Genomic DNA, 71425 nt, shown 5'->3' with positions numbered 1-71425 from the left:
TTCCACTATTGGCCCCTTACCGCTCCGAATGTCCGGATGCAGTTTCTACAGAAAGAATGTTTCAGAACTGCTCAATCAAAAGTAATGTTCAACTCTCTTAGTTGAATGCACAGAACTGAAAGAATTTTCACAGAATGCTTTTGTGAAGTTTTTATTTGAAGATATTGCTTTTTCCACTATAGACACCCTAACGCTCCGAATCTCCCCTTGCTGTTTTTACAGAAAGTGTGTTTCAGAACTGCTCAATCAAAAGTAAGGATCAACTCTGTCAGTTGAATGCACAGAACAGAAAGTAGTTTCGCAGAATGCTTCTGTTTAGTTTTTATTTGAAGATATTCCTTTTTCCAGTATAGGCCCCTATGCGCTCCGAATGTCCGCTTGCAGTTTCTACAGAAAGAGTGTTTCACAACTGCTCAATCAAAAGTAATGTTCTATTCCGTTAGTTGAATGCACAGAACACAAAGATGTTTCGCAGAATGCTTCTCTGTAGTTTTTATTTGAAGATATTCCTTTTTCCACTATAGGCCCCTTAGCGCTCTGAATGTCCGCTTGCAGTTTCTACACAAAGACTGTTTGAGAACTGCTCAATCAAAAGTATATTTCAACTCTGTTAGTTGAATGCACAGATCAGAAAGTAGTTTCAGAGAATGCTTCTGTGTAGTTTTTATTTGAAGATATTCTTTTTCCAGTATAGGCCCCTTAGTACTCCGAACGTCCGCTTGCAATTGCTACAGAAAGAGTGTTTCAGAACTTCTCAATCAAAAGTAAGGTTCAACTCTGTTAGTTGAATGCATGGAACAAAACGAAGTTTCATAGAATGCTTCTGTATAGTTTGTATTTGAAGGTATTCCTTTTTCCACTATTGGCCACTTATCGCTCAGAATGTCCGCTTGCAGTTTCTACAGAAAGCGTGTTTCAGAACTGCTCAATCAAATGTGATGTTCAACTCTGTTTGTTGGATGCACAGAACTGAAAGAAGTTTCACAGAATGCTTTTGTGTAGTTTTTATTTGAAGATATTCCTCTTTGCACTATAGGCCCCATAGAGCTCCGAATGTGGGCTTGCAGTTTCTACAGAAAGAGTGTTTCACAACTGCTCAATCAAAAGTAAGGTTCAATTCTGTTAGTTGAATGCACAGAACAGAAAGAAGTTTCACAGAATGCTTCTGTGTAGTTTTTATTTGAAGATATTCCTTTTTCCGCTATACACCCCATAGCGCTCTGAATGTCCCCTTCCAGTTTGTACAGAAACAGTGTTTCAGAACTGCTTAATCAAAAGAAAGTTTCAACTCTGTTAGTTGAATGCACACAACAGAAAGAAGTTTCGCAGAATGCTTCTGTGTAGTTTTTATTTGAAGATATTCCTTTTTCCACTCTAGGCACCTTAGCGCCCCGAATGGCCTCTTGCAGTTTCTACAGAAAGAGTGTTTCAGAACTGCTCAATCAAAAGTAATGTTCAAGTCTGTTAGTTGCTTGCACATAACAGCAAGAAATTTCGCAGAATGATTCTGTGTAATTTTTATTTGAAGATATTTCTTTTTCCACTATAGGCCCCTTAGCGCACCGAATGTCCGCTTTCAGTTTCTGCAGAAAGAGTGTTTCAGAACTGCTCAATCAAAAGTAACGTTCAAGTCTGTTAGTTGAATTCAGGGAAAAAAAAGTCGTTTCGCAGAATTCTTCTGTGTAGTTTTTATTTGAAGACATACCTTTCTCCTCTACAGGCCCCTTAGTGCTCCAAATGTCCGCTTGCACTTTCTACAGAAAGAGTGTTTCAGAACTGGTCAATCAAAAGTAACGTTCAACTCTGTGAGTTGAATGCACAGAACAGAAAGGGGTTTCGCAGAATGCTTCTGTGTAGTTTTTATTTGAAGATATTCCTTTTTCCACTCTAGGCACCTTAGCGCCCCGAATGGCCTCTTGCAGTTTCTACAGAAAGAGTGTTTCAGAACTGCTCAATCAAAAGTAATGTTCAAGTCTGTTAGTTGCTTGCACATAACAGCAAGAAATTTCGCAGAATGATTCTGTGTAATTTTTATTTGAAGATATTTCTTTTTCCACTATAGGCCCCTTAGCGCACCGAATGTCCGCTTTCAGTTTCTGCAGAAAGAGTGTTTCAGAACTGCTCAATCAAAAGTAACGTTCAAGTCTGTTAGTTGAATTCAGGGACAAAAAAGTCGTTTCGCAGAATTCTTCTGTGTAGTTTTTATTTGAAGACATACCTTTCTCCTCTACAGGCCCCTTAGTGCTCCAAATGTCCGCTTGCACTTTCTACAGAAAGAGTGTTTCAGAACTGGTCAATCAAAAGTAACGTTCAACTCTGTGAGTTGAATGCACAGAACAGAAAGGGGTTTCGCAGAATGCTTCTGTTTAGTTTTTATTTGAAGTTATTCCTTTTTCCACTATAGGCCCCTTTGCGCTCCGAACGTCAGCTTGCATTTAATACAGAAAGAGTGTTTCAAAACTTCTCAATCAAAAGTAAGTTTCAACTGTGTTAGTTGAATAAACAGAACAGAAAGAAGTTTGGCAGAATGCTTCTGTGTAGTTTTCATTTGAAGATAATCTTTTTTCCACTATAGGCCCCTTAGCGCTCGTAATGTCCACTTGCAGTTCCTACAGAAAGAGTGTTTCAGAACTGCTCAACCAAAAGTAAGGTTCAAGTCTATTAGTTGAATGCACGGAACAAAAAGGTGTTTTGCAGAATGCTTCTGTGTAGTTTTTATTTGAAGATATTCCTTTTTCCACTATAGGCCCCTTAGCGCACCGAATGTCCGCTTGCAGTTTCTACAGAGAGTTTCAGAACTGCTCAATCAAAAGTAAGGTTCAACTAAGATAGATAATTGCACAGAACAGAAAGAAGTTTCGCATAATGCTTCTGTGTAGTTTGTATTTGAAGATATTCCTTTTTCCACTATTGGCCCCTTACCGCTCCGAATGTCCGGATGCAGTTTCTACAGAAAGAATGTTTCAGAACTGCTCAATCAAAAGTAATATTCAACTCTCTTAGTTGAATGCACAGAACTGAAAGAATTTTCACAGAATGCTTTTGTGAAGTTTTTATTTGAAGATATTGCTTTTTCCACTATAGATACCCTAACGCTCCGAATCTCCCCTTGCTGTTTTTACAGAAAGTGTGTTTCAGAACTGCTCAATCAAAAGTAAGGATCAACTCTGTCAGTTGAATGCACAGAACAGAAAGTAGTTTCGCAGAATGCTTCTGTTTAGTTTTTATTTGAAGATATTCCTTTTTCCAGTATAGGCCCCTATGCGCTCCGAATGTCCGCTTGCAGTTTCTACAGAAAGAGTGTTTCACAACTGCTCAATCAAAAGTAATGTTCTATTCCGTTAGTTGAATGCACAGAACACAAAGATGTTTCGCAGAATGCTTCTCTGTAGTTTTTATTTGAAGATATTCCTTTTTCCACTATAGGCCCCTTGGCGCTCTGAATGTCCGCTTGCAGTTTCTCCACAAAGACTGTTTGAGAACTGCTCAATCAAAAGTATATTTCAACTCTGTTAGTTGAATGCACAGAACAGAAAGAAGTTTCACATAATGCTTCTGTGCAGTTTTTATTTCAAGATATTCCTTTTTCCACTATAGGACCCTTAGCGCCCCGAATGTCCGCTTGCAGTTTCTACAGAAAGAGTGTTTCATAACTGCTCAACCAAAAGTAAGGTTCAACCCTGGTAGTTGAATGCACAGAACAGAAGTTTTGCAGAATGCTTCTGTGTAGTTTTTATTTGAAGATAATCCTTTTCTCCCTATGGGAACCTTAGCGCCCCGAATGTCCGTTGCAGTTAATACAGAAAGAGTGTTTCAGAATTGCTCAATCAAAAGTAAGGTTCAACTCGGTTAGTTGAATGCACAGAACAGAAAGAAGTTACGCAGAATGCTTCTGTGTGGTTTTAATTTGAAGATATTCCTTTTTCCTCAATAGGCCCCTTGGCGCTCAGAATATCCGCTTGCAGTTTCTACAGAAATTGTGTTTCAGAACTGCTCAATCAAAAGTAAGTTTCAACTCTGTTAGTTGAATGCACAGAACAGAAAGTAGTTTCAGAGAATGCTTCTGTGTAGTTTTTATTTGAAGATATTCTTTTTCCACTATAGTCCCCTTAGCACCCCGAATGTCTGCTTTCAGTTTCTACAGAAAGAGTGATTCAGAACTGCTCAACCAAAAGTAAGGTTCAAGTCTGTTAGTTGAATTCACGGACAAAAACAAGTTTCACAGAATTCTTCTGTGTAGTTTTTATTTGAAGACATACCTTTTTCCACTACAGGCCCATTAGTTCTCCGACTGTCCACTTGCAGTTTCTACAGAAAGAGTGTTTTAGAACTGCTCAATTAATAGTAAGGTTCAACACTGTGAGTTGAATGTACAGAACAAAATGTAGTTTTGCAGTATGCTTCTGTGTAGTTTTTATTTGAAGATATTCCTTTTTCCAATATAGGCACCTTAACATTCCGAATGTCTGCCTGCAGTTTCTACAGAAAGTGTGTTTCACAACTGCTCAATCAAAAGTAAAGTTCAACTCAGATAATTAATTGCACAGAACAGAAAGTAGTTTCGCAGAATGCTTCTGTGTAGTTTTTATTTGAGGATCTTCCTTTTTCCACTATAGACCCCTTAGCGCTCTGAATGTCTTCTTGCAGTTTCTACACAAAGAGTGTTTCAGAACTGCTCAATCAAAAGTAAGGTTCAACTCTGTTAGTTGAATGCAGAGAACAGAAACAAGTTTCGCAGAATGCTTCAGAGTAGTTTTATGTGAAGATACGCCTTTTTCCACTATAGGCCCCTTATCGGTCCGAATATGCGCTTGCAGTTTCTAAAGAAAGAGTGTTTCAGAACTGCTCAATCAAAAGTAATTTTCAACTCGGTTGGTTGAATGCACAGAACAGAAACAAGTTACGCAGAATGCTTCCGTGCAGTTTTTATTTGAAGATATTTCTTTTTCCACAGTAGGACACTTAGCGCTCCGAATGTCCGCTTGCAGTTTCTACAGAAAGAGTGTTTCAGAACTGCTCAATCAAAAGTAAGGTTCAACTCTGTTATTTCAATGCACACAGCAGAAAGAAGTTTCACAGAATCCTTCTGTGTAGTTTTTATTTGAAGATATTCCTTTTTCCACTGAAGGCCCCTTAGCGCTCCGAATGGCCGCTTGCAGTTTCTACAAAAAAAGTGTTTCAGAACTGCTCAATCAAAAGTAAGGTTCAACTCCGTTAGTTGAATGCACAGAACAGAAAGTAGTTTCGCAGAATGCTTCTGTGTAGTTTTTATTTGAGGATATTCCATTTTGCACTAAAGGCCCCTTAACGCTCTGAATGTCCGCTTGCAGTTTCTACAGAAAGAGTGTTTCAGAACGGCTCAATCCAAAGCAAGGTTCAGCACTTTTAGTTGAATGTACAGAACAGAAAGCAGTTTCACAGAATGCTTCTGTGTAGTTTTTATTTGAAGATATTCCTTTTTCCAGTATAGGCCCCTTAGTACTCCGAATGTCCGCTTGCAATTGCTACAGAAAGAGTGTTTCAGAACTTCTCAATCAAAAGTAAGGTTCAACTCTGTTAGTTGAATGCATGGAACAAAACGAAGTTTCATAGAATGCTTCTGTATAGTTTGTATTTGAAGGTATTCCTTTTTCCACTATTGGCCACTTATCGCTCAGAATGTCCGCTTGCAGTTTCTACAGAAAGCGTGTTTCAGAACTGCTCAATCAAATGTGATGTTCAACTCTGTTTGTTGGATGCACAGAACTGAAAGAAGTTTCACAGAATGCTTTTGTGTAGTTTTTATTTGAAGATATTCCTCTTTGCACTATAGGCCCCATAGAGCTCCGAATGTGGGCTTGCAGTTTCTACAGAAAGAGTGTTTCACAACTGCTCAATCAAAAGTAAGGTTCAATTCTGTTAGTTGAATGCACAGAACAGAAAGAAGTTTCACAGAATGCTTCTGTGTAGTTTTTATTTGAAGATATTCCTTTTTCCGCTATACACCCCATAGCGCTCTGAATGTCCCCTTCCAGTTTGTACAGAAACAGTGTTTCAGAACTGCTTAATCAAAAGAAAGTTTCAACTCTGTTAGTTGAATGCACACAACAGAAAGAAGTTTCGCAGAATGCTTCTGTGTAGATTTTATTTGAAGATATTCCTTTTTCCACTCTAGGCACCTTAGCGCCCCGAATGGCCTCTTGCAGTTTCTACAGAAAGAGTGTTTCAGAACTGCTCAATCAAAAGTAATGTTCAAGTCTGTTAGTTGCTTGCACATAACAGCAAGAAATTTCGCAGAATGATTCTGTGTAATTTTTATTTGAAGATATTTCTTTTTCCACTATAGGCCCCTTAGCGCACCGAATGTCCGCTTTCAGTTTCTGCAGAAAGAGTGTTTCAGAACTGCTCAATCAAAAGTAACGTTCAAGTCTGTTAGTTGAATTCAGGGAAAAAAAAGTAGTTTCGCAGAATTCTTCTGTGTAGTTTTTATTTGAAGACATACCTTTCTCCTCTACAGGTCCCTTAGCGCTCCTAATGTCCGCTTGCACTTTCTACAGAAAGAGTGTTTCAGAACTGGTCAATCAAAAGTAACGTTCAACTCTGCGAGTTGAATGCACAGAACAGAAAGGGGTTTCGCAGAATGCTTCTGTTTAGTTTTTATTTGAAGTTATTCCTTTTTCCACTATAGGCCCCTTTGTGCTACGAATGTCAGCTTGCATTTAATACAGAAAGAGTGTTTCAAAACTTCTCAATCAAAAGTAAGTTTCAACTGTGTTAGTTGAATAAACAGAACAGAAAGAAGTTTGGCAGAATGCTTCTGTGTAGTTTTCATTTGAAGATAATCCTTTTTCCACTATAGGCCCCTTAGCGCTCCTAATGTCCACTTGCAGTTCCTACAGAAAGAGTGTTTCAGAACTGCTCAACCAAAAGTAAGGTTCAACTAAGATAGATAATTGCACAGAACAGTAAGAAGTTTCGCATAATGCTTCTGTGTAGTTTGTATTTGAAGATATTCCTTTTTCCACTATTGGCCCCTTACCGCTCCGAATGTCCGGATGCAGTTTCTACAGAAAGAATGTTTCAGTACTGCTCAATCAAAAGTAATGTTCAACTCTCTTAGTTGAATGCACAGAACTGAAAGAATTTTCACAGAATGCTTTTGTGAAGTTTTTATTTGAAGATATTGCTTTTTCCACTATAGACACCCTAACGCTCCGAATCTCCCCTTGCTGTTTTTACAGAAAGTGTGTTTCAGAACTGCTCAATCAAAAGTAAGGATCAACTCTGTCAGTTGAATGCACAGAACAGAAAGTAGTTTCGCAGAATGCTTCTGTTTAGTTTTTATTTGAAGATATTCCTTTTTCCAGTATAGGCCCCTATGCGCTCCGATTGTCCGCTTGCAGTTTCTACAGAAAGAGTGTTTCACAACTGCTCAATCAAAAGTAATGTTCTATTCCGTTAGTTGAATGCACAGAACACAAAGATGTTTCGCAGAATGCTTCTCTGTAGTTTTTATTTGAAGATATTCCTTTTTCCACTATAGGCCCCTTAGCGCTCTGAATGTCCGCTTGCAGTTTCTCCACAAAGACTGTTTGAGAACTGCTCAATCAAAAGTATATTTCAACTCTGTTAGTTGAATGCACAGAACAGAAAGAAGTTTCACATAATGCTTCTGTGCAGTTTTTATTTCAAGATATTCCTTTTTCCACTATAGGACCCTTAGCGCCCCGAATGTCCGCTTGCAGTTTCTACAGAAAGAGTGTTTCATAACTGCTCAACCGAAAGTAAGGTTCAACCCTGGTAGTTGAATGCACAGAACAGAAGTTTTGCAGAATGCTTCTGTGTAGTTTTTATTTGAAGATAATCCTTTTCTCCCTATGGGAACCTTAGCGCCCCGAATGTCCGTTGCAGTTAATACAGAAAGAGTGTTTCAGAATTGCTCAATCAAAAGTAAGGTTCAACTCGGTTAGTTGAATGCACAGAACAGAAAGAAGTTACGCAGAATGCTTCTGTGTGGTTTTAATTTGAAGATATTCCTTTTTCCTCAATAGGCCCCTTGGCGCTCAGAATATCCGCTTGCAGTTTCTACAGAAATTGTGTTTCAGAACTGCTCAATCAAAAGTAAGTTTCAACTCTGTTAGTTGAATGCACAGAACAGAAAGTAGTTTCAGAGAATGCTTCTGTGTAGTTTTTATTTGAAGATATTCTTTTTCCACTATAATCCCCTTAGCACCTCGAATGTCTGCTTTCAGTTTCTACAGAAAGAGTGATTCAGAACTGCTCAACCAAAAGTAAGGTTCAAGTCTGTTAGTTGAATTCACGGACAAAAACAAGTTTCACAGAATTCTTCTGTGTAGTTTTTATTTGAAGACATACCTTTTTCCACTACAGGCACATTAGTTCTCCGACTGTCCACTTGCAGTTTCTACAGAAAGAGTGTTTTAGAACTGCTCAATTAATAGTAAGGTTCAACACTGTTAGTTGAATGTACAGAACAAAATGTAGTTTTGCAGTATGCTTCTGTGTAGTTTTCATTTGAAGATATTCCTTTTTCCAATATAGGCACATTAACATTCCGAATGTCTGCCTGCAGTTTCTACAGAAAGTGTGTTTCACAACTGCTCAATCAAAAGTAAAGTTCAACTCAGATAATTAATTGCACAGAACAGAAAGTAGTTTCGCAGAATGCTTCTGTGTAGTTTTTATTTGAGGATCTTCCTTTTTCCACTATAGACCCCTTAGCGCTCTGAATGTCTTCTTGCAGTTTCTACACAAAGAGTGTTTCAGAACTGCTCAATCAAAAGTAAGGTTCAACTCTGTTAGTTGAATGCAGAGAACAGAAACAAGTTTCGCAGAATGCTTCAGAGTAGTTTTACGTGAAGATACGCCTTTTTCCACTATAGGCCCCTTATCGGTCCGAATATGCGCTTGCAGTTTCTAAAGAAAGAGTGTTTCAGAACTGCTCAATCAAAAGTAATTTTCAACTCAGTTGGTTGAATGCACAGAACAGAAACAAGTTACGCAGAATGCTTCCGTGCAGTTTTTATTTGAAGATATTTCTTTTTCCACAGTAGGACACTTAGCGCTCCGAATGTCCGCTTGCAGTTTCTACAGAAAGAGTGTTTCAGAACTGCTCAATCAAAAGTAAGGTTCAACTCTGTTATTTGAATGCACACAGCAGAAAGAAGTTTCACAGAATCCTTCTGTGTAGTTTTTATTTGAAGATATTCCTTTTTCCACTGAAGGCCCCTTAGCGCTCCGAATGGCCGCTTGCAGTTTCTACAAAAAAAGTGTTTCAGAACTGCTCAATCAAAAGTAAGGTTCAACTCCGTTAGTTGAATGCACAGAACAGAAAGTAGTTTCGCAGAATGCTTCTGTGTAGTTTTTATTTGAGGATATTCCATTTTGCACTAAAGGCCCCTTAACGCTCTGAACGTCCGCTTGCAGTTTCTACAGAAAGAGTGTTTCAGAACGGCTCAATCCAAAGCAAGGTTCAGCACTTTTAGTTGAATGTACAGAACAGAAAGCAGTTTCACAGAATGCTTCTGTGTAGTTTTTATTTGAAGATATTCCTTTTTCCAGTATAGGCCCCTTAGTACTCCGAATGTCCGCTTGCAATTGCTACAGAAAGAGTGTTTCAGAACTTCTCAATCAAAAGTAAGGTTCAACTCTGTTAGTTGAATGCATGGAACAAAACGAAGTTTCATAGAATGCTTCTGTATAGTTTGTATTTGAAGGTATTCCTTTTTCCACTATTGGCCACTTATCGCTCAGAATGTCCGCTTGCAGTTTCTACAGAAAGCGTGTTTCAGAACTGCTCAATCAAAAGTGATGTTCAACTCTGTTTGTTGGATGCACAGAACTGAAAGAAGTTTCACAGAATGCTTTTGTGTAGTTTTTATTTGAAGATATTCCTCTTTGCACTATAGGCCCCATAGAGCTCCGAATGTGGGCTTGCAGTTTCTACAGAAAGAGTGTTTCACAACTGCTCAATCAAAAGTAAGGTTCAATTCTGTTAGTTGAATGCACAGAACAGAAAGAAGTTTCACAGAATGCTTCTGTGTAGTTTTTATTTGAAGATATTCCTTTTTCCGCTATACACCCCATAGCGCTCTGAATGTCCCCTTCCAGTTTGTACAGAAACAGTGTTTCAGAACTGCTTAATCAAAAGAAAGTTTCAACTCTGTTAGTTGAATGCACACAACAGAAAGAAGTTTCGCAGAATGCTTCTGTGTAGATTTTATTTGAAGATATTCCTTTTTCCACTCTAGGCACCTTAGCGCCCCGAATGGCCTCTTGCAGTTTCTACAGAAAGAGTGTTTCAGAACTGCTCAATCAAAAGTAATGTTCAAGTCTGTTAGTTGCTTGCACATAACAGCAAGAAATTTCGCAGAATGATTCTGTGTAATTTTTATTTGAAGATATTTCTTTTTCCACTATAGGCCCCTTAGCGCACCGAATGTCCGCTTTCAGTTTCTGCAGAAAGAGTGTTTCAGAACTGCTCAATCAAAAGTAACGTTCAAGTCTGTTAGTTGAATTCAGGGAAAAAAAAGTAGTTTCGCAGAATTCTTCTGTGTAGTTTTTATTTGAAGACATACCTTTCTCCTCTACAGGTCCCTTAGCGCTCCTAATGTCCGCTTGCACTTTCTACAGAAAGAGTGTTTCAGAACTGGTCAATCAAAAGTAACGTTCAACTCTGCGAGTTGAATGCACAGAACAGAAAGGGGTTTCGCAGAATGCTTCTGTGTAGTTTTTATTTGAAGTTATTCCTTTTTCCACTATAGGCCCCTTTGTGCTACGAATGTCAGCTTGCATTTAATACAGAAAGAGTGTTTCAAAACTTCTCAATCAAAAGTAAGTTTCAACTGTGTTAGTTGAATAAACAGAACAGAAAGAAGTTTGGCAGAATGCTTCTGTGTAGTTTTCATTTGAAGATAATCCTTTTTCCACTATAGGCCCCTTAGCGCTCCTAATGTCCCCTTGCAGTTCCTACAGAAAGAGTGTTTCAGAACTGCTCAATCAAAAGTAACGTTCAAGTCTGTTAGTTGAATTCAGGGAAAAAAAAGTAGTTTCGCAGAATTCTTCTGTGTAGTTTTTATTTGAAGACATACCTTTCTCCTCTACAGGTCCCTTAGCGCTCCTAATGTCCGCTTGCACTTTCTACAGAAAGAGTGTTTCAGAACTGGTCAATCAAAAGTAACGTTCAACTCTGCGAGTTGAATGCACAGAACAGAAAGGGGTTTCGCAGAATGCTTCTGTTTAGTTTTTATTTGAAGTTATTCCTTTTTCCACTATAGGCCCCTTTGTGCTACGAATGTCAGCTTGCATTTAATACAGAAAGAGTGTTTCAAAACTTCTCAATCAAAAGTAAGTTTCAACTGTGTTAGTTGAATAAACAGAACAGAAAGAAGTTTGGCAGAATGCTTCTGTGTAGTTTTCATTTGAAGATAATCCTTTTTCCACTATAGGCCCCTTAGCGCTCCTAATGTCCACTTGCAGTTCCTACAGAAAGAGTGTTTCAGAACTGCTCAACCAAAAGTAAGGTTCAACTAAGATAGATAATTGCACAGAACAGTAAGAAGTTTCGCATAATGCTTCTGTGTAGTTTGTATTTGAAGATATTCCTTTTTCCACTATTGGCCCCTTACCGCTCCGAATGTCCGGATGCAGTTTCTACAGAAAGAATGTTTCAGTACTGCTCAATCAAAAGTAATGTTCAACTCTCTTAGTTGAATGCACAGAACTGAAAGAATTTTCACAGAATGCTTTTGTGAAGTTTTTATTTGAAGATATTGCTTTTTCCACTATAGACACCCTAACGCTCCGAATCTCCCCTTGCTGTTTTTACAGAAAGTGTGTTTCAGAACTGCTCAATCAAAAGTAAGGATCAACTCTGTCAGTTGAATGCACAGAACAGAAAGTAGTTTCGCAGAATGCTTCTGTTTAGTTTTTATTTGAAGATATTCCTTTTTCCAGTATAGGCCCCTATGCGCTCCGAATGTCCGCTTGCAGTTTCTACAGAAAGAGTGTTTCACAACTGCTCAATCAAAAGTAATGTTCTATTCCGTTAGTTGAATGCACAGAACACAAAGATGTTTCGCAGAATGCTTCTCTGTAGTTTTTATTTGAAGATATTCCTTTTTCCACTATAGGCCCCTTAGCGCTCTGAATGTCCGCTTGCAGTTTCTCCACAAAGACTGTTTGAGAACTGCTCAATCAAAAGTATATTTCAACTCTGTTAGTTGAATGCACAGAACAGAAAGAAGTTTCACATAATGCTTCTGTGCAGTTTTTATTTCAAGATATTCCTTTTTCCACTATAGGACCCTTAGCGCCCCGAATGTCCGCTTGCAGTTTCTACAGAAAGAGTGTTTCATAACTGCTCAACCGAAAGTAAGGTTCAACCCTGGTAGTTGAATGCACAGAACAGAAGTTTTGCAGAATGCTTCTGTGTAGTTTTTATTTGAAGATAATCCTTTTCTCCCTATGGGAACCTTAGCGCCCCGAATGTCCGTTGCAGTTAATACAGAAAGAGTGTTTCAGAATTGCTCAATCAAAAGTAAGGTTCAACTCGGTTAGTTGAATGCACAGAACAGAAAGAAGTTACGCAGAATGCTTCTGTGTGGTTTTAATTTGAAGATATTCCTTTTTCCTCAATAGGCCCCTTGGCGCTCAGAATATCCGCTTGCAGTTTCTACAGAAATTGTGTTTCAGAACTGCTCAATCAAAAGTAAGTTTCAACTCTGTTAGTTGAATGCACAGAACAGAAAGTAGTTTCAGAGAATGCTTCTGTGTAGTTTTTATTTGAAGATATTCTTTTTCCACTATAATCCCCTTAGCACCTCGAATGTCTGCTTTCAGTTTCTACAGAAAGAGTGATTCAGAACTGCTCAACCAAAAGTAAGGTTCAAGTCTGTTAGTTGAATTCACGGACAAAAACAAGTTTCACAGAATTCTTCTGTGTAGTTTTTATTTGAACACAAACCTTTTTCCACTACAGGCACATTAGTTCTCCGACTGTCCACTTGCAGTTTCTACAGAAAGAGTGTTTTAGAACTGCTCAATTAATAGTAAGGTTCAACACTGTTAGTTGAATGTACAGAACAAAATGTAGTTTTGCAGTATGCTTCTGTGTAGTTTTTATTTGAAGATATTCCTTTTTCCAATATAGACACATTAACATTCCGAATGTCTGCCTGCAGTTTCTACAGAAAGTGTGTTTCACAACTGCTCAATCAAAAGTAAAGTTCAACTCAGATAATTAATTGCACAGAACAGAAAGTAGTTTCGCAGAATGCTTCTGTGTAGTTTTTATTTGAGGATATTCCATTTTGCACTAAAGGCCCCTTAACGCTCTGAATGTCCGCTTGCAGTTTCTACAGAAAGAGTGTTTCAGAACGGCTCAATCCAAAGCAAGGTTCAGCACTTTTAGTTGAATGTACAGAACAGAAAGCAGTTTCACAGAATGCTTCTGTGTAGTTTTTATTTGAAGATATTCCTTTTTCCAGTATAGGCCCCTTAGTACTCCGAATGTCCGCTTGCAATTGCTACAGAAAGAGTGTTTCAGAACTTCTCAATCAAAAGTAAGGTTCAACTCTGTTAGTTGAATGCATGGAACAAAACGAAGTTTCATAGAATGCTTCTGTATAGTTTGTATTTGAAGGTATTCCTTTTTCCACTATTGGCCACTTATCGCTCAGAATGTCCGCTTGCAGTTTCTACAGAAAGCGTGTTTCAGAACTGCTCAATCAAAAGTGATGTTCAACTCTGTTTGTTGGATGCACAGAACTGAAAGAAGTTTCACAGAATGCTTTTGTGTAGTTTTTATTTGAAGATATTCCTCTTTGCACTATAGGCCCCATAGAGCTCCGAATGTGGGCTTGCAGTTTCTACAGAAAGAGTGTTTCACAACTGCTCAATCAAAAGTAAGGTTCAATTCTGTTAGTTGAATGCACAGAACAGAAAGAAGTTTCACAGAATGCTTCTGTGTAGTTTTTATTTGAAGATATTCCTTTTTCCGCTATACACCCCATAGCGCTCTGAATGTCCCCTTCCAGTTTGTACAGAAACAGTGTTTCAGAACTGCTTAATCAAAAGAAAGTTTCAACTCTGTTAGTTGAATGCACACAACAGAAAGAAGTTTCGCAGAATGCTTCTGTGTAGATTTTATTTGAAGATATTCCTTTTTCCACTCTAGGCACCTTAGCGCCCCGAATGGCCTCTTGCAGTTTCTACAGAAAGAGTGTTTCAGAACTGCTCAATCAAAAGTAATGTTCAAGTCTGTTAGTTGCTTGCACATAACAGCAAGAAATTTCGCAGAATGATTCTGTGTAATTTTTATTTGAAGATATTTCTTTTTCCACTATAGGCCCCTTAGCGCACCGAATGTCCGCTTTCAGTTTCTGCAGAAAGAGTGTTTCAGAACTGCTCAATCAAAAGTAACGTTCAAGTCTGTTAGTTGAATTCAGGGAAAAAAAAGTAGTTTCGCAGAATTCTTCTGTGTAGTTTTTATTTGAAGACATACCTTTCTCCTCTACAGGTCCCTTAGCGCTCCTAATGTCCGCTTGCACTTTCTACAGAAAGAGTGTTTCAGAACTGGTCAATCAAAAGTAACGTTCAACTCTGCGAGTTGAATGCACAGAACAGAAAGGGGTTTCGCAGAATGCTTCTGTGTAGTTTTTATTTGAAGTTATTCCTTTTTCCACTATAGGCCCCTTTGTGCTACGAATGTCAGCTTGCATTTAATACAGAAAGAGTGTTTCAAAACTTCTCAATCAAAAGTAAGTTTCAACTGTGTTAGTTGAATAAACAGAACAGAAAGAAGTTTGGCAGAATGCTTCTGTGTAGTTTTCATTTGAAGATAATCCTTTTTCCACTATAGGCCCCTTAGCGCTCCTAATGTCCCCTTGCAGTTCCTACAGAAAGAGTGTTTCAGAACTGCTCAATCAAAAGTAACGTTCAAGTCTGTTAGTTGAATTCAGGGAAAAAAAAGTAGTTTCGCAGAATTCTTCTGTGTAGTTTTTATTTGAAGACATACCTTTCTCCTCTACAGGTCCCTTAGCGCTCCTAATGTCCGCTTGCACTTTCTACAGAAAGAGTGTTTCAGAACTGGTCAATCAAAAGTAACGTTCAACTCTGCGAGTTGAATGCACAGAACAGAAAGGGGTTTCGCAGAATGCTTCTGTTTAGTTTTTATTTGAAGTTATTCCTTTTTCCACTATAGGCCCCTTTGTGCTACGAATGTCAGCTTGCATTTAATACAGAAAGAGTGTTTCAAAACTTCTCAATCAAAAGTAAGTTTCAACTGTGTTAGTTGAATAAACAGAACAGAAAGAAGTTTGGCAGAATGCTTCTGTGTAGTTTTCATTTGAAGATAATCCTTTTTCCACTATAGGCCCCTTAGCGCTCCTAATGTCCACTTGCAGTTCCTACAGAAAGAGTGTTTCAGAACTGCTCAACCAAAAGTAAGGTTCAACTAAGATAGATAATTGCACAGAACAGTAAGAAGTTTCGCATAATGCTTCTGTGTAGTTTGTATTTGAAGATATTCCTTTTTCCACTATTGGCCCCTTACCGCTCCGAATGTCCGGATGCAGTTTCTACAGAAAGAATGTTTCAGTACTGCTCAATCAAAAGTAATGTTCAACTCTCTTAGTTGAATGCACAGAACTGAAAGAATTTTCACAGAATGCTTTTGTGAAGTTTTTATTTGAAGATATTGCTTTTTCCACTATAGACACCCTAATGCTCCGAATCTCCCCTTGCTGTTTTTACAGAAAGTGTGTTTCAGAACTGCTCAATCAAAAGTAAGGATCAACTCTGTCAGTTGAATGCACAGAACAGAAAGTAGTTTCGCAGAATGCTTCTGTTTAGTTTTTATTTGAAGATATTCCTTTTTCCAGTATAGGCCCCTATGCGCTCCGAATGTCCGCTTGCAGTTTCTACAGAAAGAGTGTTTCACAACTGCTCAATCAAAAGTAATGTTCTATTCCGTTAGTTGAATGCACAGAACACAAAGATGTTTCGCAGAATGCTTCTCTGTAGTTTTTATTTGAAGATATTCCTTTTTCCACTATAGGCCCCTTAGCGCTCTGAATGTCCGCTTGCAGTTTCTCCACAAAGACTGTTTGAGAACTGCTCAATCAAAAGTATATTTCAACTCTGTTAGTTGAATGCACAGAACAGAAAGAAGTTTCACATAATGCTTCTGTGCAGTTTTTATTTCAAGATATTCCTTTTTCCACTATAGGACCCTTAGCGCCCCGAATGTCCGCTTGCAGTTTCTACAGAAAGAGTGTTTCATAACTGCTCAACCGAAAGTAAGGTTCAACCCTGGTAGTTGAATGCACAGAACAGAAGTTTTGCAGAATGCTTCTGTGTAGTTTTTATTTGAAGATAATCCTTTTCTCCCTATGGGAACCTTAGCGCCCCGAATGTCCGTTGCAGTTAATACAGAAAGAGTGTTTCAGAATTGCTCAATCAAAAGTAAGGTTCAACTCGGTTAGTTGAATGCACAGAACAGAAAGAAGTTACGCAGAATGCTTCTGTGTGGTTTTAATTTGAAGATATTCCTTTTTCCTCAATAGGCCCCTTGGCGCTCAGAATATCCGCTTGCAGTTTCTACAGAAATTGTGTTTCAGAACTGCTCAATCAAAAGTAAGTTTCAACTCTGTTAGTTGAATGCACAGAACAGAAAGTAGTTTCAGAGAATGCTTCTGTGTAGTTTTTATTTGAAGATATTCTTTTTCCACTATAATCCCCTTAGCACCTCGAATGTCTGCTTTCAGTTTCTACAGAAAGAGTGATTCAGAACTGCTCAACCAAAAGTAAGGTTCAAGTCTGTTAGTTGAATTCACGGACAAAAACAAGTTTCACAGAATTCTTCTGTGTAGTTTTTATTTGAAGACATACCTTTTTCCACTACAGGCACATTAGTTCTCCGACTGTCCACTTGCAGTTTCTACAGAAAGAGTGTTTTAGAACTGCTCAATTAATAGTAAAGTTCAACACTGTTAGTTGAATGTACAGAACAAAATGTAGTTTTGCAGTATGCTTCTGTGTAGTTTTCATTTGAAGATATTCCTTTTTCCAATATAGGCACATTAACATTCCGAATGTCTGCCTGCAGTTTCTACAGAAAGTGTGTTTCACAACTGCTCAATCAAAAGTACAGTTCAACTCAGATAATTAATTGCACAGAACAGAAAGTAGTTTCGCAGAATGCTTCTGTGTAGTTTTTATTTGAGGATCTTCCTTTTTCCACTATAGACCCCTTAGCGCTCTGAATGTCTTCTTGCAGTTTCTACACAAAGAGTGTTTCAGAACTGCTCAATCAAAAGTAAGGTTCAACTCTGTTAGTTGAATGCAGAGAACAGAAACAAGTTTCGCAGAATGCTTCAGAGTAGTTTTACGTGAAGATACGCCTTTTTCCACTATAGGCCCCTTATCGGTCCGAATATGCGCTTGCAGTTTCTAAAGAAAGAGTGTTTCAGAACTGCTCAATCAAAAGTAATTTTCAACTCAGTTGGTTGAATGCACAGAACAGAAACAAGTTACGCAGAATGCTTCCGTGCAGTTTTTATTTGAAGATATTTCTTTTTCCACAGTAGGACACTTAGCGCTCCGAATGTCCGCTTGCAGTTTCTACAGAAAGAGTGTTTCAGAACTGCTCAATCAAAAGTAAGGTTCAACTCTGTTATTTGAATGCACACAGCAGAAAGAAGTTTCACAGAATCCTTCTGTGTAGTTTTTATTTGAAGATATTCCTTTTTCCACTGAAGGCCCCTTAGCGCTCTGAATGGCCGCTTGCAGTTTCTACAAAAAAAGTGTTTCAGAACTGCTCAATCAAAAGTAAGGTTCAACTCCGTTAGTTGAATGCACAGAACAGAAAGTAGTTTCGCAGAATGCTTCTGTGTAGTTTTTATTTGAGGATATTCCATTTTGCACTAAAGGCCCCTTAACGCTCTGAATGTCCGCTTGCAGTTTCTACAGAAAGAGTGTTTCAGAACGGCTCAATCCAAAGCAAGGTTCAGCACTTTTAGTTGAATGTACAGAACAGAAAGCAGTTTCACAGAATGCTTCTGTGTAGTTTTTATTTGAAGATATTCCTTTTTCCAGTATAGGCCCCTTAGTACTCCGAATGTCCGCTTGCAATTGCTACAGAAAGAGTGTTTCAGAACTTCTCAATCAAAAGTAAGGTTCAACTCTGTTAGTTGAATGCATGGAACAAAACGAAGTTTCATAGAATGCTTCTGTATAGTTTGTATTTGAAGGTATTCCTTTTTCCACTATTGGCCACTTATCGCTCAGAATGTCCGCTTGCAGTTTCTACAGAAAGCGTGTTTCAGAACTGCTCAATCAAAAGTGATGTTCAACTCTGTTTGTTGGATGCACAGAACTGAAAGAAGTTTCACAGAATGCTTTTGTGTAGTTTTTATTTGAAGATATTCCTCTTTGCACTATAGGCCCCATAGAGCTCCGAATGTGGGCTTGCAGTTTCTACAGAAAGAGTGTTTCACAACTGCTCAATCAAAAGTAAGGTTCAATTCTGTTAGTTGAATGCACAGAACAGAAAGAAGTTTCACAGAATGCTTCTGTGTAGTTTTTATTTGAAGATATTCCTTTTTCCGCTATACACCCCATAGCGCTCTGAATGTCCCCTTCCAGTTTGTACAGAAACAGTGTTTCAGAACTGCTTAATCAAAAGAAAGTTTCAACTCTGTTAGTTGAATGCACACAACAGAAAGAAGTTTCGCAGAATGCTTCTGTGTAGATTTTATTTGAAGATATTCCTTTTTCCACTCTAGGCACCTTAGCGCCCCGAATGGCCTCTTGCAGTTTCTACAGAAAGAGTGTTTCAGAACTGCTCAATCAAAAGTAATGTTCAAGTCTGTTAGTTGCTTGCACATAACAGCAAGAAATTTCGCAGAATGATTCTGTGTAATTTTTATTTGAAGATATTTCTTTTTCCACTATAGGCCCCTTAGCGCACCGAATGTCCGCTTTCAGTTTCTGCAGAAAGAGTGTTTCAGAACTGCTCAATCAAAAGTAACGTTCAAGTCTGTTAGTTGAATTCAGGGAAAAAAAAGTAGTTTCGCAGAATTCTTCTGTGTAGTTTTTATTTGAAGACATACCTTTCTCCTCTACAGGTCCCTTAGCGCTCCTAATGTCCGCTTGCACTTTCTACAGAAAGAGTGTTTCAGAACTGGTCAATCAAAAGTAACGTTCAACTCTGCGAGTTGAATGCACAGAACAGAAAGGGGTTTCGCAGAATGCTTCTGTTTAGTTTTTATTTGAAGTTATTCCTTTTTCCACTATAGGCCCCTTTGTGCTACGAATGTCAGCTTGCATTTAATACAGAAAGAGTGTTTCAAAACTTCTCAATCAAAAGTAAGTTTCAACTGTGTTAGTTGAATAAACAGAACAGAAAGAAGTTTGGCAGAATGCTTCTGTGTAGTTTTCATTTGAAGATAATCCTTTTTCCACTATAGGCCCCTTAGCGCTCCTAATGTCCACTTGCAGTTCCTACAGAAAGAGTGTTTCAGAACTGCTCAACCAAAAGTAAGGTTCAACTAAGATAGATAATTGCACAGAACAGTAAGAAGTTTCGCATAATGCTTCTGTGTAGTTTGTATTTGAAGATATTCCTTTTTCCACTATTGGCCCCTTACCGCTCCGAATGTCCGGATGCAGTTTCTACAGAAAGAATGTTTCAGTACTGCTCAATCAAAAGTAATGTTCAACTCTCTTAGTTGAATGCACAGAACTGAAAGAATTTTCACAGAATGCTTTTGTGAAGTTTTTATTTGAAGATATTGCTTTTTCCACTATAGACACCCTAACGCTCCGAATCTCCCCTTGCTGTTTTTACAGAAAGTGTGTTTCAGAACTGCTCAATCAAAAGTAAGGATCAACTCTGTCAGTTGAATGCACAGAACAGAAAGTAGTTTCGCAGAATGCTTCTGTTTAGTTTTTATTTGAAGATATTCCTTTTTCCAGTATAGGCCCCTATGCGCTCCGAATGTCCGCTTGCAGTTTCTACAGAAAGAGTGTTTCACAACTGCTCAATCAAAAGTAATGTTCTATTCCGTTAGTTGAATGCACAGAACACAAAGATGTTTCGCAGAATGCTTCTCTGTAGTTTTTATTTGAAGATATTCCTTTTTCCACTATAGGCCCCTTAGCGCTCTGAATGTCCGCTTGCAGTTTCTCCACAAAGACTGTTTGAGAACTGCTCAATCAAAAGTATATTTCAACTCTGTTAGTTGAATGCACAGAACAGAAAGAAGTTTCACATAATGCTTCTGTGCAGTTTTTATTTCAAGATATTCCTTTTTCCACTATAGGACCCTTAGCGCCCCGAATGTCCGCTTGCAGTTTCTACAGAAAGAGTGTTTCATAACTGCTCAACCGAAAGTAAGGTTCAACCCTGGTAGTTGAATGCACAGAACAGAAGTTTTGCAGAATGCTTCTGTGTAGTTTTTATTTGAAGATAATCCTTTTCTCCCTATGGGAACCTTAGCGCCCCGAATGTCCGTTGCAGTTAATACAGAAAGAGTGTTTCAGAATTGCTCAATCAAAAGTAAGGTTCAACTCGGTTAGTTGAATGCACAGAACAGAAAGAAGTTACGCAGAATGCTTCTGTGTGGTTTTAATTTGAAGATATTCCTTTTTCCTCAATAGGCCCCTTGGCGCTCAGAATATCCGCTTGCAGTTTCTACAGAAATTGTGTTTCAGAACTGCTCAATCAAAAGTAAGTTTCAACTCTGTTAGTTGAATGCACAGAACAGAAAGTAGTTTCAGAGAATGCTTCTGTGTAGTTTTTATTTGAAGATATTCTTTTTCCACTATAATCCCCTTAGCACCTCGAATGTCTGCTTTCAGTTTCTACAGAAAGAGTGATTCAGAACTGCTCAACCAAAAGTAAGGTTCAAGTCTGTTAGTTGAATTCACGGACAAAAACAAGTTTCACAGAATTCTTCTGTGTAGTTTTTATTTGAAGACATACCTTTTTCCACTACAGGCACATTAGTTCTCCGACTGTCCACTTGCAGTTTCTACAGAAAGAGTGTTTTAGAACTGCTCAATTAATAGTAAGGTTCAACACTGTGAGTTGAATGTACAGAACAAAATGTAGTTTTGCAGTATGCTTCTGTGTAGTTTTTATTTGAAGATATTCCTTTTTCCAATATAGGCACCTTAACATTCCGAATGTCTGCCTGCAGTTTCTACAGAAAGTGTGTTTCACAACTGCTCAATCAAAAGTAAAGTTCAACTCAGATAATTAATTGCACAGAACAGAAAGTAGTTTCGCAGAATGCTTCTGTGTAGTTTTTATTTGAGGATCTTCCTTTTTCCACTATAGACCCCTTAGCGCTCTGAATGTCTTCTTGCAGTTTCTACACAAAGAGTGTTTCAGAACTGCTCAATCAAAAGTAAGGTTCAACTCTGTTAGTTGAATGCAGAGAACAGAAACAAGTTTCGCAGAATGCTTCAGAGTAGTTTTACGTGAAGATACGCCTTTTTCCACTATAGGCCCCTTATCGGTCCGAATATGCGCTTGCAGTTTCTAAAGAAAGAGTGTTTCAGAACTGCTCAATCAAAAGTAATTTTCAACTCGGTTGGTTGAATGCACAGAACAGAAACAAGTTACGCAGAATGCTTCCGTGCAGTTTTTATTTGAAGATATTTCTTTTTCCACAGTAGGACACTTAGCGCTCCGAATGTCCGCTTGCAGTTTCTACAGAAAGAGTGTTTCAGAACTGCTCAATCAAAAGTAAGGTTCAACTCTGTTATTTCAATGCACACAGCAGAAAGAAGTTTCACAGAATCCTTCTGTGTAGTTTTTATTTGAAGATATTCCTTTTTCCACTGAAGGCCCCTTAGCGCTCCGAATGGCCGCTTGCAGTTTCTATAAAAAAAGTGTTTCAGAACTGCTCAATCAAAAGTAAGGTTCAACTCTGTTAGTTGAATGCACAGAACAGAAAGTAGTTTCGCAGAATGCTTCTGTGTAGTTTTTATTTGAGGATATTCCATTTTGCACTAAAGGCCCCTTAACGCTCTGAATGTCCGCTTGCAGTTTCTACAGAAAGAGTGTTTCAGAACTGCTCAATCCAAAGCAAGGTTCAGCACTTTTAGTTGAATGTACAGAACAGAAAGCAGTTTCACAGAATGCTTCTGTGTAGTTTTTATTTGAAGATATTCCTTTTTCCAGTATAGGCCCCTTAGTACTCCGAATGTCCGCTTGCAATTGCTACAGAAAGAGTGTTTCAGAACTTCTCAATCAAAAGTAAGGTTCAACTCTGTTAGTTGAATGCATGGAACAAAACGAAGTTTCATAGAATGCTTCTGTATAGTTTGTATTTGAAGGTATTCCTTTTTCCACTATTGGCCACTTATCGCTCAGAATGTCCGCTTGCAGTTTCTACAGAAAGCGTGTTTCAGAACTGCTCAATCAAAAGTGATGTTCAACTCTGTTTGTTGGATGCACAGAACTGAAAGAAGTTTCACAGAATGCTTTTGTGTAGTTTTTATTTGAAGATATTCCTCTTTGCACTATAGGCCCCATAGAGCTCCGAATGTGGGCTTGCAGTTTCTACAGAAAGAGTGTTTCACAACTGCTCAATCAAAAGTAAGGTTCAATTCTGTTAGTTGAATGCACAGAACAGAAAGAAGTTTCACAGAATGCTTCTGTGTAGTTTTTATTTGAAGATATTCCTTTTTCCGCTATACACCCCATAGCGCTCTGAATGTCCCCTTCCAGTTTGTACAGAAACAGTGTTTCAGAACTGCTTAATCAAAAGAAAGTTTCAACTCTGTTAGTTGAATGCACACAACAGAAAGAAGTTTCGCAGAATGCTTCTGTGTAGTTTTTATTTGAAGATATTCCTTTTTCCACTCTAGGCACCTTAGCGCCCCGAATGGCCTCTTGCAGTTTCTACAGAAAGAGTGTTTCAGAACTGCTCAATCAAAAGTAATGTTCAAGTCTGTTAGTTGCTTGCACATAAAAGCAAGAAATTTCGCAGAATGATTCTGTGTAATTTTTATTTGAAGATATTTATTTTTCCACTATAGGCCCCTTAGCGCACCGAATGTCCGCTTTCAGTTTCTGCAGAAAGAGTGTTTCAGAACTGCTCAATCAAAAGTAACGTTCAAGTCTGTTAGTTGAATTCAGGGAAAAAAAAGTAGTTTCGCAGAATTCTTCTGTGTAGTTTTTATTTGAAGACATACCTTTCTCCTCTACAGGCCCCTTAGCGCTCCAAATGTCCGCTTGCACTTTCTACAGAAAGAGTGTTTCAGAACTGGTCAATCAAAAGTAACGTTCAACTCTGTGAGTTGAATGCACAGAACAGAAAGGAGTTTCGCAGAATGCTTCTGTTTAGTTTTTATTTGAAGTTATTCCTTTTTCCACTATAGGCCCCTTTGCGCTCCGAATGTCAGCTTGCAGTTAATACAGAAAGAGTGTTTCAAAACTTCTCAATCAAAGTAAGTTTCAACTGTGTTAGTTGAATAAACAGAACAGAAAGAAGTTTGGCAGAATGCTTCTGTGTAGTTTTCATTTGAAGATAATCCTTTTTCCACTATAGGCCCCTTAGCGCTCCTAATGTCCACTTGCAGTTCCTACAGAAAGAGTGTTTCAGAACTGCTCAACCAAATGTAAGGTTCAAGTCTATTAGTTGAATGCACGGAACAAAAAGGTGTTTTGCAGAATGCTTCTGTGTAATTTTTATTTGAAGATATTCCTTTTTCCACTATAGGCCCCTTAGCGCACCGAATGTCCGCTTGCAGTTTCTACAGAAAGAGAGTTTCAGAACTGCTCAATCAAAAGTAAGGTTCAACTAAGATAGATAATTGCACAGAACAGAAAGAAGTTTCGCATAATGCTTCTGTGTAGTTTGTATTTGAAGATATTCCTTTTTCCACTACTGGCCCCTTACCGCTCCGAATGTCCGGATGCAGTTTCTACAGAAAGAATGTTTCAGAACTGCTCAATCAAAAGTAATGTTCAACTCTCTTAGTTGAATGCACAGAACTGAAAGAATTTTCACAGAATGCTTTTGTGAAGTTTTTATTTGAAGATATTGCTTTTTCCACTATAGACACCGTAACGCTCCGAATCTCCCCTTGCTGTTTTTACAGAAAGTGTGTTTCAGAACTGCTCAATCAAAAGTAAGGATCAACTCTGTCTGTTGAATGCACAGAACAGAAAGTAGTTTCGCAGAATGCTTCTGTTTAGTTTTTATTTGAAGATATTCCTTTTTCCAGTATAGGCCCCTATGCGCTCCGAATGTCCGCTTGCAGTTTCTACAGAAAGAGTGTTTCACAACTGCTCAATCAAAAGTAATGTTCTATTCCGTTAGTTGAATGCACAGAACACAAAGATGTTTCGCAGAATGCTTCTCTGTAGTTTTTATTTGAAGATATTCCTTTTTCCACTATAGGCCCCTTAGCGCTCTGAATGTCCGCTTGCAGTTTCTCCACAAAGACTGTTTGAGAACTGCTCAATCAAAAGTATATTTCAACTCTGTTAGTTGAATGCACAGAACAGAAAGAAGTTTCACATAATGCTTCTGTGCAGTTTTTATTTCAAGATATTCCTTTTTCCACTATAGGACCCTTAGCGCCCCGAATGTCCGCTTGCAGTTTCTACAGAAAGAGTGTTTCATAACTGCTCAACCAAAAGTGAGGTTCAACCCTGGTAGTTGAATGCACAGAACAGAAGTTTTGCAGAATGCTTCTGTGTAGTTTTTATTTGAAGATAATCCTTTTCTCCCTATGGGAACCTTAGCGCCCCGAATGTCCGTTGCAGTTAATACAGAAAGAGTGTTTCAGAATTGTTCAATCAAAAGTAAGGTTCAACTCGGTTAGTTGAATGCACAGAACAGAAAGAAGTTACACAGAATGCTTCTGTGTGGTTTTAATTTGAAGATATTCCTTTTTCCTCAATAGGCCCCTTGGCGCTCAGAATATCCGCTTGCAGTTTCTACAGAAATTGTGTTTCAGAACTGCTCAATCAAAAGTAAGTTTCAACTCTGTTAGTTGAATGCACAGAACAGAAAGTAGTTTCAGAGAATGCTTCTGTGTAGTTTTTATTTGAAGATATTCTTTTTCCACTATAGTCCCCTTAGCACCCCGAATGTCTGCTTTCAGTTTCTACAGAAAGAGTGATTCAGAACTGCTCAACCAAAAGTAAGGTTCAAATCTGTTAGTTGAATTCACGGACAAAAACAAGTTTCACAGAATTCTTCTGTGTAGTTTTTATTTGAAGACATACCTTTTTCCACTACAGGCCCATTAGTTCTCCGACTGTCCAATTGCAGTTTCTACAGAAAGAGTGTTTTAGAACTGCTCAATTAATAGAAAGGTTCAACACTGTGAGTTGAATGTACAGAACAAAATGTAGTTTTGCAGTATGCTTCTGTGTAGTTTTTATTTGAAGATATTCCTTTTTCCAATATAGGCACCTTAACATTCCGAATGTCTGCCTGCAGTTTCTACAGAAAGTGTGTTTCACAACTGCTCAATCAAAAGTAAAGTTCAACTCAGATAATTAATTGCACAGAACAGAAAGTAGTTTCGCAGAATGCTTCTGTGTAGTTTTTATTTGAGGATCTTCCTTTTTCCACTATAGACCCCTTAGCGCTCTGAATGTCTTCTTGCAGTTTCTACACAAAGAGTGTTTCAGAACTGCTCAATCAAAAGTAAGGTTCAACTCTGTTAGTTGAATGCAGAGAACAGAAACAAGTTTCGCAGAATGCTTCAGAGTAGTTTTACGTGAAGATACGCCTTTTTCCACTATAGGCCCCTTATCGGTCCGAATATGCACTTGCAGTTTCTAAAGAAAGAGTGTTTCAGAACTGCTCAATCAAAAGTAATTTTCAACTCAGTTGGTTGAATGCACAGAACAGAAACAAGTTACGCAGAATGCTTCCGTGCAGTTTTTATTTGAAGATATTTCTTTTTCCACAGTAGGACACTTAGCGCTCCGAATGTCCGCTTGCAGTTTCTACAGAAAGAGTGTTTCAGAACTGCTCAATCAAAAGTAAGTTCAACTCTGTTATTTGAATGCACACAGCAGAAAGAAGTTTCACAGAATCCTTCTGTGTAGTTTTTATTTGAAGATATTCCTTTTTCCACTGAAGGCCCTTAGCGCTCTGAATGGCCGCTTGCAGTTTCTACAAAAAAAGTGTTTCAGAACTGCTCAATCAAAAGTAAGGTTCAACTCTGTTAGTTGAATGCACAGAACAGAAAGTAGTTTCGCAGAATGCTTCTGTGTAGTTTTTATTTGAGGATATTCCATTTTGCACTAAAGGCCCCTTAACGCTCTGAATGTCCGCTTGCAGTTTCTACAGAAAGAGTGTTTCAGAACTGCTCAATCCAAAGCAAGGTTCAGCACTTTTAGTTGAATGTACAGAACAGAAAGCAGTTTCACAGAATGCTTCTGTGTAGTTTTTATTTGAAGATATTCCTTTTTCCAGTATAGGCCCCTTAGTACTCCGAATGTCCGCTTGCAATTGCTACAGAAAGAGTGTTTCAGAACTTCTCAATCAAAAGTAAGGTTCAACTCTGTTAGTTGAATGCATGGAACAAAACGAAGTTTCATAGAATGCTTCTGTATAGTTTGTATTTGAAGGTATTCCTTTTTCCACTATTGGCCACTTATCGCTCAGAATGTCCGCTTGCAGTTTCTACAGAAAGCGTGTTTCAGAACTGCTCAATCAAAAGTGATGTTCAACTCTGTTTGTTGGATGCACAGAACTGAAAGAAGTTTCACAGAATGCTTTTGTGTAGTTTTTATTTGAAGATATTCCTCTTTGCACTATAGGCCCCATAGAGCTCCGAATGTGGGCTTGCAGTTTCTACAGAAAGAGTGTTTCACAACTGCTCAATCAAAAGTAAGGTCCAATTCTGTTAGTTGAATGCACAGAACAGAAAGAAGTTTCACAGAATGCTTCTGTGTAGTTTTTATTTGAAGATATTCCTTTTTCCGCTATACACCCCATAGCGCTCTGAATGTCCCCTTCCAGTTTGTACAGAAACAGTGTTTCAGAACTGCTTAATCAAAAGAAAGTTTCAACTCTGTTAGTTGAATGCACACAACAGAAAGAAGTTTCGCAGAATGCTTCTGTGTAGTTTTTATTTGAAGATATTCCTTTTTCCACTCTAGGCACCTTAGCGCCCCGAATGGCCTCTTGCAGTTTCTACAGAAAGAGTGTTTCAGAACTGCTCAATCAAAAGTAATGTTCAAGTCTGTTAGTTGCTTGCACATAACAGCAAGAAATTTCGCAGAATGATTCTGTGTAATTTTTATTTGAAGATATTTCTTTTTCCACTATAGGCCCCTTAGCGCACCGAATGTCCGCTTTCAGTTTCTGCAGAAAGAGTGTTTCAGAACTGCTCAATCAAAAGTAACGTTCAAGTCTGTTAGTTGAATTCAGGGAAAAAAAAGTCGTTTCGCAGAATTCTTCTGTGTAGTTTTTATTTGAAGACATACCTTTCTCCTCTACAGGCCCCTTAGCGCTCCAAATGTCCGCTTGCACTTTCTACAGAAAGAGTGTTTCAGAACTGGTCAATCAAAAGTAACGTTCAACTCTGTGAGTTGAATGCACAGAACAGAAAGGAGTTTCGCAGAATGCTTCTGTTTAGTTTTTATTTGAAGTTATTCCTTTTTCCACTATAGGCCCCTTTGCGCTCCGAATGTCAGCTTGCAGTTAATACAGAAAGAGTGTTTCAAAACTTCTCAATCAAAAGTAAGTTTCAACTGTGTTAGTTGAATAAACAGAACAGAAAGAAGTTTGGCAGAATGCTTCTGTGTAGTTTTCATTTGAAGATAATCCTTTTTCCACTATAGGCCCCTTAGCGCTCCTAATGTCCACTTGCAGTTCCTACAGAAAGGGTGTTTCAGAACTGCTCAACCAAATGTAAGGTTCAAGTCTATTAGTTGAATGCACGGAACAAAAAGGTGTTTTGCAGAATGCTTCTGTGTAGTTTTTATTTGAAGATATTCCTTTTTCCACTATAGGCCCCTTAGCGCACCGAATGTCCGCTTGCAGTTTCTACAGAAAGACAGTTTCAGAACTGCTCAATCAAAAGTAAGGTTCAACTAAGATAGATAATTGCACAGAACAGAAAGAAGTTTCGCATAATGCTTCTGTGTAGTTTGTATTTGAAGATATTCCTTTTTCCACTACTGGCCCCTTACCGCTCCGAATGTCCGGATGCAGTTTCTACAGAAAGAATGTTTCAGAACTGCTCAATCAAAAGTAATGTTCAACTCTCTTAGTTGAATGCACAGAACTGAAAGAATTTTCACAGAATGCTTTTGTGAAGTTTTTATTTGAAGATATTGCTTTTTCCACTATAGACACCCTAACGCTCCGAATCTCCCCTTGCTGTTTTTACAGAAAGTGTGTTTCAGAACTGCTCAATCAAAAGTAAGGATCAACTCTGTCAGTTGAATGCACAGAACAGAAAGTAGTTTCGCAGAATGCTTCTGTTTAGTTTTTATTTGAAGATATTCCTTTTTCCAGTATAGGCCCCTATGCGCTCCGAATGTCCGCTTGCAGTTTCTACAGAAAGAGTGTTTCACAACTGCTCAATCAAAAGTAATGTTCTATTCCGTTAGTTGAATGCACAGAACACAAAGATGTTTCGCAGAATGCTTCTCTGTAGTTTTTATTTGAAGATATTCCTTTTTCCACTATAGGCCCCTTAGCGCTCTGAATGTCCGCTTGCAGTTTCTCCACAAAGACTGTTTGAGAACTGCTCAATCAAAAGTATATTTCAACTCTGTTAGTTGAATGCACAGAACAGAAAGAAGTTTCACATAATGCTTCCGTGCAGTTTTTATTTCAAGATATTCCTTTTTCCACTATAGGACCCTTAGCGCCCCGAATGTCCGCTTGCAGTTTCTACAGAAAGAGTGTTTCATAACTGCTCAACCAAAAGTGAGGTTCAACCCTGGTAGTTGAATGCACAGAACAGAAGTTTTGCAGAATGCTTCTGTGTAGTTTTTATTTGAAGATAATCCTTTTCTCCCTATGGGAACCTTAGCGCCCCGAATGTCCGTTGCAGTTAATACAGAAAGAGTGTTTCAGAATTGCTCAATCAAAAGTAAGGTTCAACTCGGTTAGTTGAATGCACAGAACAGAAAGAAGTTACACAGAATGCTTCTGTGTGGTTTTAATTTGAAGATATTCCTTTTTCCTCAATAGGCCCCTTGGCGCTCAGAATATCCGCTTGCAGTTTCTACAGAAATTGTGTTTCAGAACTGCTCAATCAAAAGTAAGTTTCAACTCTGTTAGTTGAATGCACAGAACAGAAAGTAGTTTCAGAGAATGCTTCTGTGTAGTTTTTATTTGAAGATATTCTTTTTCCACTATAGTCCCCTTAGCACCCCGAATGTCTGCTTTCAGTTTCTACAGAAAGAGTGATTCAGAACTGCTCAACCAAAAGTAAGGTTCAAATCTGTTAGTTGAATTCACGGACAAAAACAAGTTTCACAGAATTCTTCTGTGTAGTTTTTATTTGAAGACATACCTTTTTCCACTACAGGCCCATTAGTTCTCCGACTGTCCACTTGCAGTTTCTACAGAAAGAGTGTTTTAGAACTGCTCAATTAATAGAAAGGTTCAACACTGTGAGTTGAATGTACAGAACAAAATGTAGTTTTGCAGTATGCTTCTGTGTAGTTTTTATTTGAAGATATTCCTTTTTCCAATATAGGCACCTTAACATTCCGAATGTCTGCCTGCAGTTTCTACAGAAAGTGTGTTTCACAACTGCTCAATCAAAAGTAAAGTTCAACTCAGATAATTAATTGCACAGAACAGAAAGTAGTTTCGCAGAATGCTTCTGTGTAGTTTTTATTTGAGGATCTTCCTTTTTCCACTATAGACCCCTTAGCGCTCTGAATGTCTTCTTGCAGTTTCTACACAAAGAGTGTTTCAGAACTGCTCAATCAAAAGTAAGGTTCAACTCTGTTAGTTGAATGCAGAGAACAGAAACAAGTTTCGCAGAATGCTTCAGAGTAGTTTTACGTGAAGATACGCCTTTTTCCACTATAGGCCCCTTATCGGTCCGAATATGCACTTGCAGTTTCTAAAGAAAGAGTGTTTCAGAACTGCTCAATCAAAAGTAATTTTCAACTCAGTTGGTTGAATGCACAGAACAGAAACAAGTTACGCAGAATGCTTCCGTGCAGTTTTTATTTGAAGATATTTCTTTTTCCACAGTAGGACACTTAGCGCTCCGAATGTCCGCTTGCAGTTTCTACAGAAAGAGTGTTTCAGAACTGCTCAATCAAAAGTAAGTTCAACTCTGTTATTTGAATGCACACAGCAGAAAGAAGTTTCACAGAATCCTTCTGTGTAGTTTTTATTTGAAGATATTCCTTTTTCCACTGAAGGCCCTTAGCGCTCTGAATGGCCGCTTGCAGTTTCTACAAAAAAAGTGTTTCAGAACTGCTCAATCAAAAGTAAGGTTCAACTCTGTTAGTTGAATGCACAGAACAGAAAGTAGTTTCGCAGAATGCTTCTGTGTAGTTTTTATTTGAGGATATTCCATTTTGCACTAAAGGCCCCTTAACGCTCTGAATGTCCGCTTGCAGTTTCTACAGAAAGAGTGTTTCAGAACTGCTCAATCCAAAGCAAGGTTCAGCACTTTTAGTTGAATGTACAGAACAGAAAGCAGTTTCACAGAATGCTTCTGTGTAGTTTTTATTTGAAGATATTCCTTTTTCCAGTATAGGCCCCTTAGTACTCCGAATGTCCGCTTGCAATTGCTACAGAAAGAGTGTTTCAGAACTTCTCAATCAAAAGTAAGGTTCAACTCTGTTAGTTGAATGCATGGAACAAAACGAAGTTTCATAGAATGCTTCTGTATAGTTTGTATTTGAAGGTATTCCTTTTTCCACTATTGGCCACTTATCGCTCAGAATGTCCGCTTGCAGTTTCTACAGAAAGCGTGTTTCAGAACTGCTCAATCAAAAGTGATGTTCAACTCTGTTTGTTGGATGCACAGAACTGAAAGAAGTTTCACAGAATGCTTTTGTGTAGTTTTTATTTGAAGATATTCCTCTTTGCACTATAGGCCCCATAGAGCTCCGAATGTGGGCTTGCAGTTTCTACAGAAAGAGTGTTTCACAACTGCTCAATCAAAAGTAAGGTCCAATTCTGTTAGTTGAATGCACAGAACAGAAAGAAGTTTCACAGAATGCTTCTGTGTAGTTTTTATTTGAAGATATTCCTTTTTCCGCTATACACCCCATAGCGCTCTGAATGTCCCCTTCCAGTTTGTACAGAAACAGTGTTTCAGAACTGCTTAATCAAAAGAAAGTTTCAACTCTGTTAGTTGAATGCACACAACAGAAAGAAGTTTCGCAGAATGCTTCTGTGTAGTTTTTATTTGAAGATATTCCTTTTTCCACTCTAGGCACCTTAGCGCCCCGAATGGCCTCTTGCAGTTTCTACAGAAAGAGTGTTTCAGAACTGCTCAATCAAAAGTAATGTTCAAGTCTGTTAGTTGCTTGCACATAACAGCAAGAAATTTCGCAGAATGATTCTGTGTAATTTTTATTTGAAGATATTTCTTTTTCCACTATAGGCCCCTTAGCGCACCGAATGTCCGCTTTCAGTTTCTGCAGAAAGAGTGTTTCAGAACTGCTCAATCAAAAGTAACGTTCAAGTCTGTTAGTTGAATTCAGGGAAAAAAAAGTCGTTTCGCAGAATTCTTCTGTGTAGTTTTTATTTGAAGACATACCTTTCTCCTCTACAGGCCCCTTAGCGCTCCAAATGTCCGCTTGCACTTTCTACAGAAAGAGTGTTTCAGAACTGGTCAATCAAAAGTAACGTTCAACTCTGTGAGTTGAATGCACAGAACAGAAAGGAGTTTCGCAGAATGCTTCTGTTTAGTTTTTATTTGAAGTTATTCCTTTTTCCACTATAGGCCCCTTTGCGCTCCGAATGTCAGCTTGCAGTTAATACAGAAAGAGTGTTTCAAAACTTCTCAATCAAAAGTAAGTTTCAACTGTGTTAGTTGAATAAACAGAACAGAAAGAAGTTTGGCAGAATGCTTCTGTGTAGTTTTCATTTGAAGATAATCCTTTTTCCACTATAGGCCCCTTAGCGCTCCTAATGTCCACTTGCAGTTCCTACAGAAAGGGTGTTTCAGAACTGCTCAACCAAATGTAAGGTTCAAGTCTATTAGTTGAATGCACGGAACAAAAAGGTGTTTTGCAGAATGCTTCTGTGTAGTTTTTATTTGAAGATATTCCTTTTTCCACTATAGGCCCCTTAGCGCACCGAATGTCCGCTTGCAGTTTCTACAGAAAGACAGTTTCAGAACTGCTCAATCAAAAGTAAGGTTCAACTAAGATAGATAATTGCACAGAACAGAAAGAAGTTTCGCATAATGCTTCTGTGTAGTTTGTATTTGAAGATATTCCTTTTTCCACTACTGGCCCCTTACCGCTCTGAATGTCCGGATGCAGTTTCTACAGAAAGAATGTTTCAGAACTGCTCAATCAAAAGTAATGTTCAACTCTCTTAGTTGAATGCACAGAACTGAAAGAATTTTCACAGAATGCTTTTGTGAAGTTTTTATTTGAAGATATTGCTTTTTCCACTATAGACACCCTAACGCTCCGAATCTCCCCTTGCTGTTTTTACAGAAAGTGTGTTTCAGAACTGCTCAATCAAAAGTAAGGATCAACTCTGTCAGTTGAATGCACAGAACAGAAAGTAGTTTCGCAGAATGCTTCTGTTTAGTTTTTATTTGAAGATATTCCTTTTTCCAGTATAGGCCCCTATGCGCTCCGAATGTCCGCTTGCAGTTTCTACAGAAAGAGTGTTTCACAACTGCTCAATCAAAAGTAATGTTCTATTCCGTTAGTTGAATGCACAGAACACAAAGATGTTTCGCAGAATGCTTCTCTGTAGTTTTTATTTGAAGATATTCCTTTTTCCACTATAGGCCCCTTAGCGCTCTGAATGTCCGCTTGCAGTTTCTCCACAAAGACTGTTTGAGAACTGCTCAATCAAAAGTATATTTCAACTCTGTTAGTTGAATGCACAGAACAGAAAGAAGTTTCACATAATGCTTCCGTGCAGTTTTTATTTCAAGATATTCCTTTTTCCACTATAGGACCCTTAGCGCCCCGAATGTCCGCTTGCAGTTTCTACAGAAAGAGTGTTTCATAACTGCTCAACCAAAAGTGAGGTTCAACCCTGGTAGTTGAATGCACAGAACAGAAGTTTTGCAGAATGCTTCTGTGTAGTTTTTATTTGAAGATAATCCTTTTCTCCCTATGGGAACCTTAGCGCCCCGAATGTCCGTTGCAGTTAATACAGAAAGAGTGTTTCAGAATTGCTCAATCAAAAGTAAGGTTCAACTCGGTTAGTTGAATGCACAGAACAGAAAGAAGTTACACAGAATGCTTCTGTGTGGTTTTAATTTGAAGATATTCCTTTTTCCTCAATAGGCCCCTTGGCGCTCAGAATATCCGCTTGCAGTTTCTACAGAAATTGTGTTTCAGAACTGCTCAATCAAAAGTAAGTTTCAACTCTGTTAGTTGAATGCACAGAACAGAAAGTAGTTTCAGAGAATGCTTCTGTGTAGTTTTTATTTGAAGATATTCTTTTTCCACTATAGTCCCCTTAGCACCCCGAATGTCTGCTTTCAGTTTCTACAGAAAGAGTGATTCAGAACTGCTCAACCAAAAGTAAGGTTCAAATCTGTTAGTTGAATTCACGGACAAAAACAAGTTTCACAGAATTCTTCTGTGTAGTTTTTATTTGAAGACATACCTTTTTCCACTACAGGCCCATTAGTTCTCCGACTGTCCACTTGCAGTTTCTACAGAAAGAGTGTTTTAGAACTGCTCAATTAATAGAAAGGTTCAACACTGTGAGTTGAATGTACAGAACAAAATGTAGTTTTGCAGTATGCTTCTGTGTAGTTTTTATTTGAAGATATTCCTTTTTCCAATATAGGCACCTTAACATTCCGAATGTCTGCCTGCAGTTTCTACAGAAAGTGTGTTTCACAACTGCTCAATCAAAAGTAAAGTTCAACTCAGATAATTAATTGCACAGAACAGAAAGTAGTTTCGCAGAATGCTTCTGTGTAGTTTTTATTTGAGGATCTTCCTTTTTCCACTATAGACCCCTTAGCGCTCTGAATGTCTTCTTGCAGTTTCTACACAAAGAGTGTTTCAGAACTGCTCAATCAAAAGTAAGGTTCAACTCTGTTAGTTGAATGCAGAGAACAGAAACAAGTTTCGCAGAATGCTTCAGAGTAGTTTTACGTGAAGATACGCCTTTTTCCACTATAGGCCCCTTATCGGTCCGAATATGCACTTGCAGTTTCTAAAGAAAGAGTGTTTCAGAACTGCTCAATCAAAAGTAATTTTCAACTCAGTTGGTTGAATGCACAGAACAGAAACAAGTTACGCAGAATGCTTCCGTGCAGTTTTTATTTGAAGATATTTCTTTTTCCACAGTAGGACACTTAGCGCTCCGAATGTCCGCTTGCAGTTTCTACAGAAAGAGTGTTTCAGAACTGCTCAATCAAAAGTAAGGTTCAACTCTGTTATTTGAATGCACACAGCAGAAAGAAGTTTCACAGAATCCTTCTGTGTAGTTTTTATTTGAAGATATTCCTTTTTCCACTGAAGGCCCTTAGCGCTCTGAATGGCCGCTTGCAGTTTCTACAAAAAAAGTGTTTCAGAACTGCTCAATCAAAAGTAAGGTTCAACTCTGTTAGTTGAATGCACAGAACAGAAAGTAGTTTCGCAGAATGCTTCTGTGTAGTTTTTATTTGAGGATATTCCATTTTGCACTAAAGGCCCCTTAACGCTCTGAATGTCCGCTTGCAGTTTCTACAGAAAGAGTGTTTCAGAACTGCTCAATCCAAAGCAAGGTTCAGCACTTTTAGTTGAATGTACAGAACAGAAAGCAGTTTCACAGAATGCTTCTGTGTAGTTTTTATTTGAAGATATTCCTTTTTCCAGTATAGGCCCCTTAGTACTCCGAATGTCCGCTTGCAATTGCTACAGAAAGAGTGTTTCAGAACTTCTCAATCAAAAGTAAGGTTCAACTCTGTTAGTTGAATGCATGGAACAAAACGAAGTTTCATAGAATGCTTCTGTATAGTTTGTATTTGAAGGTATTCCTTTTTCCACTATTGGCCACTTATCGCTCAGAATGTCCGCTTGCAGTTTCTACAGAAAGCGTGTTTCAGAACTGCTCAATCAAAAGTGATGTTCAACTCTGTTTGTTGGATGCACAGAACTGAAAGAAGTTTCACAGAATGCTTTTGTGTAGTTTTTATTTGAAGATATTCCTCTTTGCACTATAGGCCCCATAGAGCTCCGAATGTGGGCTTGCAGTTTCTACAGAAAGAGTGTTTCACAACTGCTCAATCAAAAGTAAGGTTCAATTCTGTTAGTTGAATGCACAGAACAGAAAGAAGTTTCACAGAATGCTTCTGTGTAGTTTTTATTTGAAGATATTCCTTTTTCCGCTATACACCCCATAGCGCTCTGAATGTCCCCTTCCAGTTTGTACAGAAACAGTGTTTCAGAACTGCTTAATCAAAAGAAAGTTTCAACTCTGTTAGTTGAATGCACACAACAGAAAGAAGTTTCGCAGAATGCTTCTGTGTAGTTTTTATTTGAAGATATTCCTTTTTCCACTCTAGGCACCTTAGCGCCCCGAATGGCCTCTTGCAGTTTCTACAGAAAGAGTGTTTCAGAACTGCTCAATCAAAAGTAATGTTCAAGTCTGTTAGCTGCTTGCACATAACAGCAAGAAATTTCGCAGAATGATTCTGTGTAATTTTTATTTGAAGATATTTATTTTTCCACTATAGGCCCCTTAGCGCACCGAATGTCCGCTTTCAGTTTCTGCAGAAAGAGTGTTTCAGAACTGCTCAATCAAAAGTAACGTTCAAGTCTGTTAGTTGAATTCAGGGAAAAAAAAGTAGTTTCGCAGAATTCTTCTGTGTAGTTTTTATTTGAAGACATACCTTTCTCCTCTACAGGCCCCTTAGCGCTCCAAATGTCCGCTTGCACTTTCTACAGAAAGAGTGTTTCAGAGCTGGTCAGTCAAAAGTAACGTTCAACTCTGTGAGTTGAATGCACAGAACAGAAAGGGGTTTCGCAGAATGCTTCTGTTTAGTTTTTATTTGAAGTTATTCCTTTTTCCACTATAGGCCCCTTTGCGCTCCGAATGTCAGCTTGCATTTAATACAGAAAGAGTGTTTCAAAACTTCTCAATCAAAAGTAAGTTTCAACTGTGTTAGTTGAATAAACAGAACAGAAAGAAGTTTGGCAGAATGCTTCTGTGTAGTTTTCAGTTGAAGATAATCCTTTTTCCACTATAGGCCCCTTAGCGCTCCTAATGTCCACTTGCAGTTCCTACAGAAAGAGTGTTTCAGAACTGCTCAACCAAAAGTAAGGTTCAAGTCTATTAGTTGAATGCACGGAACAAAAAGGTGTTTTGCAGAATGCTTCTGTGTAGTTTTTATTTGAAGATATTCCTTTTTCCACTATAGGCCCCTTAGCGCACCGAATGTCCGCTTGCAGTTTCTACAGAAAGAGAGTTTCAGAACTGCTCAATCAAAAGTAAGGTTCAACTAAGATAGATAATTGCACAGAACAGAAAGAAGTTTCGCATAATGCTTCTGTGTAGTTTGTATTTGAAAATATTCCTTTTTCCACTATTGGCCCCTTACCACTCCGAATGTCCGGATGCAGTTTCTACAGAAAGAATGTTTCAGAACTGCTCAATCAAAAGTAATGTTCAACTCTCTTAGTTGAATGCACAGAACTGAAAGAATTTTCACAGAATGCTTTTGTGAAGTTTTTATTTGAAGATATTGCTTTTTCCACTATAGACACCCTAACGCTCCGAATCTCCCCTTGCTGTTTTTACAGAAAGTGTGTTTCAGAACTGCTCAATCAAAAGTAAGGATCAACTCTGTCAGTTGAATGCACAGAACAGAAAGTAGTTTCGCAGAATGCTTCTGTTTAGTTTTTATTTGAAGATATTCCTTTTTCCAGTATAGGCCCCTATGCGCTCCGATTGTCCCCTTCAGTTTCTACAGAAAGAGTGTTTCACAACTGCTCAATCAAAAGTAATGTTCTATTCCGTTAGTTGAATGCACAGAACACAAAGATGTTTCGCAGAATGCTTCTCTGTAGTTTTTATTTGAAGATATTCCTTTTTCCACTATAGGCCCCTTAGCGCTCTGAATGTCCGCTTGCAGTTTCTCCACAAAGACTGTTTGAGAACTGCTCAATCAAAAGTATATTTCAAATCTGTTAGTTGAATGCACAGGACAGAAAGAAGTTTCACATAATGCTTCTGTGCAGTTTTTATTTCAAGATATTCCTTTTTCCACTATAGGACCCTTAGCGCCCCGAATGTCCGCTTTCAGTTTCTACAGAAAGAGTGTTTCAGGACTGCTCAATCAAAAGTAAGGTTCAAGTCTGTTAGTTGAATTCGCGGAACACAAACCTGTTTCACAGAATGCTTCTGCGTAGTTCTTATTTGAAGATATTCCTTTTTCGACTATAGGCCCCTTAGCCCTCTGAATGTCCGATTGCAGTTTCTACAGAAAGAGTGTTTCAGAACTGCTCAATCAAAAGTAAGGTTCAAGTCTGTTAGTTGAATTCGTGGAACACAAACCTGTTTCACAGAATGCTTCTGCGTAGTTCTTATTTGAAGATATTCCTTTTTCGACTATAGGCCCCTTAGCCCTCTGAATGTCCGATTGCAGTTTCTACAGAAAGAGTGTTTCAGAACTGCTCAATCAAAAGTAAGGTTCAAGTCCGTTCGTTGAACTCACGGAACAAATAGAAGTTTCGGAGAATTCTTCTGTGTAGTTTTTATTTGAAGATACACCTTTTTCCAATACAGGCCACTTGGCGCTCTGTATGTCCGCTTGTGGTTTCTACAGAAAGAGTGTTTCAGAACTGCTCAATCAAAAGTAAGGTTCAACTTTATGAGTTGAATGCACAGAACAGAAAGAATTTTCGCAGAATGCTTCTGTTTAGTTTTTATTTGAAAATATTCCTTTTTCCACTATGGGCCAATTTGCGCTCCGAAGGTCCGCATGCAGTTTCTACAGAAAGAGTGTTTAACAACTGCTCAATCAAATGTAAGGTTCAATTCTTTTAGTTGAATGCACAGAACTGAAAGAAGTTTCGCAGAATGATTCTGTGTATTTTGTATTTGAAGATATTCCTTTTTCCACTATTATTCCAAAACCGCTCCGAATGTCCGCTGCAGTTAATACAGAAAGAGTGTTTCAGAACTTCTCAATCAAAAGTAAGTTTCAACTCTGTTAGTTGAATGCACTCTACAGAAAGATGTTTCGCAGAATGCTTCTGTGTTGCTTTTATTTGAAGATATTCCTATTTCCACCATAGGCTCGTTAGCGCTATAAATGTCCGTTTGCAGTTTCTACAGAAAGAGTGTTTCAAATCTGCTCAATCAAAAGTAAGTTTCAACTCTGTTAGTTGAATGCACAGAACAGAAAGAAGTTTCGCAGAATGCTTCTGTGTAGTTTGTATTTGAAGATATTCCTTTTTACTCTATTAGCCCCTTACCGCTCCGAATGTCCGCTTGCAGTTTCTACAGAAAGCATGTTTCAGAACTGCTCAATCAAAAGTGATGTTCAACTCTGTTACCTCAATGCACAGTACTGAAAGAAGTTTCACAGAATGCTTTTCTGTAGTATTTATTTGAAGATATTCCTCTTTCAACTATAGGCCCCCTAGAGCTCCGAATATCCACTTGTAGTTTCTTCAGAAAGAGTGTTTCAGAACTGCTCAATAAACAGTAAGGTTCAACTCTGTTAGTTGAATGCACAGGACATAAAGAAGTTTCGCAGAATGCTTCTGTGTAGTTTTTATTTGAAGATATTCCTTTTTCCACTATAGGCCTCTTAGCGCTCCGAATGTCCGCTTGCAGTTTCTCCACAAAGAGTATTTCAGAACTGCTCAATCAAAAGTATGTTTCAACTCTGTTAGTTGAATGCACAGAAGAGAAAGAAGTTTCACAGAATGCTTCTGTGTAGTTTTTATTTGAAGATATTCCTTTTTCCACTATAGGCCCCTTAGCGCCCCGAATGTCCGCTTTCTGTTTCTACAGAAAGAGTGTTTCAGAACTGCTCAATCAAAAGTAAGGTTCAAGCCTGTTAGTTGAATTCACGGAACAAAAAGTAGTTTCGGAGAATTATTCTGTGTAGTATTTATTTGAAGTCATATCTTTTTCCACTACAGGCCTCTTAGCGCTCCGCATGTCTGCTTGCAGTTTCTACAGAAAGAGTGTTTCAGAACTGCTCAGTCAAAAGTAAGGTTCAACTCTGTGAGTTGAATGCACAGAACAGAAAGAAGTTTCACAGAATGCTTCTGTTTAGTTTTTATTTGAAGTTATTCCTTATTCCACTATAGGCCACTTTGCGCTCCGAATTTCCGCATGCAGTTTCTACAGAAATTGTGTTTCACAACTGTTCAATCAAAAGTAAGGTTCAATTCAGTTAGTTGAATGCAGACAACAGAAAGAAGTTTTGCAGAATGGTTCTGTGTATTTTTTATTTGAAGATATTCCTTTTTCCACTATAGGCCCCTTAGAGCTCCGAATGTCCGCTTGCAGTTAATACAGAAAGAGTGTTTCAGAACTTCTCAATCAAAAGTAAGTTTCAACTCTGTTACTTGAATGCACAGAACAGAGAGAAATTTCGCAGAATGCTTCTCTGTAGTTTTTATTTGAAGATATTCCTTTTTCCACTATAGGCCCCTTAGCGCTCCAAATGTCCGCTTGCAGTTTCTACAGAAAGTGTTTCAGAACTGCTCAACCAAAAGTAAGTTTCAACTCTGTTAGTTGAATGCACATCACAGAGAGAAGTTTCGCAGAATGCTTCTCTGTAGTTTTTATTTGAAGATATTCCTTTTTCCACTATAGGCCCCTTAGCGCTCCAAATGTCCGCTTGCAGTTTCTACAGAAAGTGTTTCAGAACTGCTCAACCAAAAGTAAGTTTCAACTCTGTTAGTTGAATGCACATCACAGAAAGAAGTTTCGCAGAATTCTTCTGTGTAGTTTTTATTTGAAGACATACCTTTTTCCACTACAGGACCCTTAGCGCTCCGAATGTCCACTTGTAGTTTCTACAGAAAGAGTGTTTCAGAACTGCTCAATTAAAAGTAAGGTTCAACACTGTGAGTTGAATGCACAGAAGAGAAAGTAGTTTTGCATAATGCTTCTGTTTAGTTTTTACTTAAAGATGTTCCTTTTTTCACTCTAGGCCCCATTGCGCTCCGAATGTCCGCTTGCGGTTTCTGCAGAAAGAGTTTTTCACAAGGGCTCAATCAAAAGAAAGGTTCAACAATGTTAGTTGAATGCACAGAACCAAAAGAAGTTTCGCAGAATGCTTCTGTGCAGTTATTATATGAAGTTATTTCTCTTTCCACTATAGGGCCCTTAGCGATCTGAATGTCCGCTTGCAGTCTCTACAGAAAGAGTGTTTCAGAACTGCTCAATCAAAAGAGAGTTTCAATTCTGTTAGTTGAATGCACAGAACAGAAAAAAGTTTCGCAGAATGCTTCTGTGTAGTTTGTATTTGTAGATATTCCTTTTTCCACTATTGGCCCAAAACCGCTCCGAATGTCCGCTTGCAGTTTCTACAGAAAGAGTGTTTCAAAACTGCGCTATCAAAAGTCAGTTTCAACTCTGTTAGTTGAATGCAGAGAACAGAAACATGTTTCAAAGAATGCTTTTGGGTAGTTTTTATTTGAAGATATTCTTTTTTCCACTATAGGCCTTTTAGCGCTCCGAATGTCCGCTTGCAGTTCCTACAGAAAGAGGGTTTCAGAACTGCTCAATCAAAAGTAAGTTTCAACTCTGTTAGTTGAATGCACAGAACAGAAAGAAGTTTCGCAGTATGCTTCTGCGTAGTTTGTATTTGAAGATATTCCTTTTTACTCTATTAGCCACTTACCGCTCCGAATGTCTGCTTGCAGTTTCTACAGAAAGCATGTTTCAGAACTGCTCAATCAAAAGTGATGTTCAACTCTGTTATCTCAATGCACAGTACTGAAAGAAGTTTCACAGAATGCTTTTCTGTAGTATTTATTTGAAGATATTTCTCTTTCCACTATAGGCCTCCTAGAGCTCCGAAAATCCACTTGTAGTTTCTACAGAAAGAGTGTTTCAGAACTCCTCAATAAACAGTAAGGTTCAACTCTGTTAGTTGAATGCACAGGACATAAAGAAGTTTCGCAGAATGCTTCTGTGTAGTTTTTATTTGAAGATATTCCTTTTTCCACTATAGGCCTCTTAGCACTCCGAATGTCCGCTTGCAGTTTCTCCAGAAAGAGTATTTCAGAATTGCTCAATAAAAAGTAAGTTTCAACTCTGTTAGTTGAATGCACAGAACAGAAAGAAGTTTCGCAGAATGCTTCTGTGTAGTTTTTATTTGAAGATATAACTTTTTCCACTACAGAACCCTTAGCGCTCCGAATCTCCGCTTTCTGTTTCTACAGAAAGAATGTTTCAGAACTGCTCAATCAAAAGTAAGGTTCAACTCTGTTAGGTGAATGCACAGAACAGAAAGAAATTTCGCAGAATGCTTCTATGTAGTTGTTATTTGAAGATATTCCTTTTTCCACTATAGGCCCCTTAGTGCTCCGAATTTCCGCTTGCAGTTTCTCCACAAAGACTGTTTCAGAACTGCTCAATCAAAAGTGATGTTCAACTCGGTTAGCTGAATGCAAAGAACTGAAAGAAGTTGCACAGAATGCCTTTGTGTAATTTTTATTTTAAATTATTCCTTTTTTCACTATAGGCCCCTTAGTTCTCCGATTGTCCGCTTGCAGCTTCTACAGAAAGAGAGTTTCATAATTGCTCCATCAAAAGTAAAGATCAACACTGTTAGTTGAATGCACAGAACAGAAAGTAGTTTCGCAGAATACTTCTGTGTAGTTTTAATTTGACGATAATCCTTTTTCCACTATATGCCCCTTAGCGCACCAAATGTCCGATTGCAGTATCTACAGAAAGAGTGTTTCAGAACTGCTCAGACATAAGTAATGTTCAACTCTGTTAGTTGAATGCACAGAACAGAAAGAAGTTTCACAGAATGCTTCTGTGTAGTTTTTATTTGAAGATATTACTTTTTCCAGTACAGGCCGTTAGCACACCGAATGTCCGCTTGCCGTTTCTACAGAAAGAGTGTTTCAGTACTGCTCAATCAAAAGTAAGGTTCAACTCGGTTAGCTGAATGAAAAGAACAGAAAGAAGTTACGCAAAATGCTTCTGTGTAGTTTTTATTTGAAGATATTACTTTTTCCACAATAGGCCCCTTAGAGCTCTGATTGTCGGCTTGCAGTTTCTACAGAGAGTGTTTCAGAACTCCTCAATCAAAAGTAAGGTTCAAATCTGATAGTTGAATGCACAGAAGAGAAAGAAGTTTTGCAGAATGCTTCTGTGTAGTTTGTATTTGAAGATATTCCTTTTTCCACTATTGGCCCCTTTCTGCTCCGAATGTCCGCTTGCAGTTTCTACAGAAAGAGTGTTTCAGAACTGCTCAATCAAAAGTAATGTTCAACTCTGTTAGTTGAATTCACAGAATTGAAGGAAGTTTCACAGAATGCTCTTGTGTAGTTTTTAATTGAAGATATTCCTTTTTCCACTATAGGCCCCCTAGCGCTCCGAGTCTCCGTTTGCAGTTTCTACAGAAAGAGTGTTTCAGAACTGCTCAATCAAAAGTAAGGTACAACCCTGTGAGTTGAATGCACAGATTAGAAAGACGTTTCACAGAATGCTTCTGTATAGTTTGTATTTGAAGATATTCCTTTTTCCACTATAGTCACCTTGGCGCTCTGAATGTCTGCTTGCAGTTTCTTCACAAAGAGTGTTTCAGAACTGCTCAATCAAAAGTAAGCTTCAACTCTGTTAGTTGAATGCAGAGAACGGAAACAAGTTTCACAGAATGCTTCAGAGTAGTTTTACTTGAAGATACGCCTTTTTCCACTATAGGCCCCTTATCGGTCCGAATATGCGCTTGCAGTTTCTATAGAAAGAGTGTTTCAGAACTGCTCAAACAAAAGTAAGGTTCAACTATGTTAGTTGAAAGCACAGAACAGAAAGAAGTTTCGCAGTATGCTTCTGTGTAGTTTTTATTTGAAGATATTTCTTGTTCCACAAAAGGCCAATTAGCGCTCCGAATGTCCGCTGGCAGTTTCTACAGAAAGATTGCTTCAGAACTGCTCAATCAAAAGTAAGGTTCAACTCTGTGAGTTGAATGCACAGAACAAAAAGAAGTTTTGCAGAATGCTTCTGTGTAGTTTTTATTTGAATATATCCCTTTTTGCACTATAGGCACCTTAGCGCTCTGAATGTCTTCTTGCAGTTTCTACACAAGGAGTGTTTCAGAACTGCTCAATCAAAAGTAAAGTTCAACTCAGATAATTAATTGCACAGAACAGAAAGTAGTTTCGCAGAATGCTTCTTTGTAGTTTTTATTTGAAGATCTTCCTCTTTCCACTATAGACCCCTTAGCGCTCTGAATGTCTTCTTGCAGTTTCTACACAAGGAGTGTTTCAGAACTGCTCAATCAAAAGTAAGGTTCAACTCTGTGAGTTGAATGCACAGAACAGAAAGAAGTTTCGCAGAATGCTTCTGTGTAGTTTTTATTTGAATATATTCCTTTTTGCATTATAGGCACCTTAGCGCTCCAAATGTCCGCTTGCAGTTTCTACAGAAAGAGTGTATCAGAACTGCTCAATCAAAAGTAATTTTCAACTCTGTTGGTTAAATGCACAGAACAGAAACAAGTTACGCAGAATGCTTCTGTGTAGTTTTTATTTGAAGATATTTCTTTTTCCACAGTAGGACACTTAGCGCTCCGAATGTCCGCTTGCATTTTCTACAGAAAGAGTGTTTCAGAACTGCTCAATCAAAAGTAAGGTTCAACTCTGTTATTTGAATGCACACAGCAGAAAGAAGTTTCACAGAATCCTTCTGTGTAGTTTTAATTTGAAGATATCCCTTTTTCCACTGAAGGCCCCTTAGCGCTCCGAATGTCCGCTTGCAGTTTCTACAAAAAAAGTGTTTCAGAACTGCACAATCAAAAGTAAGGTTCAAATCTGTTAGTTGAATGCACAGAAGAGAAAGTAGTTTCGCAGAATGCTTCTGTGTAGTTTTTATTTGAGGATATTCCATTTTGCACTATAGGCCCCTTAGCGCTCCGAATGTCTGCTTGCAGTTTCTACAGAAAGAGTGTTTCAGAACTGCTCAATCCAAAGCAAGGTTCAACTCTTTTAGTTGAATATACAGAACAGAAAGCAGTTTCACAGAATGCTTCTGTGTAGTTTTTATTTGAAGATATTCCTTTTTCCAGTATAGGCCCCTTAGCACTCCGAATGTCCGCTTGCAATTTCTACAGAAAGAGTGTTTCCTAACTGCTCAATCAAAAGTAAGGTTCAACTCTGTTAGTTGAATGCATGGAACGAAACGAAGTTTCATAGAATGCTTCTGTATAGTTTGTATTTGAAGGTATTCCTTTTTCCACTATTGGCCTCTTACCGCTCAGAATGTCCGCTTGCAGTTTCTACAGAAAGCGTGTTTCAGAACTGCTCAATCAAAGGTGATGTTCAACTCTGTTTGTTGGATGCACAGAACTGAAAGAAGTTTCACAGAACGCTTTTGTGTAGTTTTTATTTGAAGATATTCCTCTTTGCACTATAGGCCCCATAGAGCTCCGAATGTCCGCTTGCAGTTTCTACAGAAAGAGTTTTTCAGAGCTGCTCAATCAAAAGTAAGGTTCAAATCTGTTAGTTGAATACACAGAACAGAAAGAAGTTTCGCAGAATGCTTTGGTGTAGTTTTTATTTGAGTAGATAACTTTTTCCACTATAGGCCCCATAGCGCTCGCAATGTCCACTTCCAGTTTGTACAGAAACAGTGTTTCAGAACTGCTCACTGAAAAGTAAGTTTCAACTCTGTTAGTTGAATGCACAGAACAGAAAGCAGTTTCGCAGAATTCCGCTGTTTAGTTTTTATTTGAAGATATTCCTTTTTCCACTATAGGCCCCTTAGCGCCTAGAATGGCAGCTTGCAGTTTGTACAGAAAGAGTGTTTCAGAACTGCTCAATCAAAAGTCAGGTTCAACTATGTTAGTTGAAAGCACAGAACAGAAAGAAGTTTCGCAGGATGCTTCTGTGTAGTTTTTATTTGAAGATATTTCTTGTTCCACAATAGGCCAATTAGCGCTCCAAATGTCCGCTGGCAGTTTCTACAGAGAGATTGCTTCAGAACTGCTCAATCAAAAGTAAGGTTCAACTCTGTGAGTTGAATGCACAGAACAGAAAGAAGTTTCGCAGAATGCTTCTGTGTAGTTTTTATTTGAATATATTCCTTTTTGCATTATAGGCACCTTAGCGCTCCAAATGTCCGATTGCAGTTTCTACAGAGAGATTGTTTCAGAACTGCTGAATCAAAAGTAAGGTTAAAATCTACGAGTTGAATGCACAGAACAGAAAGAAGTTTCACAGAATGCTTCTGTGTAGTTTTTATTTGAAGATATTCCTTTTTCCACTATAGGCTCCTTAGCGCTCCGAATCTCCGCTTGCAGTTTCTACAGAAAGACTGTTTCAGAACTGCTCAACCAAAGTAAGGTTCAAATCTGTTAGTTGATTGAACAGAACAGAAAGAAGTTTCACAGAATGCTTCTGTGTAGATTTTATTTGAAGATATTCCTTTTTCCACTCTAGGCCCCTTAGCGCTCCGAATGTCCGCTTGCAGTTCCTACAGAAAGAGTGTTTAAGAACTGCTCTATCAAAAGTTAGGTTCAACCCTCGTAGTTGAATGAACAGAACAGAAGTTTCCCAGAATGCTTCTGTGTAGTTTTTATTTGAAGGTAATCCTTTTTTCCCTATAGGCCACTTAGCCTCCTGAATGTCCATTGCAGTTTCAACAGAAAGAGTGCTTCAGAATTGCTTAATCAAAAGTAAGGTTCAACTCAGTTAGTTGAATGCACAGAACAGAAAGAAGTTACGCAGAATGCTTCCTTGTGGTTTTTATTTGAAGATAGTGCTTTTTCCACTATAGGCCCCTTTGCGCTCAGAATGTCCGCTTGCAGTTCCTACAGAAATAGTGTTTCAGAACTGCTCAATCAAAAGTAAGTTTCAACTCTGTCAGTAGAATGCACAGAAGAGAAAGAAGTTTCGCAGAATGCTTCTGTGTAGTTTTTATTTGAAGATCTTCCTTTTTCCACTATAGACCACTTAGCGCTCTGAATGTCTTCTTGCAGTTTCTACACAAAGAGTGTTTCAGAACTGCTCAATCAAAGTAAGGTTCAAATCTGTTAGTTGAATCCAGAGAACAGAAACAAGTTTCGCAGAGTGCTTCAGAGTAGTTTTACTTGAAGATACGCCTTTTTCCACTATAGGCCCCTTATCGGTCCGAATATGCGCTTGCAGTTTCTAAAGAAAGAGTGTTTCAGAACTGCTCAATCAAAAGTAAGGTTCAACTTTGTTAGTTGAATGCGTGGAACGAAAAGATGTTTCACAGAATGCTTCTGTGTAGTTTTTATTTGAAGATATTCCTTTCTCCACTATAGGAACATTAGCGCTCCAAATGTCCGCTTGCAGTTTCTACAGAAAGAGTGTTTCAGAACTGCTCAATCAAAAGTAATTTTCAACTCGGTTGGTTGAATGCACAGAACAGAAACAAGTTACGCAGAATGCTTCTGTGTAGTTTTTATTTGAAGATATATCTTTTTCCACTATAGGCTCCTTAGCGCTCCGAATCTCCGCTTGCAGTTTCTACAGAAAGAGTGTTTCAGAACTGCTCAACCAAAGTAAGGTTCAACTCTGTTAGTTGATTGAACAGAACAGAAAGAAGTTTCACAGAATGCTTCTGTGTAGATTTTATTTGAAGATATTCCTTTTTCCACTCTAAGCCCCTTAGCGCTCCGAATGTCCGCTTGCAGTTCCTACAGAAAGAGTGTTTAAGAAGTGCTCAATCAAAAGTTAGGTTCAACCCTCGTTGTTGAATGCACAGAACAGAAGTTTCCCAGAATGCTTCTGTGTAGTTTTTATTTGAAGATAATCCTTTTCTCCCTATAGGCCACTTAGCCACCAGAATGTCCGTTGCAGTTTCAACAGAAAGAGTGCTTCAGAATTGCTCAATCAAAAGTAAGGTTCAACTCAGTTAGTTGAATGCACAGAAGAGAAAGAAGTTATGCAGAATGGTTCCTTGTGGTTTCTATTTGAAGATAGTGCTTTTTCCACTATAGGCCCCTTGGCACTCAGAATGTCCGCTTGCAGTTCCTACAGAAATGGTGTTTCAGAACTGCTCAATCAAAAGTAAGTTTCAACTCTGTTAGTAGAATGCACAGAACAGAAAGAAGTTTCGCAGAATGCTTCTGTGTAGTTTATATTTGAAGATATTCCTATTTCCACTATATTTCCCTTAGCGCCCCGAATGTCTGCTTTCAGTTTCTACAGAAAGAGTGTTTCAGAACTGCTCAATCAAAAGTAAAGTTCAACTCAGATAATTAATTGCACAGAACAGAAAGTAGTTTCGCAGAATGCTTCTGTGTAGCTTTTATTTGAAGATCTTCCTTTTTCCACTATAGACCCCTTAGCGCTCTGAATGTCTTCTTGCAGTTTCTACACAAGGAGTGTTTCAGAACTGCTCAATCAAAAGTAAGGTTCAACTCTGTTAGTTGAATGCAGAGAATGGAAACAAGTTTCGCAGAATACTTCAGAGTAGTTTTACTTGAAGATACGCCTTTTTCCACTATAGGCCCCTTATCGGTCCGAATATGCGCTTGCAGTTTCTAAAGAAAGACTGTTTCAGAACTGCTCAATCAAAAGTAAGGTTCAACTTTGTTAGTTGAATGCGTGGAACGAAAAGATGTTTCACAGAATGCTTCTGTGTAGTTTTTATTTGAAGATATTCCTTTTTCCACTATAGGAACATTAGCGCTCCAAATGTCCGCTTGCAGTTTCTACAGAAAGAGTGTTTCAGAACTGCTCAATCAAAAGTAATTTTCAACTCAGTTGGTTGAATGCACAGAACAGAAACAAGTTACGCAGAATGCTTCTGTGTTGTTTTTATTTGAAGATATTTCTTTTTCCACAGTAGGACACTTAGCGCTCCGAATGTCCGCTTGCAGTTTCTACAGAAAGAGTGTTTCAGAATTGCTCAGTCAAAAGAAAGATTCAACTCTGTTATTTGAATGCACACAGAAGAAATAAGTTTCACAGAATCCTTCTGTGTAGTTTTTATTTGAAGATATTCCTTTTTCCACTGAAGGCCCCTTAGCGCTCCGAGTGTCCGCTTGCAGTTTCTACAAAAAAAGTGTTTCAGAACTGCTCAATCAAAAGTCAGGTTCAACTCTGTTAGTTGAATGCACGGAACAGAAAGTAGTTTCGCAGAATGCTTCTGTGTAGTTTTTATTTGAGGATATTCCATTTTGCACTATAGGCCCCTTAGCGGTCCGAATGTCTGCTTGCAGTTTCTACAGAAAGAGTGTTTCAGAACTGCTCAATCCAAAGCAAGGTTCAACTCTTTTAGTTGAATGTACAGAACAGAAAGCAGTTTCACAGAATGATTCTGTGTAGTTTTTATTTGAAGGTATTCCTTTTTCCAGTATAGGCCCCTTAGCACTCCGAATGTCCGCTTGCAATTTCTACAGAAAGAGTGTTTCCTAACTGCTCAATCAAAAGTAAGGTTCAACTCTGTTAGTTGAATGCATGGAACGAAACGAAGTTTCATAGAATGCTTCTGTATAGTTTGTATTTGAAGGTATTCCTTTTTCCACTATTGGCCTCTTACCGCTCAGAATGTCCGCTTGCAGTTTCTACAGAAAGCGTGTTTCAGAACTGCTCAATCAAAGGTGATGTTCAACTCTGTTTGTTGGATGCACAGAACTGAAAGAAGTTTCACAGAACGCTTTTGTGTAGTTTTTATTTGAAGATATTCCTCTTTGCATTATAGGCCCCATAGAGCTCCGAATGTCCGCTTGCAGTTTCTACAGAAAGAGTTTTTCAGAGCTGCTCAATCAAAAGTAAGGTTCAAATCTGTTAGTTGAATACACAGAACAGAAAGAAGTTTCGCAGAATGCTTTGGTGTAGTTTTTATTTGAGTAGATAACTTTTTCCACTATAGGCCCCATAGCGCTCGCAATGTCCACTTCCAGTTTGTACAGAAACAGTGTTTCAGAACTGCTCAATGAAAAGTAAGTTTCAACTCTGTTAGTTGAATGCACAGAACAGAAAGCCGTTTCGCAGAATTCCGCTGTTTAGTTTTTATTTGAAGATATTCCTTTTTCCACTATAGGCCCCTTAGCGCCTAGAATGGCAGCTTGCAGTTTGTACAGAAAGATTGTTTCAGAACTGCTCAATCAAAAGTCAGGTTCAACTATGTTAGTTGAAAGCACAGAACAGAAAGAAGTTTCGCAGGATGCTTCTGTGTAGTTTTTATTTGAAGATATTTCTTGTTCCACAATAGGCCAGTTAGCGCTCCGAATGTCCGCTGGCAGTTTCTACAGAGAGATTGCTTCAGAACTGCTCAATCAAAAGTAAGGTTCAACTCTATGAGTTGAATGCACAGAACAGAAAGAAGTTTCGCAGAATGCTTCTGTGTAGTTTTTATTTGAATATATTCCTTTTTGCATTATAGGCACCTTAGCGCTCCAAATGTCCGATTGCAGTTTCTACAGAGAGATTGTTTCAGAACTGCTGAATCAAAAGTAAAGTTAAAATCTACGAGTTGAATGCACAGAACAGAAAGAAGTTTCGCAGAATGCTTCTGTGTAGTTTTTATTTGAAGATATTCCTTTTTCCACTATAGGCTCCTTAGCGCTCCGAATCTCCGCTTGCAGTTTCTACAGAAAGACTGTTTCAGAACTGCTCAACCAAAGTAAGGTTCAAATCTGTTAGTTGATTGAACAGAACAGAAAGAAGTTTCACAGAATGCTTCTGTGTAGATTTTATTTGAAGATATTCCTTTTTCAACTATAGGCCCCTTAGCGCTCCGAATGTCCGCTTGCAGTTCCTACAGAAAGAGTGTTTAAGAACTGCTCTATCAAAAGTTAGGTTCAACCCTCGTAGTTGAATGCACAGAACAGAAGTTTCCCAGAATGCTTCTGTGTAGTTTTTATTTGAAGATAATCCTTTTTTCCCTATAGGCCACTTAGCCACCTGAATGTCCGTTGCAGTTTCAACAGAAAGAGTGCTTCAGAATTGCTTAATCAAAAGTAAGGTTCAACTCAGTTAGTTGAATGCACAGAACAGAAAGAAGTTACGCAGAATGCTTCCTTGTGGTTTTTATTTGAAGATAGTGCTTTTTCCACTATAGGCCCCTTTGCGCTCAGAATGTCCGCTTGCAGTTCCTACAGAAATGGTGTTTCAGAACTGCTCAATCAAAAGTAAGTTTCAACTCTGTCAGTAGAATGCACAGAAGAGAAAGAAGTTTCGCAGAATGCTTCTGTGTAGTTTTTATTTGAAGATCTTCCTTTTTCCACTATAGACCACTTAGCGCTCTGAATGTCTTCTTGCAGTTTCTACACAAAGAGTGTTTCAGAACTGCTCAATCAAAAGTAAGGTTCAACTCTGTTAGTTGAATGCACAGAACAGAAAGAAGTTACGCAGAATGGTTCCTTGTGGTTTTTATTTGAAGATAGTGCTTTTTCCACTATAGGCCCCTTGGCGCTCAGAATGTCCGCTTGCAGTTCCTACAGAAATGGTGTTTCAGAACTGCTCAATCAAAAGTACGTTTCAACTCTGTCAGTAGAATGCACAGAAGAGAAAGAAGTTTCGCAGAATGCTTCTGTGTAGTTTTTATTTGAAGATCTTCCTTTTTCCACTATAGACCCCTTAGCGCTCTGAATGTCTTCTTGCAGTTTCTACACAAAGAGTGTTTCAGAACTGCTCAATCAAAAGTAAAGTTCAACTCTGTTAGTTGAATCCAGAGAACAGAAACAAGTTTCGCAGAATGCTTCAGAGTAGTTTTACTTGAAGATACGCCTTTTTCCACTATAGGCCCCTTATCGGTCCGAATATGCGCTTGCAGTTTCTAAAGAAAGAGTGTTTCAGAACTGCTCAATCAAAAGTAAGGTTCAACTTTGTTAGTTGAATGCGTGGAACGAAAAGATGTTTCACAGAATGCTTCTGTGTAGTTTTTATTTGAAGATATTCCTTTCTCCACTATAGGAACATTAGCGCTCCAAATGTCCGCTTGCCGTTTCTACAGAAAGGATGTTTCAGAACTGCTCAATCAAAAGTAATTTTCAACTCGGTTGGTTGAATGCACAGAACAGAAACAAGTTACGCAGAATGCTTCTGTGTAGTTTTTATTTGAAGATATTTCTTTTTGCACTATAGGCTCCTTAGCGCTCCGAATCTCCGCTTGCAGTTTCTACAGAAAGAGTGTTTCAGAACTGCTCAACCAAAGTAAGGTTCAACTCTGTTAGTTGATTGAACAGAACAGAAAGTAGTTTCACAGAATGCTTCTGTGTAGATTTTATTTGAAGATATTCCTTTTTCCACTCTAAGCCCCTTAGCGCTCCGAATGTCCGCTTGCAGTTCCTACAGAAAGAGTGTTTCAGAACGGCTCAATCAAAAGTTAGGTTCAACCCTCGTTGTTGAATGCACAGAACAGAAGTTTCCCAGAATGCTTCTGTGTAGTTTTTATTTGAAGATAATCCTTTTCTCCCTATAGGCCACTTAGCCACCCGAATGTCCGTTGCAGTTTCAACAGAAAGAGTGCTTCAGAATTGCTCAATCAAAAGTAAGGTTCAACTCAGTTAGTTGAATGCACAGAACAGAAAGAAGTTATGCAGAATGGTTCCTTGTGGTTTCTATTTGAAGATAGTGCTTTTTCCACTATAGGCCCCTTGGCGCTCAGAATGTCCGCTTGCAGTTCCTACAGAAATGGTGTTTCAGAACTGCTCAATCAAAAGTAAGTTTCAACTCTGTTAGTAGAATGCACAGAACAGAAAGAAGTTTCGCAGAATGCTTCTGTGTAGTTTATATTTGAAGATATTCCTATTTCCACTATATTTCCCTTAGCGCCCCGAATGTCTGCTTTCAGTTTCTACAGAAAGAGTGTTTCAGAACTGCTCAATCAAAAGTAAAGTTCAACTCAGATAATTAATTGCACAGAACAGAAAGTAGTTTCGCAGAATGCTTCTGTGTAGCTTTTATTTGAAGATCTTCCTTTTTCCACTATAGACCCCTTAGCGCTCTGAATGTCTTCTTGCAGTTTCTACACAAGGAGTGTTTCAGAACTGCTCAATCAAAAGTAAGGTTCAACTCTGTTAGTTGAATGCAGAGAATGGAAACAAGTTTCGCAGAATACTTCAGAGTAGTTTTACTTGAAGATACGCCTTTTTCCACTATAGGCCCCTTATCGGTCCGAATATGCGCTTGCAGTTTCTAAAGAAAGAGTGTTTCAGAACTGCTCAATCAAAAGTAAGGTTCAACTTTGTTACTTGAATGCGTGGAACGAAAAGATGTTTCACAGAATGCTTCTGTGTGGTTTTTATTTGACGATATTCCTTTATCAACTTTAGGAACATTAGCGCTCCACATGTTCGCTTGCAGTTTCTACAGAAAGAGTGTTTCAGAACTGCTCAATCAAAAGTAATTTTCAACTCGGTTGGTTGAATGCACAGAACAGAAACAAGTTACGCAGAATGCTTCTGTGTTGTTTTTATTTGAAGATATTTCTTTTTCCACAGTAGGACACTTAGCGCTCCGAATTTCCGCCTGCAGTTTCTACAGAAAGAGTGTTTCAGAACTGCTCAATCAAAAGAAAGGTTCAACTCTGTTATTTGAATGCACACAGAAGAAAGAAGTTTCACAGAATCCTTCCGTGTAGTTTTTATTTGAAGATATTCCTTTTTCCACTGAAGGCCCCTTAGCGCTCCGAGTGTCCGCTTGCAGTTTCTACAAAAAAAGTGTTTCAGAACTGCTCAATCAAAAGTCAGGTTCAACTCTGTTAGTTGAATGCACGGAACAGAAAGTAGTTTCGCAGAATGCTTCTGTGTAGTTTTTATTTGAGGATATTCCATTTTGCACTATAGGCCCCTTAGCGCTCCGAATGTCTGCTTGCAGTTTCTACAGAAAGAGTGTTTCAGAACTGCTCAATCCAAAGCAAGGTTCAACTCTTTTAGTTGAATATACAGAACAGAAAGCAGTTTCACAGAATGCTTCTTTGTAGTTTTTATTTGAAGATATTCCTTTTTCCAGTATAGGCCCCTTAGCGCCCCGAATGTCCGCTTTCAGTTTCTACAGAAAGAGTGTTTCAGAACTGCTCAATCAAAAGTAAGGTTCAAGTCTGTTAGTTGAATTCACGGAACACAAACCTGTTTCACACAATGCTTCTGTGTAGTTCTTATTTGAAGATATTCCTTTTTCCACTATAGGCCCCTTAGCGCTCCGAATGTCCGCTTGCAGTTTCTACAGAAAGAGTGTTTCAGAAGTGCTCAATGAAAAGTAAGGTTCAACTCTGTTAGTTGAATTCACGGCACAAATGTAGTTTCGCAAAATGATTCTGTGTAGTTTTTATTTGAATATATACCTTTTCCCACTACAGGCCCCCTAGCGCTCCGAATGTCCGCTTGCAGTTTCTACATTAAGAGTGTTTCAGAACTGCTCAATCAAAAGTAACTTTCAAATTAGTTTGTTGATTGCACAGAACAGAAAGTAATTTCCCAGAATGCTTCTCTGTAGTTTTTCATTGAAGATATTCCTTTTTCCACTATAGGCCTCTTAGCTCTCCGAATGTCCGTTTGCCGTTTCTACAGAAAGAGTGTTTCAGAACTGCTCAATCAAATGTAAGGCTCAACTCTGTTAGTTGAATACACAGAACAGGAAGAAGTTTCGCAGAATGCTTCCGTGTGGTTTTTATTTGAACATATTCTTTTTTCCACTATAGACCCCCTAGGGCTCAGAATGTCCGCTTGCAGTTTCTACAGAAAGAGTGTTTCAGAACTGCTCAATCAAATGTAAGACTCAACTCTGTTAGTTGAATACACAGATCAGAAAGAAGTTTCGCAGATTGCTTCTGGGTAGTTCTTATTTGAAGATATTCCTTTTTCCACTATAGGCCCCTTAGCGCTCCGAACGTCCGCTTGCAGTTTCTACAGAAAGAGTGTTTCAGAACTGCTCAATCAAAATAAGGTTCAAATCTGTTAGTTGATTGCACAGAACCGAAAGAAATTTCGCAGAATTCTTCTGTGTAGTATTTAATTGAAGACATTCCTTTTTTCACTATACGCCTCTTAGCGTTCCGAATGTCCAATTGCAGTTTCTACATAAAGAGTGTTTCAGAACTGCTCAATCAAAAGTAAGGTTCAATTCTGTTAGCTGAATACACAGAACAGGAAGAAGCTTCGCAGAATGCTTCTGTGTAATTTTTATTTGAAGATATTCCTTTTTCCACTATAGGCCCCTTAGCGCTCTGAATGTCCGCTTGCAGTTTCTACAGAAAGAGTGTTTCAGAACTGCTCAATCAAAAGTAAGGTTGAACTCTGTTAGTTGAATGCATAGAACAGAAAAATGTTTGGCTGAATGCTTCTGTGTAGTTTTTATTTGAAGATATTCCTTTTTCCACTATAGGCCCATTATCGCTCCAAATGTCCGCTTGCAGTTTCTACAAATAGAGTGTTTCAGAACTGCTCAATCCAAAGTAACGTTGAACTCTGTTAGTTGAATGCACAGAACAGAAGTTTCACAGAATGCTTCTGTGTAGTTTTTATTTGAAGATATTCCTTTTTCCACTATAGGCCCCTTAGCGCCCCGAATGTCCACTTTCAGTTTCTACAGAAAGAGTGTTTCAGAACTGCTCAATCAAAAGTAAGGTTCAAGTCTGTTAGTTGAATTCACGACACAAAAAGTAGTTTCGCAAAATTCTTCTCTGTAATTTTTATTTGAAGATATACCTTTTTCCACTACAGGCCCCCTAGCGCTCCGAATGTCCACTTGCAGTCTGTACATTAAGAGAGTTTCAGAACTGCTCAATCAAATGTAAGGTTCAACTCAGTTTGTTGATAGCACAGAACAGAAAGAAATTTCGCAGAATGCTTCTCTGTAGTTTTTGTTTGAAGATATTCCTTTTTCCACTATAGGCCTCTTAGAGCTCCGAATGTCCACTTGCAGTTTCTACAGAAAGAGTGTTTCAGAACTGCTCAATCAAATGTAAGGCTCAACTCTGTTAGTTGAAAACAGAGAACAGAATGAAGTTTCGCAGAATGCTTCTGTGTGGTTTTTATTTGAACATATTCTTTTTTCCACTATAGATATCTTAGGTCTCCGAATGTCCGCTTGCAGTTTCTACAGAAAGAGTGTTTCAGAACTGCTCAATCAAAAGTAAGGTTCAACTCTGTTAGTTGAATACACAGAAGAGAAAGAAGTTTCTCAGAATGCTTCTCGATAGTTTCTATTTGAAGGCATTCATTTATCCACTATAGGTTTGTTAGCGCTCCGAATGTCTGCTTGCAGTTTCAACAGAAAGAGTGTTTCACAACTGCTCAAACAAAAGTAAGATTCAACTCTGTTAGTTGAATGCAGAGAACAGAAAGTAGTTTCGCAGAATGCTTCTGTGTAGTTTATATTTGAAGATATTCCTTTTTCCACTATAGGCCCCTTAGAGCTCCGAATGTGCGCTTGCAGTTTCTACAGAAAGAATGTTTCAGAACTGCTCAATCAAAGCTAAGGTTCAACTCTGTTAGTTGAATGCACAGAAGAGAAAGCTGTCTTGCAGAAAGCTTCTGTGTAGTTTTTATTTGAAGATATTCCTTTTTCCACTATAGGCCCCTTAGCACTCTGAATGTCCACTTGCAGTTTCTACAGAAAGAGTGTTCCAGAACTGCTCAACCAAAAGTAAGGTTCAACTCTATTAGTTGAATGCGTGGAATAAAAAGAAGTTTCACAGAATGCTTCTGTGTAGTTTTTATCTGAAGATATTCCTTTTTCCACTATAGGCTCGTTAGCGCTCCTAATGTCCGCTTGCTGTTTCCACAGAAACAGTGTTTCAGAACTGCTCAATCAAAAGTAAGGTTCAACTCTGTTAGTTGAATGCATGGAATAAAAAGAAGTTTCACAGAATGCTTCTGTGTAGTTTTTATTTGAAGATATTCCTTTTTCCAGTGTAAGGTCGTTAGCGCTCCAAATATCCGCTTGCAGTTTCCAAAGAAAGAGTGTTTCAGAACTGCTCAATCAAAAGTAAGGTTCAACTCTGTTAGTTGAATGCACAGAACAGAAAGAAGTTTCACAGAATACTTCTCTGTAGTTCTTATTTGAAGATAATCCTTTTTCCACTATAGGCCTCTTAGCGCTCCGAATATCCGCTTGCGGTTCCTACAGAAAGAGTGTTTCAGAACTGCTCAATCAAAAGTAAGGTTCAACCCTGGAAGTTGAATGCACAGAACAGAAAGAAGTTTCACAGAATACTTCTCTGTAGTTCTTATTTGAAGATATTCCTTTTTCCACTATAGGCCCCTTAGCACTCCGAATGTCCACTTGCAGTTTCTACAGAAACAGTGTTTCAGAATTGATCAATCAAAGTAAGGTTCAACTCTGTTAGTTGAATGCACAGAACAGGAAGAAGTTTCGCAGAATGATTCTGTGTAGTTTTATTTGAAGATATTCCTTTTTGCACTGTAGGCCCCATAGGGCTCCGAATGTCCGCCTCCAGTTTGTACAGAAAGAGAGTTTCAGAACTGCTCAATCCAAAGTAAGGTTGAACTCTGTTAGTTGAATGCACAGAACAGAAGTTTCGCAGAATGCTTCTGTGTAGTTTTTATTTAAAGACATTCCTTTTTCCACTATAGGCCCCTTAGCGCCCCGAATGTCAGCTTTCAGTTTCCACAGAAAGAGTGTTTCAGAACTGCTCAATCAAAAGTAAGGTTCAAGTCTGTTAGTTGAATTCACGACACAATAAGTAGTTTCGCAAAATGCTTCTCTGTAGTTTTTATTTGAAGATATAACTTTTTCCACTACAGGCCCCCTAGCGCTCCGAATGTCCACTTGCAGTCTGTACATTAAGAGAGTTTCAGAACTGCTCAATCAAATGTAAGGTTCAACTCAGTTTGTTGATAGCACAGAACAGAAAGAAATTTCGCAGAATGCTTCTCTGTAGTTTTTGTTTGAAGATATTCCTTTTTCCACTATAGGCCTCTTAGCGCTCCGAATGTCCGCTTGCAGTTTCTACAGAAAGAGTGTTTCAGAACTGCTCAATCAAATGTAAGGCTCAACTCTGTTAGTTGAAAACAGAGAACAGAAAGAAGTTTCGCAGAATGCTTCTGTGTGGTTTTTATTTGAACATATTCTTTTTTCCACTATAGATATCCTAGGTCTCCGAATGTCCGCTTGCAGTTTCTACAGAAAGAGTGTTTCAGAACTGCTCAATCAAAAGTAAGGTTCAACTCTGTTAGTTGAATACACAGAACAGAAAGAAGTTTCTCAGAATGCTTCTCGGTAGTTTCTATTTGAAGACATTCATTTATCCACTATAGGTTCGTTAGCACTCCGAATGTCTGCTTGCAGTTTCCACAGAAAGAGTGTTTCACAACTGCTCAAACAAAAGTAAGATTCAACTCTGTTAGTTGAATGCAGAGAACAGAAAGTAGTTTCGCAGAATGCTTCTGTGTAGTTTATATTTGAAGATATTCCTTTTTCCACTATAGGCCCCTTAGAGCTCCGAATGTGCGCTTGCAGTTTCTACAGAAAGAGTGTTTCAGAACTGCTCAATCAAAGCTAAGGTTCAACTCTGTTAGTTGAATGCACAGAAGAGAAAGCTGTCTTGCAGAAAGCTTCTGTGTAGTTTTTATTTGAAGATATTCCTTTTTCCACTATAGGCCCCTTAGCGCTCTGAATGTCCACTTGCAGTTTCTACAGAAAGAGTGTTTCAGAACTGCTCAATCAAAAGTAAGTTTCAACTCTATTATTTGAATGCGTGGAATAAAAAGAAGTTTCGCAGAATGCTTCTGTGTAGTTTTTATCTGAAGATATTCCTTTTTCCACTATAGGCTCGTTAGCGCTCCTCATGTCCGCTTGCAGTTTCCACAGAAACAGTGTTTCAGAACTGCTCAATCAAAAGTAAGGTTCAACTCTGTTAGTTGAATGCATGGAACGAAAAGATGTTACGCAGAATACTTCTGTGTAGTTTTATTTGAAGATATTCCTTTTTCCACTATAGGAACATTAACCCTCCAAATATCCAATTGCAGTTTCTACAGAAAGAGTGTTTCAGAACTGCTCAATCAAAAGTAAGGTTCAACTCTGTTAGTTGAATGCACAGAACAGAAAGAAGTTTCACAGAATACTTCTCTCTAGTTCTTATTTGAAGATATTCCTTTTTCCACTATAGGCCTCTTAGCGCTCCGAATATCCGCTTGCGGTTCCTACAGAAAGAGTGTTTCAGAACTGCTCAATCAAAAGTAAGGTTCAACTCTGTAAGTTGAATGCACAGAAGAGAAAGAAGTTTCACAGAATACTTCTCTGTTGTTCTTATTTGAAGATATTCCTTTTTCCACTATAGGCCCCTTAGCACTCCGAATGTCTACTTGCAGTTTCTACAGAAACAATGTTTCAGAATTGATCAATCAAAGTAAGGTTCAACTCTGTTAGTTGAATGCACAGAACAGGAAAAAGTTTCGCAGAATGCTTCTGTGTAGTTTTTATTTGAAGATATTCCTTTTTACACTATAGTCCCCTTAGCGCTCTGAATGTCCACTTGCAGTTTCTACAGAAAGAGGGTTTCGGAACTGCTCAATCGAAAGTAAGGTTCAACTCTGTTAGTTGAATGCACAGAACAGAAAGAAGTTTCGCAGAATGCTTCTGTGTAGTTTTTATTTGAAGATATTCCTTTTTCCTTTTTCCACTGTACACACCTTAGCGTTCTTAATGTCCGCTTGCAGTTTCTACAGAAAGAGTGCTTCAGAAATGCTGAATCAAAAGTAAGGTTGAACTCTGCGAGTTGAATGCACAGAAAAGATGTTTCGCAGAATGCTTCTGTGTAGTTTTTATTTGAAGACATTCCTTTTTCCACTATAGGCTCCTGAGCGCTCTGAATGTCTGCTTGCAGTTTCTACAGAAAGAGTGTTTCAGAACTGCTCAATCAAAAGTAAGGTTCAACTCTGTCAGTTGATTGCACAGAACAGAAAACAGTTTCGCAGAATGTTTCTGTATAGTTTTTATTTGGAGATATTCCTTTTTCCACTATTGGCCCCTTAGTGCTCCAAATGTACGCTTGCCGAATCTACAGAAAGAGTGTTTCAGAACTGCTCTATCAAAAGTAAGGTTCAACTCTGTTAGTTTAGTGCACAGAACAGAAGTCTCGTAGAATCCTTCTGTGTAGTTCTTATTTCAAGATATTCCTTTTGCCACTATAGGCCACTTAGCACAAAGAATATCCGCTTGCCGATTCTACAGAAAGAGTGTTTCAGAACTGTTCAATCAAAAGTAAGGTTCAATTCTGTCAGGTTAATGCACAGAACAGAAAGAAGTTTCACAGAATGCTTCTATGTAGTTTTTATGTGAAGATATACCTTTTGCCACTATAGGCCCCTTAGCGCTCTGAATGTCCACTTGCAGTTTCTACAGAAAGAGTGTTTAGACCTGCTCAACGAAAGGTAAGGTTCCACTCTGTTAGTTGAAGGCACAGAACAGAAGAAGTTTCGCAGAATGCTTCTGTGTAGTTTTTATTTGAAAATATTCCTTTTTCCACTATAGGCCGCTTAACGCTATGAATGTCCGCTTGCCGATTCTACAGAAAGAGTGTTTCAGAACTGCTCAATCAAAAGGAAGTTTCAACTCTGTTAGTTGAATGCACAGAACAGAAAGGAGTTTCACAGAATGCTTCTGTGTAGTTTGTATTTGAAGATATTTCTTTTTCCACTATAGGCCCCCTAGCGCTCTGAATGTACGCTTGCAGTTTCTACAGTAAGAGTGTTTCAGAACTGCTCAACCAAAAGTAAGCTTCAAGTCTGTTAGTTGAATTCACGGAACAGAAAGAATTTTCGAGGAATGCATCTGTGTAGTTTTTATTTGAAGGTATACCTTTCCAACTACAGACCGCTTAGCGCTTCGAATGTCTGGTAGCAGTTTATTCAGAAAGAGTGTTTCAGAACTGCTGAAGCAAAAGTAAGGTTCCACTCTGTTAGTTGATTGCACAGAACAGAAAGGAGTTACGCAGAATAATTCTATGTAGTTTCTATTTGAAGATATTCCTTTTTCTGCTACTGGCCCATTAGCGCTCCGATTGTCCGCTTCCGGTTTCTACAGAAAGAGTGTTTCAGAACTGCTCAATCAAAAGTAAGGTTCAACTCTGTTAGTTGAATGCACAGAACAGAAGAAGTTTCACAGAATTCTTCTGTGTAGTTTTTATTTGGAGATATTACTTTTTCCAGTGTAGGCCCCATAGTGCTCCCAGTGTCCGCTTGCCAATTGTACAGAAAGGGTGTTTCAGAACTCCTCAATCAAAACTAAAGTTCAACTCTGTTAGTTGAATGCACAGCACAGAAAGAAGTTTCGCAGAATACTTCTGTGTAGTTTTTTCTTGAAGATATTCCTTTTTCCACTATAGTCCCCTTAGCGCTCTGAATGTCCACATGCAGTTTCTACAGAAAGAGTGTTTCAGATCTGCTGCATCAAAAGTAAGGTTCAACTCTACGCGTTGAATGCACAGAACAAAAAGCAGTTTCGCAGAATGCTTCTGTGTAATTTTTAATTGAAGGTATTCCTTTTTCCACTATAGGCCCCTTAGCGCTCTGAATGTCCGCTTGCAGTTTCTACAGAAAGAGTGTTTCAGAACTGCTCAATCAAAAGTAAGGTTCAACTCTGTTAGTTGACTTCACGGCACAAATGTAGTTTTGCAAAATGATTCTGTGTAGTTTTTATTTGAAGATATACTTTTTCCAGTAGAGGCCCCCTAGCGCTCCGAATATCCGCTTGCAGTTTCTACATAAAGAGTGTTTCACAACTGCTAAATCAAATGTAATTTTCAACTTAGTTTGTTGATTGCACAGAACAGAAAGAAATTTCGCAGAATGCTTCTCTGTAGTTTTTCATTGAAGATATTCCTATTTCCACTATAGGCCTCTTAGCGCTCCGAATGTCCGCTAGCCGTTTCTACAGAAAGAGTGTTTCAGAACTACCCAATCAAACGTCATATTCAACACTGTTATTTGAATGCACAGAACTGAAATAAGTTTCACAGAATGCTTTTGTGTAGTTTTTATTTCAAGATATTCCTCTTTCCACTCTAGGCCCCCCAGCGCTCAGAATGTCAGCTTGCAGTTTCCACAGATAGAGTGTTTCAGAACCGCTCAATCAAAAGTAAGTTTCAAATCTGTTAGTTGAATGCGTGGAATAAAAAGAAGTTTCGCAGAATGTATCTGTGTAGTTTTTATTTGCAAATATTCCTTTTTCCACTATAGGCTCGTTAGCGCTCGGAATGTCTGCTTGCAGTTTACACAGAAAGAGTGTTTCAGAACTGCTTAATCAAAAGTAAGGTTCAACTCTATTAGTTGAATGCACAGAACAGAAAGAAGTTTCGCAGAATGCTTCTGTGTAGTTTTTATTTGAAGTTATTCCTTTTCCACAGTAGGCCACTTAGCGCTCTGAACATCCGCGAGCAGTTTCTACAGAAAGAGTGTTTCAGAACTGCTCAATCAAAAGTAAGGTTCAAATCTGTTACTTGAATACACAGAACAGAAGAATTTTCCCAGAATGCTTCTGTGTAATTTTTATTTGAAGATATTCTTTTTCCACTCTAGGCCCATTAGCGCTCCGAATGTCTGCTTGCAGTTTCTACAGAAAGAGTGTTTCAGGACTGCTCAATCAAAAGTAAGTTTCAAATCTGTTAGTGGAATTCACAGAAAAGAAAGTAATTTCGCAGAATGTTTCTGTGTAGTTTTTATTTGGAGATGTTCCTTTTTCCACTACAGGCCCCTTAGCGCCCCAAATGTCCGCTTGCAGTTTCTACAGAAAGAGGGTTTCAGAACTGCTCAATCAAAAGTAAGGTTCAAGTCTGTTAGTTGAATGCACGGAACACAAAGCTGTTTCAAAGAATGCTTCTGTGTAGTTCTTATTTGAAGATATTCCTTTTTCCACTATAGGCCCCTTAGCGCTCCGAATGTCCGCTTGCAGTTTCTACAGAAAGAGTGTTTCAGAACTGCTCAATCAAAAGTAAGGTTCAAATCTGTTAGTTGAATGCACAGAACAGAAAGAAGTTTCGCAGAATGCTTCTGTGTAGTTTTTATTTGAAGTTATTCCTTTTCCACTGTAGGCCCCTTAGCGCTCTGAACATCCGCAAGCAGTTTCTACAGAAAGAGAGTTTCAGAACTGCTCAATCAAAAGTAAGGTTCAAATCTGTTACTTGAATACACAGAACAGAAGAAGTTTCCCAGAATGCTTCTGTGTAATTTTTATTTGAAGATATTCTTTTTCCAATCTACGCCCATTAGCGCTCGTAATATCCGCTTGCAGTTTCTACAGAAAGAGTGATTCAGAACTGCTCTATCAATAGTAAGGTTCAACTCTGTTAATTGAGTGCAGAGAACAGAAAGTAGTTTCGCAGAATGCTTCTGTGTAGTTTATATTTGAAGATATTCCTTTTTCCATTATAGGCCCCTTAGCGCTCTGAATGTGTGCTTCCAGTTTCTACAGAAATAGTGTTTCAGAACTGCTCAATCAAAAGTAAGGTTCAACTGTGTTAGTTGAATGCACAGAACAAAAAGTTGTCTAACATAATGCTTCTGTGTAGTTTTCATTTGAAGATATTCCTTTTTGCACTGTAGGCCCGATAGCGCTCTGAGTGTCCGCCTCCAGTTTGTACAGAAAGAGTGTTTCAGGACTGCTCAATCAAAAGTAAGTTTCAAATCTGTTAGTGGAATTCACAGAAAAGAAAGTAATTTCGCAGAATGTTTCTGTGTAGTTTTTATTTGAAGATATTCCTTTTACCACTACAGGCCCCTTAGCGCCCCAAATGTCCGCTTGCAGTTTCTACAGAAAGAGGTTTTCAGAACTCATCAATCAAAAGTAAGGTTCAAGTCTGTTAGTTGAATGCACAGAACACAAAGCTGTTTCACAGAATGCTTCTGTGTAGTTCTTATTTGAAGATATTCCTTTTTCCACTATAGGCCCCTTAGCGCTCCGAATGTCCGCTTGCAGTTTCTACAGAAAGAGTGTTTCAGAACTGCTCAATCAAAAGTAAGGTTCAATTCTGTTAGTTGAATACACAGAACAGAAAGTAGTTTCGCAGAATGCTTCTGTGTAGTTTTTCTTTGAAGATATTCCTTTTTCCACTATAGGCACCTTAGTGCTCCGAATGTCCGCTTGCAGTTTCTACAGAAATAGTGTTTCAGAACTGCCCAATCAAACGTAATGTTCAACACTGTTAGTTGAATGCACAGAACTGAAATAAGTTTCACAGAATGCTTTTGTGTAGTTTTTATTTCAAGATATTCCTCTTTCCACTCTAGGCCCCCTAGCACTCAGAATGTCAGCTTGCAGTTTCTACAGATAGAGTGTTTCAGAACTGCTCAATCAAAAGTAAGTTTCAAATCTGTTAGTTGAATGCGTGGAATAAAAAGAAGTTTCGCAGAATGCTTCTGTGTAGTTTTTATTTGCAGATATTCCTTTTTCCACTATAGGCTCGTTAGCGCTCCGAATGTCCGCTTGCAGTTTCCACAGAAAGAGTGTTTCAGAACTGCTCAATCAAAAGTAAGGTTCAACTCTATTAGTTGAATGCACAGAACAGAAAGAAGTTTCGCAGAATGCTTCTGTGTAGTTTTTATTTGAAGTTATTCCTTTTCCACTATAGGCGCCTTAGCGCTCCGAATGTCCGCTTTCAGTTTCTACAGAAAGAGTGTTTCAGAACTGCTCAACCAAAGGTAAGTTTCCACTCTGTTAGTTGAATGCACAGAAAGGAAAGCAGTTTGCCAGAATGCCTCTTTGTAGTTTTTATTTGAAGATATTCCTTTTTCCACTATACGCCCCTTAGCGCTCCGAATGTGCGCTTGCAGTTTCTACAGAAAGAGTGTTTCAGAACTGCTCAATAAAGTAAGGTTCAACTCCGTAAGTTGAATGCACAGAACAGAAAGAAGTTTCGCAGATTGCTTCTGTTTAGTTATTATTTGAAGATATTCCTATTTCCACTATAGGCCCGTTAGCGCTCCGTATGTCCACTTGCAGTTTCTACAGAAAGAGTGTTTCAGAACTGCTCTATCAATAGTAATGTTCAACTCTGTTAGTTGAGTGCAGAGAACACAACGTAGTTTTGCAGAATGCTTCTGTGTAGTTTATATTTGAAGATATTCCTTTTTCCAGTATAGACCCCTTAGCGCTCCGAATGTGTGCTTCCAGTTCCTACAGAAAGAGTGTTTCAGAACTGCTCAGTCAAAAGTAATGTTCAACTCTGTTAGTTGAATGCACAGAACAGAAAGGTGTCTCACAGAATGCTTCTGTGTAGTTTTCATTTGAAGATATTCCTTTTTGCACTGTAGGCCCCTTAGCACTCCAAGTGTCAGCCTCCAGTTTGTACAGAAAGAGTGTTTCAGAACTGCTCAATCAAAAGTAAGTTTCAACTCTGTTAGTTGAATGCACAGAACAGAAAGAAGTTTCGCAGAATGCTCTGTGTAGTTTTTATTTGAAGTTATTCCTTTTCCACTATAGGCCCGTTAGCGCTCCGTATGTCCACTTGCAGTTTCTACAGAAAGAGTGTTTCAGAACTGCTCTATCAATAGTAAGGTTCCACTCTGTTAATTGAGTGCAGAGAACAGAAAGTAGTTTCGCAGAATGCTTCTGTGTAGTTTATATTTGTAGATATTCCTTTTTCCAGTATAGGTCCCTTAGCACTCTGAATGTGCACTTCCAGTTTCTACAGAAATAGTGTTTCAGAACTGTTCAATCAAAAGTAAGGTTCAACTGTGTTAGTTGAATGCACAGAACAAAAATATGTCTCACAGAATGCTTCTGTGTAGTTTTCATGTGAAGATATTCCTTTTTGCACTGTAGGCCCGACAGCGCTCTGAGTGTCCACCTCCAGTTTGTACAGAAAGAGTGTTTCAGGACTGCTCAATCAAAGGTAAGTTTCAAATCTGTTAGTGGAATTCACAGAAAAGAAAGTAATTTCGCAGAATGTTTCTGTGTAGTTTTTATTTGAAGATGTTTCTTTTTCCACTACAGGCCCCTTAGCGCCCCAAATGTCCGCTTGCAGTTTCTACAGAAAGAGTGTTTCAGAACTGCTCAATCAAAAGTAAGGTTCAAGTCTGTTAGTTGAATACACAGAACAGAAAGAAGTTTCGCAGAATGCTTCTGTGTAGTTTTTCTTTGAAGATGTTCCTTTTTCCACTATAGGCACCTTAGTGCTCCGAATGTCCGCTTGCAGTTTCTACAGAAATAGTGTTTCAGAACTGCCCAATCAAACTTAATGTTCAACACTGTTAGTTGAATGCACAGAACTGAAATAAGTTTCACAGAATGCTTTTGTGTAGTTTTTATTTCAAGATATTCCTCTATCCACTCTAGGCCCCCTAGCGCTCAGAATGTCAGCTTGCAGTTTCTACAGATAGAGTGTTTCAGAACCGCTCAATCAAAAGTAAGTTTCAAATCTGTTAGTTGAATGCGTGGAATAAAAAGAAGTTTCGCAGAATGTTTCTGTGTAGTTTTTATTTGCAAATATTCCTTTTTCCACTATAGGCTCGTTAGCGCTCCGAATGTCTGCTTGCAGTTTCCACAGATAGAGTGTTTCAGAACTGCTTAATCAAAAGTAAGGTTAAACTCTATTAGTTGAATGCACAGAACAGAAAGAAGTTTCGCAGAATGCTTCTGTGTAGTTTTTATTTGAAGTTATTCCTTTTCCACTGTAGGCCCCTTAGCGCTCTGAACGTCCGCGAGCAGTTTCTACAGAAAGAGAGTTTCAGAACTGATCAATCAAAAGTAAGGTTCAAATCTGTTACTTGAATACACAGAACAGAAGAAGTTTCGCAGAATGCTTCTGTGTAATTTTTATTTGAAGATATTCTTTTTCCAATCTAGGCCCATTAGCGCTCGTAATATCCGCTTGCAGTTTCTACAGAAAGAGTGTTTCAGAACTGCTCTATCAATAGTAAGGTTCAACTCTGTTAATTGAGTGCAGAGAACAGAAAGTAGTTTCGCAGAATGCTTCTGTGTAGTTTATATTTGAAGATATTCCTTTTTCCAGTATAGGCCCCTTAGCGCTCTGAATGTGCGCTTCCAATTTCTACAGAAATAGTGTTTCAGAACTGCTCAATCAAAAGTAAGGTTCAACTGTGTTAGTTGAATGCACAGAACAAAATGATGTCTCACAGAATGCTTCTGTGTAGTTTTCATTTGAAGATATTCCTTTTTGCGCTGTAGTCCCGATAGCGCTCTGAGTGTCCGCCTCCAGTTTGTACAGAAAGAGTGTTTCAGGACTGCTCAATCAAAAGTAAGTTTCAAATCTGTTAGTGGAATTCACAGAAAAGAAAGTAATTTCGCAGAATGTTTCTGTGTAGTTTTTATTTGAAGATGTTCCTTTTTCCACTACAGGCCCCTTAGCGCCCCAAATGTCCGCTTGCAGTTTCTACAGAAAGAGGGTTTCAGAACTGCTCAATCAAAAGTAAGGTTCAAGTCTGTTAGTTGACTGCACGGAACACAAAGCTGTTTCACAGAATGCTTCTGTGTAGTTCTTATTTGAAGATATTCCTTTTTCCACTATAGGCCCCTTAGCGCTCCGAATGTCCGCTTGCAGTTTCCACAGAAAGAGTGTTTCAGAACTGCTCAATCAAAAGTAAGGTTCAACTCTATTAGTTGAATGCACAGAACAGAAAGAAGTTTCGCAGATTGCTTCTGTTTAGTTTTTATTTGAAGTTATTCCTTTTCCACTATAGGCGCCTTAGCGCTCCGAATGTCCGCTTTCAGTTTCTACAGAAAGAGTGTTTCAGAACTGCTCAACCAAAGGTAAGTTTCCACTCTGGTAGTTGAATGCACAGAAAGGAAAGCAGTTTACCAGAATGCTTCTGTGTAGTTTTTATTTGAAGATATTCCTTTTTCCACTATACGCCCCTTAGCGCTCCGAATGTCCGCTGGCCGATTCTACAGAAAGAGTGTTTCAGAACTGCTCAATCAAAAGTAAGGTTCAACTCTGTGAGTTGAATTCACACAACAGAAAGACGTTTCGCAGAATGTTTCTGTGTAGTTTTTATTTGAAGATATTCCTTTTTCCACTATAGGCCCCTTAGCGCCCCGTATGTCTGCTTGCTGTTTCTACAGAAAGAGGGTTTCAGAACTGCTCAATGAAAAGTAAGGTTCAAGTCTGTTAGTTGAATGCACGGAACAAAATCCTGTTTCACAGAATGCTTCTGTGTAGTTCTTATTTGAAGATATTCCTTTTTCCACTGTAGGCCCCTTAGCGCTCCGAATGTCCGCTTGCAGTTTCCACATTAAGAGTGTTTTAGAACTGCTCAATCAAAAATAAGTTTCAACTTAGTTTGTTGATTGCACAGAACAGAAAGAAATTTCGCAGAATGCTTCTCTGTAGTTTTTCATTGAAGATATTCCTTTTTCCAGTATAGGCCTCTTAGTGCTCCAAATGTCCGCTTGCCGTTTCTACAGAAAGAGTGTTTCAGAACTGCTCAATCAAATGTAAGGCTCAACTCTGTTAGTTGAATACACAGAACAGGAAGAAGTTTCGCAGAATGCTTCTGTTTGGTTTTTATTTGAACATATTCTTTTTTCCACTATAGACCCCTTAGGGCTCCGAATGTCCGCTTGCAGTTTCTACAGAAAGAGTGTTTCAGAACTGCTCAAACAAAAGTAATGTTCATCTCTGTTAGTTGAATACACAGATCAGAAGGAAGTTTCGCAGATTGCTTCTGTGTAATTTTTTTGAAGATATTCCTTTTTCCACTCTAGGCCCATTAGCGCTCCGAATATCCGCTTGCAGTTTCTACAGAAAGAGTGTTTCAGAACTGCTCTATCAATAGTAAGGTTCAACTCTGTTAGTTGATTGCACAGAACAGAAAGAAGTTTCTCAGAATGCTTCTGTGTACTTTTTATTTGAAGATATTTCTTTTTCCACTATAGGCCCATGATCGTTCCAAATGTCCGCTTGCAGTTTCTACAAAAAGAGTCTTTCAGAACTGCTCAATCAAAAGTAAGGTTCAACTCTGTTAGTTGAATGCACCGAACAGAAATGAGTTTCGCAGAATGCATCTGTGTAGTTTTTATTTGAAGATATTCCTTTTTCCAATATAGGCCCCCTAGCCTTATGAATGTACGCTTGCAGTTTCTACAGATAGAGTGTTCCAGAACTGCTCAACCAAAAGTAAGCTTCAAGTCTGTTAGTTGAATTCACGGAGCAAAAAGAAGTTTTGCGGAATACATCTGTGTAGTTTTTATTTGAAGATATACCTTTTCCACTACAGACCCTTTAGCGCTCTGTATGTCTGCTTGCTGTTTCTACAGAAAGAGTGTTTCAGAACTGCTGAAGCAAAAGTAAGGTTCAACTCTGTTAGTTGATTGCACGGAACAGAAAGAAGTTTCGCAGAATACTTCTGTGTAGTTTCTATTTGAAGATATTCCTTTTTCCGCTATAGGCCCATTAGTGCTCCGATTGACCATTTCTGGTTTCTACAGAAAGAGTGTTTCAGAACTGCTCAATCAAAAGTAAGGTTCTACTCTGTTAGTTGAATGCACAGAAGAGAAAGAAGTTTCGCAGAATGCTTCTGTGTAGTTTTTATTTGAAGATATTACTTTTTCCACTATAGGCCCATTAGCGTCCCCAATATCCGCTTGCCAATTGTAGAGAAAGGGTGTTTCAGAACTGCCCAATGTAAAGTAAGGTTCAACTCTGTTAGTTGAATGAACAGAACAGAAAGAAGTTTCGCAGAATACTTCTGTGTAGTTTTTGTTTGAAGATATTCCTTTTTCCAATATACTAACCCTAGCGCTCCGAATGTCCGCTTGCAGTTTCTACAGAAAGAGTGTTTCAGAACTGCTCAATCAAAAGTAAGGTTCCATTCTGTTAGTTGAATGCACAGAACAGAAAGAAATTTCGCAGAATGCTTCTGTGTAGTTTTTCTTTGAAGATATTCCTTTTTCCAATATAGGCCCCTTAGAGCTCTGAATGTCCGCTTGCAGTTGCTACAGAAATAGTGTTTCAGAACTGCTCAACCAAAAGTAAGGTTCAACTCTGTTAGTTGAATGCGCAGAACAGAAAGGAGTTTCGCAGAATTCTTCTGTGTAGTATATTTTTGAAGATATTCCATTTTCCACCATAGGCTCCTTAGCGCTCCGAATGTCCTCTTGCAGTTTCTACAGAAAGAGTGTTTCAGAACTGCTGAATCAAAAGTAAGGTACAGCTCTGCGAGATGAATGCACAGAACAGAAGGAAGATTCACAGAATGCTTCTGTGTAGTTTTTATTTGAAGATATTACTTTTTCCACTATAGGCCCCTTAGCGCTCCAAATGCCCGGTGGCAGTTTCTACAGAAAGTGTGTTTCAGAACTGCTCAATCAAAAGTAAAGTTCAACTCTGTTAGTTGAATACACAGAACAGAAAGAAGTTTGCAGAATCCTTCTGTGTAGTTTTAATTTGAAGATATTCCTTTTTCCACTCTAGGCCCCCTAGGGCTCCGAATATACACTTGCAGTTTCTACAGAAAGAGTGCTTCAGAACTGCTCAATAAATAGTAAGGTTCAACTCTGTTAGTTGAATGCACAGAACAGAAGAAGTTTCACAGAATGCTTCTGTGTAGTTTTTATTTGAAGATACTCCATTTTCCACTATAGGCTCCTTAGCACTCCGAATGTCCGCTTGCATACTCTACAGATAGTGTGTTTCAGAACTGCTCAATCAAAAGTAAGTTTCAACGCTGTTAGTTGAATGCGTGGAATAAAAAGTAGTTTCGCAGAATGCTTCTGTGTAGTTTTTATTTGAAGATATTCCTTTTTCCACTATAGGCTCGTTAGCGCTCCGAATGTCTGCTTGCAGTTTCCACAGAAAGAGTGTTTCAGAACTGCTCAATCAAAAGTAAGGTTCAACTCTATTAGTTGAATGCACAGAACAGGAAGAAGTTTCGCAGAATGCTTCTGTGTTGTTTTTATTTAAAGTCATTCCTTTTTCCACTATCGGCGCCATAGCGCTCCGAATGTCAGTTTGCAGTATCTACAGAAAGACTGTTTCTGAACTGCTCAATCAAAAGTAAGGTTCAAATCTGTTAGTTGATTGCACAGAACAGAAAGAACTTTCTCAGAATGCTTCTGTGTAGTTTTTGTTTGAAGATATTCCTTTTTCCACTATAGCCCTATTATCGCTCCGAATATCCGCTTGCAGTTTCTACAGAAAGATTGTTTCAGAGGTGCTCATTCAAAAGTAAGATTCAACTCCGTTAGTTGAATGCACAGAACAGAAGAAATTTCGCAGAATGCTTCTGTGTAGTTTTTATTTGAAAATATTCCCTTTTCCACTATAGGCCCCTTAACGCTATGAATGTCTGCTGGCCGATTCTACAGAAAGTGTGTTTCAGAACTGCTCAATCAAAAGTGAGGTTCAACTCTGTGAGTTGAATTCACACAACAGAAAGACGTTTCGCAGAATGTTTCTGTGTAGTTTTTATTTGAAGATATTCCTTTTTCCACTATAGGCCCCTTAGCGCCCCGAATGTCTGCTTGCTGTTTCTACAGAAAGAGGGTTTCAGAACTGCTCAATGAAAAGTAAGGTTCAAGTCTGTTAGTTGAATGCACGGAACAAAATCCTGTTTCACAGAATGCTTCTGTGTAGTTCTTATTTGAAGATATTCCTTTTTACACTGTAGGCCCCGTAGCGCTCCGAATGTCCGCTTGCAGTTTCTACAGAGAGTGTTTCAGAACTGCCCAATCAAAAGGAAGGTTCAACTCTGTTAGTTGACTTCACGGCACAAAATGTAGTTTCGCATAATGCTTCTGTGTAGTTTTTATTTGAAGTTATACCTTTTTCCACTACAGGTCCCCTAGCGCTCCGAATGTCCGCTTGCAGTTTCCACATTAAGAGTGTTTTAGAACTGCTCAATCAAAAGTAAGTTTCAACTTAGTTTGTTGATTGCACAGAACAGAAAGAAATTTCGCAGAATGCTTCTCTGTAGTTTTTCATTGAAGATATTCCTTTTTCCAGTATAGGCCTCTTAGTGCTCCGAATGTCCGCTTGCCGTTTCTACAGAAAGAGTGTTTCAGAACTGCTCAATCAAATGTAAGGCTCAACTCTGTTAGTTGAATACACAGAACAGGAAGAAGTTTCGCAGAATGCTTCTGTTTGGTTTTTATTTGAACATATTCTTTTTTCCACTATAGACCCCTTAGGGCTCCGAATGTCCGCTTGCAGTTTCTACAGAAAGAGTGTTTCAGAACTGCTCAAACAAAAGTAATGTTCAACTCTGTTAGTTG

This window comes from Symphalangus syndactylus, chromosome 20 (assembly GCF_028878055.3).
Source record: "Symphalangus syndactylus isolate Jambi chromosome 20, NHGRI_mSymSyn1-v2.1_pri, whole genome shotgun sequence".
Taxonomy (NCBI): domain Eukaryota; kingdom Metazoa; phylum Chordata; class Mammalia; order Primates; family Hylobatidae; genus Symphalangus; species Symphalangus syndactylus.
Note: the sequence above shows the minus strand (reverse complement) of the source record.